This window comes from Pseudochaenichthys georgianus, chromosome 14, assembly GCF_902827115.2.
Source record: "Pseudochaenichthys georgianus chromosome 14, fPseGeo1.2, whole genome shotgun sequence".
Taxonomy (NCBI): domain Eukaryota; kingdom Metazoa; phylum Chordata; class Actinopteri; order Perciformes; family Channichthyidae; genus Pseudochaenichthys; species Pseudochaenichthys georgianus.
In genome coordinates, this window is record NC_047516.1 from 36264844 (window position 1) to 36317568 (window position 52725).

The following is a 52725-nucleotide window of genomic DNA, read 5'->3' on the forward strand; positions in this document are numbered from 1 at the left end:
GGAAACTATTAATATCTAATGATGCAGCACTCTAATAATAATTAATAATAATTCCTTACATTTATTTATAGCGCTTTTTCAATGACTCAAAAGCGCTTTACATATACACACATTACACATATATCATACATTGCAATGGTCAGAAAACTGTGGACAATACCCACAGGAGCAAGTTCAGGTGAAGTGTCTTGCCCAAGGGACACACCTGTCAGATTTTCTCCGACAGAACTGGGTACCTCTGAATTTGTCTGCCTTCCAGCTTATGATTCTGTTACCGTTATAAAAAAACTCCTCCTGCTCAACTCTTATACCACAAAGAAAAGGAAATGACTCGGTTATGTCAGTGAACTAAAAAAAATGCACTTCAAAGTCGTATGATGCAAGCTGCACTTATAGTTATATTGCTTGTTTGAGTCAGGACTGTTTTTGTTGTCCTTTGTTTGAATCGTAAAGGTTTATTACATTTGAGATATCACCAAGCATCAAGGATAAATGAATACCTTGACAATAAACCTTAGTCTGGTTCTGATTCTAAAGATACTCTCCCGAATTGCAGGAAAATAATCCCTTTTGCTTCAGTTACATTGTATTACTGTAGTTTTTTGTTGGCATTAATTGTTTATGTCATTTAAAAAATATCTAAATAGATTTCAATTTCTGTCTCTTTTAAAACTACATATTTGCAAAACATGGAATCAACAAAAATACTTATCTTATTTTTAATTTGTGCTGTCATTCAGTTTATTTTCTTTGTAATATCAGAGTTTCCAATGATCGGTTAGTGTTACATTTGACATGTTATGGTAGTTGTAAACTGGTGGTTTACATGACCTTTCCCCCTAGTGTATTGCAGTCAGTCATTCCGTAGCCCAGAAGGAAAAAACACCACTGTAAGTTACTGTATGACACTAAACCTACCCGTCCATTAAAGACAACAGCCGTCTTGACAGGAGCTGGAAGCTGAGATTAGTCAACAGCATGACTATTGTCTTCCCCCATAGCTGGATCTGAGGCAGGTCGCCAGGCAACAGGCAGGACAAACTGCTGTGTACAGAACACAGGCACCCTCAGATTATACACATCTCACCAGCTCTTTTCTGACACTCCGCAAACACGAGTTATAAAAACAGACAATTAAAGCACCCGTACTCAATTTCTCAGATTACAAAAAACGAGCCCTTGAGGCGGCATGGCATGTTGGTTTAAGTGAGTGATGAAAAGCTGAAGTGGTCTAAAGAATTAGCCAACAGGCTGGAGTTGCAGGGAGAACTGCAGCGCCCCTCATCACTCATCCATCATCCTGCAGCCTGTGATCCCCCTCGGGGGCAGTTCCCATGCTCTGTGCCAACCTGAGCGTGCTCTGTGGGGTCTGGAGACATAATAATAATAATATACAGGTTTAAGGCTGCAGATGCAGACCTGCCAACTCCGCCTGACATCAAGGCGGATCATTACAGCTCTCATGCAGGTGGAGCAGTGGCAGAACAGACTCTGAAACCAGATCTGTCTCCACCAAGCCTGCACGGACAGGACGTGTTGAGAGAAAGTTCTCAATATATACTTTTACTTATTTGGAGAACCAGCATGACTTTAAATAGTGACAAGAAATAGAGTATTTTGTGGAGTGGGAGAGTCTTTTCATCCTCAGTGTGACATTAAAGGGGCCCTATTGTGCTTTTATGGTTTCCCTTTCCTGCAGTGTATATTATAGGTTTTAGTGCATGTCAATGGTCTGCAGAGGCTAACATCCCTGTTCCCTCCAGAGGGAGTTTCTCTCCAACACACTACCAGCCAGCCAGCCAGCGAACCAATCAGAGCAGACTGGGTTTTCAGACAGAGGGTGAAAAGAGGAGATGCAGCAGAGGCAGTATGAGAACATTTTTGAACATTAAAGCATGGAGACGTGTCCCAGGAGAGACACTACGTACTGATGTGAAGCTGAACATCAGCAGAATGGGCCCCTTTAACATCGGTAAATCTTGCTTGTATCAAAATGTTTTGTCCCCATTTCGGACACCAATTGGATTGGAATTAAAATGGTTATAATTCCAGTTATGACTAAATAAAACAATTTCTCAACTGCAAATCAACATTTGAAAAAGGAAAATACAAAAATACTCAAGAAAACAGAAGTGCAAGGAATAAGCTTTTGCAATTGTTTCATGTCATCCTTTGTAAATACAGTTAGTTTAGTTTTGCCCTCTTAGGTGTTCAACATCTGTTTTTACGTATTATTGCACATACAGTTTGCATATTTGCGCCTTGAATAGCATTTCATTATTGTGGTTTTAAAACTGACACACCTGCGCCTTGAAAACAGATTTTTCTTTTTAAAGTTACCAATAGGAAAAAAGGTCAAACAAAATGAAGGTTTCCAATGTTTTAATGGATGATCCAGCACTGATATGTAACAGGTTAAGAACACTGAAATAATGTTTTTCATTAATGCAATGGCTCTGATGATCTACAGCATACCCCTAGTAAAGCTTGTGAGCGATGTTGGTGATCTCTTAAAGAACACTTGCAGGCATACCAGCTGCAGTGCGGTTCAGTGAAACCCTCCATCCAGCTCATGGGCTTCCTAATCATAACTCTGATGCTGGTGCTGGTAAAGTAAAAAAAATGAGCTTGTTAAGTAAAAAAGTTAAAATCCAAACACACAATGTTTTTTATGCTTTCTATTCACAGTGTACATATTTACATTCAAGCTTTTCTGCATAAGGATAACCTACAGTGCTGACAAGGCTTTAAAGTCCCAACAACTTTCTTAAAAAGTATAAAGATGACATGGAAGAGAGTTCTGTACAGGCAGGGCCTCTGCTCTTGTTAGCAGGGAGCGGAGGCCCACTGTGAGCTGCTGGGCTGCGGGCAGTCTGTGTGCTCCGTCAGTTTGAGGATGACGACCTTCCTCTGAGGCAGCTTCACCCCCAGAGGAGCGGGCGGGTCAGCTGCTGCCTGCACTGGGCTCGTAGCAACCAGGTCCTGGCTGTCCTGGGGCAGCAGCATTGTGATGATGTTTGAGTACCCCCCCTGTACTGCCAGGTGTAACGGACTGAGGCCCTGCTCGTCCAGCACAGCGCCACCATCTGGACAGTGGAGGAGCAGCTCTTTCAGGACTTCACAGTGTCCGTTCTCGGCTGCCAGGTGGCAGGGGGTGCGTAGGGCCTGGTTGGAACTCTCGGGGGCCGCCCCCTCTTCTATCAACATCTTGACTGTGGCCAGATGTCCTCGCTGTGAGGCGAGGTGGAGAGGAGTGAGTCCGTGGGCGTTGTGTGCGAGAATATCTGCCTTGTGTTTGATCAGGAGGCGGGAGGTGCTGGTGTGACCTGTCTCTGCCGCCACGTGCAGGGGAGCGTTTAACCCAGCGGACGTCATATGGATGTCCGCTCCTAGTTCAATAAGGATCCGTGCTACCCGGTAATGCCCCCTGTAGGAAGCCAGATGCAGCGGAGTGCGGCCGTCTGTGGTCTGCCCGTTCACGTCGCTGCCGGCCTGCTTGACCAGCAGCTTGACAATGCCAAGATGTCCTTGCCAGGAAGCAAAGTGGAGTGCCGTCCAGTTGTCCTTACCCCTGATCCGTACATCAACCCCCCTGCTCAGCAGCACCCGGATGACGTTCTCCTGGCCGTGCTGGCATGCCACATGAGCCGGTGTGCGTCCCTGGCCATCGGTCTCGTTGATGGCCGCCCCCCGGTCCAGCAGCAGCCGTGTGATGGCCTCGTCCCCGATCTGGGCAGCCCAGTGCAGCGCTGTGTACTGGTCCTCATCCTTGGCATTAATATTGGTACTGCGCCGACCAAGCAGAAGTTCTGCCAGGGACTTCAGGTGCTTCTCTGTGGCCAGGTGCAGGGGGGTGGAGCCACGAGCATTTGCAAAGTTGGGATTGGCATTGTTCAGGAGGAGGAACTTGATGGCCTCCTCATTGCCCAGAGTGACGGCGTGGTGGAGCAGACTGCCTCCTCCCTCGAGGGTAAGATCCACGTCCTGAGGCTGGAGGATCTTCATCAGCTTGGCAGTGTCTTTGGTCCTGATGGCCTCACACAGCTTACGCCTCTGGACCTCAGCAGAATCTAAGTGGTAAGAAGTAAAAGGATTGAGACAAAAAAAATCTAGTAATAAGGTTTCTGTAGTACTTTAAGTTTACACGAATAATGGCACGGTCACACGAGCAAAATGAACTTAAGCGGTTATTTATCACATCCCTTCAATTCTATGCAAGTGTAAGGATGTTTGATTGGCGACAAACAAATAGCAAAGATGTGCGTCTGACCAAATTTGGCCATGCCCACAATAATATGGCATCAGCAGGCGATGGTCTCTTGCATTTCTGCATGAATGACTAACCCTAAAAGTTCCACTTCATAGCTTATGATTAGCTCTTACCACATGTGCTTTCTTTCTCAAAAGACAGCGTGATGGAGTCTTGGGAGGAGAAGGCTGAGTCAGCTGACGAGATGCCAGACAGCCTCTTGCATGTGTTCTCCTTGCTGTGGCAACCTTCCTCCTTTAGTCGATCAAAGCTCCTCGAGATCCCAGAATCCACCTGGCTCAACAGCTCCGACAGGCTGTAATCTTTTTCCGGCAACATGGCTGACTTTGGACGCACCATCTTGTTGTCTTTAACCTGTAAAACAAAAAGCCAGATGAGCATATTGGGTTGTACCATTAAGTGTATTCCCAGTTATGAAGCTGCCGCTCTGGTACACAGCTGCTCTCAGTACACAGCTGCTCTCAGTACACAGCTGCTCTCAGTACACAGCTGCTCTCAGTACACAGCTGCTCTCAGTACACAGCTGCTCTCAGTACACAGCTGCTCTCAGTACAGTAGCTGTTGAATGTTGACATTGTGATTTTTTGTTGAACTTGGGTTTCATAAAGTCCTTTAAGGTCAACACATACGGAAGTTCACAACAGCCTGTCTTCTATCCGGATATTATTGATTAACAGCTGTCGCCTGTCCCTAACAGGAAGTTCACCTCTAGTCTAGTTCAAAGGAAATGAAGAAGCAGCAAGGAGGCCAAACAATCCCATCTGTCAACATTCCTGATTTGTGAGGCAACTACTGTTTAGGATCAAACATTTACACAACATGTGACGCAAAAGGTCACAGTCATGTCTGGAGCAATAAAGAGATAAGCCACTCAGTGTCTGAGGGTTTAGTAACACATTACATGAGAAAGCAATCGGGCTGTTTAAAAGCTTTAAGAAGAACATGGGAGAAGTAAAACAACAACATATGAAGTGGATAATCACTTCAGTTGTTTGTCCCCATTGGAAAGGGAGCTGTACATGATCTACTGTACTACGCTTGAACAAAGCGGACAATAACCCCCCATGTGTCGGATCTGTCATTAGCCCGCATGGTTTTTCATACCACTGCTACGCTGACGACACCCAATTCATTCTGTCCTCTCCCCGCTCAGAGACCCAGGTCGTCGCACGCATCTCTGCTTGTCTAGCTGACATCTCTCAGTGGATGTCTGCTCACCACCTCAAGCTCAACCTTGACAAGACTGAACTGCTTTTCCTTCCGGGAAAAGATTGTCCCACTCTTGACCTGACTATCAACATTGGCACCTCTGTTGTTTCCTCAGACTGCAAGGAATCTGGGTGTGACCCTAGATAACAACCTGTTCTTCACTGCAAACATCGCTGCTACAACCCGCTGCTGCAGATACACGCTTTACAACATCAGGAGGACCTCTGCAGCTCATCCAGAATGCAGCGGCTCGTCTGGTCTTCAACCTTCCTAAATCTTCCCACACCACTCCGTCCTCCGCTCCCTCCACTGGCTTCCGGTAACTGCTAGAATCCACTTCAAGACACTGGTACTTGCGTACCATGCTGCGAATGGATCTGGCCCCTCCTACATCCAGGACATGGTTAAACCGTACACCCCAGCGCGTGCTCTACGCTCTGCATCAGCCAAACGACTCGCTGCACCCTCGCTGCGAGGGGGACCCAAGTTCCCATCAGCAGAAACACGTGGGTTTGCTATCCTGGCTCCAAAATGGTGGAATGAGCTCCCATTGACATCAGGACAGCAGAAAGCTTACACACCTTCCGGCGCAGACTGAAAACTCATCTCTTTCGACTCCACTTCGAGCGATAGAATGACTAACAAAGAACTGCTAACAGAGCACTTATATACTAATAAAGGACTGGCTTATCTATAGCCAGTTGAGTAGCACTTGAAATACTTGGCTCTATGAAACCTGATGTACTTTATGATTCTGTTTTCTTCAAGGTTGTGTCTTCCTGGTCGAATGCACTTATTGTAAGTCGCTTTGGATAAAAGCGTCAGCTAAATGTAATGTAATGTAATGTAATAACACACACTACGTCTTCCATCCTTGGGGCTTTGGTCATGTGTTACCTGGTCACTAGTGAGAGCGTTGGGGGTCTTGGGCTCTGGCTCTGACGTTGACGGGGTTGCTGTCCTGGTCTCCTCTTGAGGTTTAGAGCAGAGATCCTCAGCTTCAGATGTGATTTCTGGAAGGACAACAGCTCTGTGTCATGTTTCAGTGATAGCAGGGATAGATTAGGGTATACAAGAGGAATGGAAAGCTTAAGTTAGGAGAAAGAATATATATATTAAACTGGCCTGTGTAATTATATATGCTAATGTTGTGTTTAGCTAAAGGAACAGGAGCACTGGGTTTGAGATTGATGTTCTTCATTTGCTAGAGGCTGGTACAATATGTGATTTCTAATACCTAACTAGTGTTGCCAAAATAATTCACACACCTATATTATTGCTGTATCTATTGAGCAACACAGAAAAAAAAAAGAATGCCATCAGTCACTTCCTCTCTTACTTTGTTTATTGTGCGTATTTGTCTCTATTTTGGAAAATGTGTGTCTTGTGACGTCCTGTGAAGAGAGCCTTATAGAAACTATAACCTCATTATTTCAGATGTACACCATTTAATCACCTGTGCATCATTAACGTCATATCAATATTTCATTTTCTTTTTAATATAACGGTTAAAACCAATACTAATATATTGCAACTGGAACCATTTTAAAATTTGCTCTGGTGTATTTGCAAAAACAAATGTAAAGATTATTGTAACAAATAACAAATAAAGGCAATAACACCCAGTTTATTGTGAGTGACGAGGCACAACTCACCCTGGAAGCTGGGTCTGGCGTCCGGGTTGGTGGTCCAGCAGCGCTGCATGAGGCTCAGGAACCCAGTGCAGGCCGAGGGCCGGCAGCGCGGCACAGCAGCCAGGTCCGGACGCACCCCCTTCACAACCTTCACCATGATCTGAAGGATATTGTTCTCACCTAGCAAAAGAAAATAAGATACTTCAGTTTCGTCACTTATATTTCAGGTTATGCTCAGATAAGGCAGTGTGTGACCACTGTTGTTTCCCACGTTAAAAGCTCTCAAGAGTTCCTGCCCCGGCCTTTTTCTATCTGACTGTGGGATCAGCCATGTCAATGATTCAGAACAAACAGGTAGAGGCCTTAATCACTGGTACTTCACCTTCTTTTGTAACCATAATACCCTTTGCAGGTGGAGGAGGAAGAAGGAATGGGATGGTAACCAGGCCACTTTTTTACTTTTTAATTACGTCTGGATCAACATAGGCGGTGCCAGTGCCAACCTGTGATCCTCTGCTGGGCTTTAAAGGAGCCAAATACCTTGTAGAGAACTGCTACCTGATACGCCTGGGAGAAAATATACCCTGCCCAACTGCCTGCTTTGGAATTCAAAGAGTAAACAAATAAGCACCAACAATTGTTTACCTTAAAAAAGGTAATTGTAATGATTTACAGCCACCTGTAGTCCCTACAATGTGACTAATAATAGCAATTTTAGCTGTGGCAGCAGTATAACTCGATGTAGACTGAAATGTCTCTGGGTTGTGCGATATTGTGTACAGACATTCATTTTCCCCAGAAGACGATTCTGCTGACTTTGGTGATCCTCTGACTTGGTGCGGTCAAGCTCTAGCGTAACCATCAGAGGCGCGGGAAGGTATTTTGAGTGGGGGTGCTGAGGTGCTGCACTCCAGTGAACACTATTACGGGCACTATAGAGCACGCACAAAAGCACTCCCCACACGCACACACACGGTACACCCGCGACTGTTACAATGAAGGCTCGATAATCAGCTCACGGCATATAGGCAGGGGTAAAGTGCTATTTTCTATGAGTGGGGATATATTTTAAATATTGAAGTTAAAAGCATCAATCTGGTGCACTTTGAGAGCAACATGAAGAGATCTATGGATACATCTCTCAACACCCAGATGAAACACAACTGGAAGCAGATGTTCTTTTTCTTTATGGATATTTTACAAATCACTCCCCTTTCAAACTGTATTCTTGTTTTACTGCCATATAGTATTTAATAACTGTTTTTCATTTATTCTCTTATTTGTTTTATAACTATAATGATCATATGAAGGTGTGCCGCGGAAATAATCTTTTGAATAATTTGTGACCAAACCGTTAGAGACCCATTGAGATAACTTAGACTAAAGTGAACTATCTAAACACTCAGAGAGTCCTTTAGCTCACCTGAGTCTCTCAGTCTGAGAGGAGAGCTCTCCTCCAGCTGGTTGTGGAACAAACAGCTCCTTATGTCCGTTAGTGCAGCTAGCTAACCAGATGCTAACAACACTGTCCCTGCTGCTGGCACCGGTCGGTCGGTCGGTCGGTCTCTCTCTCATTATTACAAATTACAGTCCTGCCGTCCTCTCTAGTGTCATGATGAGGTTCACGTAAAGCACGGTTAATGTGTTATATTATTGAGGTAGAATTGTCAACAATGTGGAATGTATTGGCTACATATTAAACAGATTATGCACCAGCGGGGAGCAGCAATAACCCGTCAAATAATAATTCAGACAGGGGGAGCTCCGCACCCCCTGCCCGGCGCTAGGGGTGCTGCAGCGCCCTCAGCACCCTCCTTCCCACGCCCATGCATGAGATGGATATTTATGGTGTGAAATATGTATCCAACAAAACTAATAACATTCCCATCATCTTACCTGCACTTGGTGTAATTGTTAAAGGCCACATGTCAATGGTCCTTTCTACTGATCATAATACCATTGTTGAGGGATATTACAAACTCACATTGTTTGGCATACAGCATCTCTGTAAACTACGTGTATTCACTCTCTCCACCAAAGGGCTCGTTGGAGCTCTTGCCCCCTCCCTGTGAGCCCAGTGTGCTCCGATTGACCAATCCACAGACTTCCTCACACACACGCAGCTCTGCTGATTTCTCCTCCCTGGCTGCAGGCTAATAACAGACAGTTGCGATCGCGGCGAAATTCTCTCTGCAGACCCATTCTCACAGCGTTTATCAACCTTTTTCTTCTCAATATCAAGCCACACTTATTGTTTTTACTTCGGCCTAGACTTTGTGTGTGCTCGGGGTGATTCACAACGTCCGATTGTTTCACGTTGTGAATCGCGCTGAGCTCCGTGGAGGTGTGATTTCCTTGTTTAGCGATACACAGCGAAACACAGCCAAACTCACCATGAGCACACACACAGTCTCAGCCGAAGTAAAAACAATAAGTGTGGCTTGATATTGAGAAGAAAAAGGTTGATACACGCTGTGAGAATGGGTCTGCAGAGAGAATTTCGCGCAATCCCAACGGTCTGTTATCAGCAGCAGCCCGGAGGAGACATCAGCTGAGCTGCGTGTGTGTGAGGAAGTCCGTGGATTGGTCAATTTGGACCAATCAGCGGGGGCTTAACGTAACGGCTCCGCGGACTTAACGTAACGGCTCCACGGATTGGTCCATTTCGTTCCGGTTACAACATGACGTCCTGATGTACCCGGAAGAATCAAATGGATGATGACGTTTCACCAACGAGGCGTTTTGGGGAGTTCTTCTCTGTGTTAGAGTTTTACTCGCTACAGGGTGTACTTTGAGGGTTTTGACTCTGCACACCGTTTACATGCATAAAAACCTTCATAACACACAAGGGGACGGGTGATAACCGGAAAAGCATGACATGTCACCTTTAAGTTCCAAATGTTAGCATGCTAACATATTAATGTAAGATTACGACCATGGTTAATATCATACCTCTTTTCCGCATGTCAACATTGTCATTGTGAGCATGTTAGCATGCTAGTGTTAGCATTCATCTTTGAAGCACCACTGTGCCTGAGTTCAGCTCCATAGCGACTAGCATCACTGTAGACTTGTGTCTTGTTAATTACGTGTTGCCATAAATCATTCATTAAAAAATAAAAAATAAACCAGACCTTATCAAGAAGTCTATCAATATGTTCAGTTACTATCATTATTTATACTTTTGTTTTTGTTGGCCTCTAAGGAAATCCGTATTGTTTTCATGCAAGTCTCACCTTGGTAGGGTTTCTTCTGTGTGAGAATCCCCCAGATGACTATGGAGAAACTGGAATAGAGGCAAACAAAAAATTAAGAGATGTCAGTACAAAGAAAAGCTCAGACATAATGCTGCCAAACACATTTCCAATATGAAGCTGAAATACTGTAGCTTATGCTCCCTGTTTAAACCAGTGCAGTCAGTTTATCAAAAATAATTTTATGTAAATGTGGTTATAAAATATGTTCCCCTTTAACTGAAACTTTGTAAGAAAATAAAATGCATCTGTCTTCAGTAATGTTAAACATGGTGTAACTAATGGGCTACTCCATCTCCTCGATGTGATTAATAACAGTGATTCATGAAAGGGAAAAGGCCGACAGTCAGGAAAAACCTGCATTGAGTGCTGAAAAACAAACCTGTATACATCGTGCTTGGTGTCCGACGCTTTGTCCTTCTCAATGATGCTCTCGGGCGGCAGATAGGCAATGGTGCCGCAGAAGCCGTCTCTGCTGATGTCATCAGCCCGAGACAGGCCGTTCCAGCGGGCCAGGCCAAAATCAGATATCTGAGACAGAGAGAGATCAGATAAGACCCTCAAACAGAGCACCCAGCAGCTTTCTCTCAGGAAGCAGCGTGACACTGATGACTAAGTCTGCCCACTGAGCCCCATTATGAGCACTCAGTGTATGATGCGGGCAGCCGTGTCCCAGCCTGCAGAGAGGAGAGGCCCTTCACGTTTCAGAGTGCACGCCCACACTCTTTCAGGCACACACTGACAGAGGGAGCTTTAATAGGAGCTGAATTAATCCTGTCGGGACAAGCCCGGTGAGGTGTTTACATCCACATATTAAACTCCAGAAATGACAGTTCCCACCCATCGCTCTCAGCACAGTTGAGCTGCTCTGAGGTTGGACAGAGGCTGAGAGACGCCCGTCTGCCCAGAGCATGTGCCGGGCTGCCACATGAAAATGGATCAAAAGGAATAGCAAACCTCCTCATGGCTGACATTCCTTTACACTGACATCCAACCATGTTTATAACAAAGAAGACTGTGATATAACTTCATGGCCATCCTCAACCACCAAACATGACATCCTTAAACTATGATTCAAAACAATTATAATAATTCATGATTTTGATTAAATTAGTAATGTTAACAGATTGGTGAGTTTTCTGCTCTTTTTGTCTGTATTTATTTCTGTTAGCTTTCTTTTCTTTCCTGTTTTGATTATTCTTTTAGTTTTTAACTAGTAGTAGTTAACATTTATAATATTTTCATTAACTGAATTGTATGCAATCTTCTGTGTGCAAACATATAAATAACTTAACATTGTCATAATATTACACATATTTCAGATATGTTCCCAGTACCAGCAGAATATGATAATAACCTTTGCTGTCACTCATTTCATAATGAACTCAATGCAGGCAACAGACAAACACCACTCAGTGACAATCTCCGTACCTTGACGTGATAGTGAGCGTCCAGCAGGATGTTGGCCGGCTTCAGGTCCAAGTGGAGCAGGGGGGGGTTCATGCAGTGCAGGAAGTTCATCCCCACCGCCGTCTCGTGGATGATGCGGAAGCGCAGCTCCCAGGGCAGCGGCTCGGTGGCCAGCAGGGTCTCCAGGGAGCCCGTCTCCATGTACTCCATGACCAGGCCCTGGGGGTCCGTACAGATGCCGTACACAGGCAGGATGTAGCGGAACTTGGCTGCCTCCATCTTCTTAGCCTCCTCCAGTAGCTCTGAACGGTCCCTGGGTTTTCAAAGAGGATACACAAAGTGAAATGTGAGTGGCACCATTGAACCATGCTCCTCTGCTGGAGGGACTGTCATTTTAAAAACAAAACTGAAACACAGTTTTATGGTATGTAGGTTAGCTTGTTTTTAACCACATACATTTTCACACAGGTACTTATCAACCTTCTCGTAAAACAGTGATCTGGTAAGTGTGAGGTCATCCTACTCTTTGAGCGGTCATATTTGGCAATACCTTTGTCCGAACACAGATTCCGGCACACCATGTAATGCTGCTGAACTCACAGCAGCATGTTTACTGGCATTGCCCTCAGAGCTGTGTCAGACGTCTGTTATTGATTTAGCACTGCTCAAATCCAGATTGTGGATTGTACTCTTGGCTCTTCCGAGGCCTCCAGGGCATGGTGGCCGGCCTGGAATGCATCAGGCAGCCGGCCGGTCTAACAGAGCTCTTTTTCTGTTGCTCAACCTTTGCACAGCTCTCTTTATCAGTGCACTGGACCTGCCGGCATACCTCACACACAACCGGCAGGTCATTCATGACCTCAGCGAACAAGCCTCTCGCAAGGGTTGCTTTCAAAATGCAAACCCTTAATGAAGTAGATGAGAGGAAGATATATCAGCAAGGGGAGAACTCTATGTTTCCACCATGGATCAAATGAAATGAGATGCCTAGGGGTCTATTAGTGGTGACATGCATCAGGTTACTAGCATGGTCTATAGAAGGGAGCCTGCCTATAATTGTCCTTTATACGCAGTACAAGTGAAGGAGGCAAATCCCCAGGTCTGCCAGGCAGGAATAATCTAAGGGAGAATGGGAAAGCACTTGTTTGCTAAATTCTTCATCTAATCCAAAGTGCTCCTCAGCAGCACCCTCAGAACCAAACAATGTCCCTGTTTTAACAGACAGGCCCGGTAAGACCTGTTCTACGGCTTCTTGAATTGTGTGTGCCACACAGCAGCAGGAGACAAAGGTGGCTTTGAGTCCCTGCTGCTGGTGATATGCGTGGGTCAATGAAGGCTGCAGTCAAACCACTGTTTATATACTTTGCAGTTTGGGGATGATAACATCTGTGGTTCAGGTTCAGCGAGGCTTTAAGTTGCACAACAGGTTCTGAGAGGATTCAAAACGGAAGGTTTTAGTGATATGATATTGATAATAGATGTGAAGCGCACAGATGAACAATGTGTGCACACATAGCCAAGAAGAATGGAAAGTTCCATAGATTGTTATCTCACATAAACACTTAAAATCACAAAATATAAAATCACCTTTTTGTAGGGATCTGTGCAGAGCAAAAGCATGAGTCGTGGTTTTATGCAAAATCCAAGAGGGTTGAGCAACCCGAACATTGCCTGGGGGAAAATACCACCTTTTTGACATTTACATGAATTGAAATCACCTCCCAGTATTCCATAGAGAAACATGTCTGTTGATTGGGGAAACCAGCAGTGCACCTTTCATGTTTGGGTCTTGTTAGAATAAGTAAACAGCTATGGCCCGGAGCAATGTGGCTTACTTTTGCCTGGGGGAGAAATCAACATGTCAGTGGTCCCTCAAACACAAGCTCACAGGCTAGAAAGCTGAACATGGCCCCTTTGACCCCTGTACAGCCGCACTGTGTGCCCGGACGAGCAGCAGGTGAGTCACACATTCCCTGGTATTCACCTCTCAAGGACTCACAGGCACTCACTGAAAGACTTCTCACCAACACAGTCACAATATAAGCCTCTGTCTGCCTCCTGTGGCCCCTCATGAAGGAAACTAACAGAACAGAGCCGGGAGAAGACAGTTTGAACATGTGGTTCATCAGTTTATCAGTTTAAAGAGAATCCATGTGGCACAGCAGCCATAACTCACTTGTCATCCATATGAAGGCAGGGAGGGCACTTGATAGCCAGCCATGTTTTCCACTGTACGTGCCTGACTTTGTATACTTGTCCAAATCCACCTGAGCCTATTTTCTCCCAGCTGTCAAACATGGAGGAGTCAAAGGTCCTTAACAGCCCCATATTCCCATGTGGAGAATCCTGGGCGTCCATGTCCGTGTCGAGCGACCCACCAGCAGGGCAAACTCCTCTTTTATCCGTTTCCAAGGCACAATCTGGGCACTGAACAGTGAACACTGAACTGCTGCCTGCTGGTGAGCTCTTCCTTGTTTTCCCCTCAGTGGGGCCCCTCCCTCTCCTCAGGTGAAAAAAGGGGTTGGGCCTGCATGGAGCTGTTTCCTGACACCACTTCATGGTTCTCAAACAGAAGAGTTTGAACACTTGAACAAGACAAGGCACCATGCTGGCTGCCAAAAGGGTTGTTTTCAGATGCCTATACAGCCCCCAGATATCTCAGATCTCTGCCATGAAAGACGATAACAGTCTCTGCATTAAGCCGGAGTCCATGAACCAGGAATGTGTCCTTCCATTTGTCTCGCTGCACACCATTACCCTCCTAAAGCCCCCTGAGGTAGGAGCAGGGAGTACATCTGAACAATAGGTGGGTTATTATGGGATATTGACCACATGCTTTTGGGATTGTGTGGACTCATCTTGTCAGCAGAGCCTCTCTCACAGATGAGGATTGTCATGACAGGGAATTTCACATCATGTCAGATGAGTGTCAAAGGAAGGAGAGCAGCCATGGAGCTGCGTCCTCTGTGTAATGGAAGTTTTTGTGTAGCAATGCAGTGGGAGTCCCGACTCAGGAAGGAGACAGGGTAGAGCAGGAGCTTCGATGTCAAACACTGGAGGTTTATTTGGAGTTACGGCCGGAGGATTCACATCACAAGTCACACAGTCACGGTCTGACTGCACGGGTGGTTGCCACGTCAATTCTGCAGCGCCTCTCTCGTTAGCCCATTTAACTGGTTTCAAAAGAGAGTAATCAACATATTTAGATAAGATAGCTTTAGACAGTTTGGGCACACTGAGTTACCTGCGTCCGCCACTTATGGCCTCGAAGATGTCATACCCTGGAGTCCACAAACAACAAAGAAGGAAGTGCAGCCTGTGTCCTTAAAGGACAGGAACAATAACATTATTGGCTGAAGCAGCCTGTGTCCTTAAAGGACAGGAACAATAACATTATTGGCTGAAGCAGCCTGTGTCCTTAAAGGACAGGAACAATAACATTATTGGCTGAAGCAGCCTGTGTCCTTAAAGGACAGGAACAATAACATTATTGGCTGAAGCAGCCTGTATCCTTAAAGGACAGGAACAATAACATTATTGGCTGAAGCAGCCTGTGTCCTTAAAGGACAGGAACAATAACATTATTGGCTGAAGCAGCCTGTGTCCTTAAAGGACATAAATAGACGTCAAGGTTGGTCCTGTATGTCACATCTAGGAGTCTGAGATAATTATTTCCCTAACAGTTCCTCTTTTTTATCATTTATGATAACCTAAAACATTAGTCTAATAATAATTTGGTCATAATTAACTCAATAGGCGTCTCCAGATTCGAGTGTGGTCTCACCTTACATTAATTACATCACAAAGTAGAATAAGATTGAAACATTCAATCACAATGATTGATACAGCCAATCATAATAGGAAAATCATCTCTCATCAGTGTTTGATCATCTTTTGTCAAAAGCATAATAATGAACACACATAAAATACAGGTGCACAATAGCTAAATATTTGTTTTAAACTATATATTTTATCATTTACCATAGTTAATTTCATTCATCAAACTATAAAATCAAAACCAGCTTGCCGCTTTAAAGATTTACTCCAAGGCAATCACTAGTCAAAAGCATTTTAAAACTTAGGATCGTAAGAGATCCAGCTACAAAATTCACAGTTAGGGTATACAATTCACAATGGTGATTTGATCAATCTGTAATCTGCAAAAGTGCAGTGTCCTCAATTTTAGAATTACTTTACTTTTACTTAAATACGCTTTAGTCAAGTAAGGCACTTAGTCAAATCAATACATTCATTTCAGTCAAGTACATTGTTCAAAATCTGAAAAGGAAAAGTTAGGCAAATATTCAAAGACTTTTGTAAAAACCTGGAAAGGAAGGATTAAACGTTAATGCTACCACTGATCTGTACCAAATTAAGTCTATCAATTTTTCTATTAGCCATACTTACCTGAGCATCTACTTATGGTACTTGGAAAGGATTCTTCTGTGTTTATCTAATGTTGAATATAGAATATCAATTTCTTTAAATTATACTTCTCTAATTTGAGGATCAAATATGCTACATAATTGTTATATGAAATATTATAAATATTTGTTTTGGGCCAAAACTGAAATTAATCCAGTACTTGAAACATCATTGTAGGTCTTTCTGTGCATGGATAATACTTTAAAGAGTAGTGTTGTTAAGCCTGATTGCTGGACGATTAAGGATATTAACATTATCTGTGATAATAGTATAAATATCTTATTATTCAATCTGAAAATATTAATTAATTAATTTGTTTAGTGCGAAAGTGTAATCTGATCCGGCAAAAATATTAATCACCACTATTCAACACATGTCTGGTCATTGGAAATATAAAGACAGTCATTAATTGTACATCTGTAAACATCCAAGATATAAAATCAATTCAAAGTTCATCTTTGTACGGGAGCTGGAAGAACGTGTCCTTCAGTCTTTCTGACTCGTTCTCCTCCTCTCTTTTAACAAAGAGTGTGTGGTGTGTAAAAGCATCCTGATACTGTAGATTAGCACTGAGGTGCTGATTGGCTCAAACTCTTCGTCATCAGAGCGCCATATTTAAACCCCCCCAATTGCTCTGCTTTTGTGTGGCTCATCAGTGAGCACTGTAGTTGATCCCCCCAGTGAAACGGAGGCTCATCCACCTGCATTCCTTCTGCTGCTTGAGAGTAGTGCCAGACAAAACTGCGTATTCCATGTGGCGCATCCAGGTCTCCCCCCGTGATGGGAGAGGTTAGGAAGACATCTTGTATGAAGCCTCTGAAGTCCTCGCTCGTCCCGCAGGGTTGTCTGCCTGAGCCCGCCGAGCAGAAGGTGAAGAAGCATCCCATCTCCTCAGATAGTTGAAGATTAGAATCCTCTCATCTCGAACGACCTCGTGCCTCCTTGCCCGTGGCTGGGGGTGCCCTCTGCAGCCGGAGAGTGTGACCCTCTCTCTCTGACCCTTGGCCTTCAGAGCTGTCCTAGTTATTGGGTTAACACTTGATAGGGATGTTTTCCTGAGTGAAGACAACTCAAGTAATGGATTAGCACATTATCATTAATTACAAAAATAGGATAGGCCCCTCAGAATTATTTGGGAGCCTTCCGACACTGCACATGCATAAATGTAAGGTTTGTGTTAGTCATTTAACATGCAAGAATCATACTCATCAGTCCAAAGCAGAGAATGTTATTTAAAGGTGAGCTAGTCCCTGTGGATATAACCCCTTCTCAATGATTCTAAATGTTATATTAATTCACCATTTGATAAAATATTAGTTTATCAGAAATATATATTTTCTCCTCTTCCATAAAACAGGTTTGAAATAAATGTTCCAATATAAAATCAATTACTCAATATAATTGACTCTTCCCTCCCTTTTCTTACATATGTCACATATGAAATAATAACTTAGGAGTCTATTTAAGCATGATGTAGTTATAATCTATTACTCGAGAAGACTCAGTATCACCTGTGTGCAGTTTGCAAAAAAAAACAATTGTGAGAAACATATATTATGCAGGAAATGTATACCTTTGTTGAAAAACAAAGCATCTCTGATTTGGGAGGAAAAGCTTCATCCCCCTAACATCTGAGTTATTACTGAGGCATAGCATGAATGATAGTGGTGTCTGAGGGTGTATTACTGAGAAATGTCAAACAAATTCAAAACCTTACATTTGAAAACAGGTTTGCATTCCTCCACTTAAGGTGACGTTATCATTGGAAACAATAAAAGCTAATTGTTTTGATGTAGAATCTATCAATTGAATCGTTAGAGCAGAACAGAATGGTCGTATTGTAGCCTGCGTACCGTGCAGCCTTTTTTTACCAGGTAACTAAGAGGCCCCTGACATTAGGCCTATTTTAAAAATAGTAGGGGCTTTTAACAGCTTGCCAACTTACAGGCATCCTCTGCATAGCAGTATGAATAGCCTTAAAAACAACCCACTCTGCGGTAACGAGAGTCATATTTCTGAACCAAATGCCCTAAGTTAAGCCGTTAGTCCCATCTGACTGACCCAAGGGTTTGGTGCTGGTGTGACCGGGAGGCTTCCAGGTGTTCAAAGCAGATGTCAAGCTTTCAGTTCATGGCGTGAGACACAGTATCAGTTTGAGGAGCATTGTCTCTGGGAGCAGGGAATGGTGTCCTTCTCGGACCAGACCATTAATGTCATTTCATGTAGAGCAGCCATAGCATCTCTGTGACTGCACTCAGCCGGACGGTAGCAGGGTAGAAGCCGTCCAAGGCCATAGACCAAAATGGAACCACGTACCAACAAAAGGGACACAAGGTCATCAATGTCTCTCTTTACCATTGGCCTAATTGCACAATAAATGAGTGGGAAAAAATGTGGAGCACTAATCCATCATGTGAAATGTTGAGTTAATCTAAATAATTACTTATGGGTTGAAATCAAATTAACATTAACATTAGAACTAAAGTCAGTCAAAATTGGACTTGCACGGATCAGAATCTAAGCAATACACCATTTTCCCAGCTCTGTAATGAAAAGGATAACGAGATTAGGTACTTTACAGGAGTGTTTAAAAACACCCAGACATGCACACTTATCTTATTCTAGTAGAGATTAGAGGACAAGGTCTAATGTTGTGAACAAAATTATCAAGTCAAAGTTATTTTATTTATTCTATGTTATGTACCTCATTTAATTTAATAATTAATCTTGAATTACTAATAACTTTAAAGAAGGCAACAATTTACAATTTGGATAAAGTGAAAACTCATTGTGTGTGTGTGTGTGTGTGTGTGTGTGTGTGTGTGTGTGTGTGTGTGTGTGTGTGTGTGTGTGTGTGTGTGTGTGTGTGTGTGTGTGTGTGTGTGTGTGTGTGTGTGTGTGTGTGTGTGTGTGTGTGTGTGTGTGTGTGTGTGTGTGTGTGTGTGTGTGTGTGTGTGTGTGTGCTTGTCTGCCCAAGGTTTAAAACATTTGGGACAGCACAGCAGTGAGAATGTTATGAGAACCAATATGTTGTTTACACTAAACTCGAAGGAAGCTAGACTGGAACACTTTAAATAAATCAAACACTTGCACATTAATTAAATACATTTGACATTTAGCTCGAGCTGGGTTCAATACTTTTCTTTATGGTATTTAAAATTGGGCTCGAGTAGAACCCTGGATTGGCTTGCAACACAAAGTGATACTGATCTCTGTTGGACTTGGAAATGTTATGATTCAAAGTGTGGGCCTTGGAAAACAACATCTATTTTTTAACTGTAATTACTTATTTTAAAGAGATTGCAACATTATACTTTTTAAAGAATTGCTCAATTAATTTAACACATTTATTATGCACACAATAAAAACTTCAACAAATATATTGATCCTGGCTTAACCAGCGACCTTCACTCTGTTGTTCATAAGCTCGGTTTCAGAAAACTTGTCAGTAGTTTAACAACTATTTTAATCTTAGTAATGTCTATGGAGACCAATTGGTTGATACGAGAAATAATTTGAAGCAGTTTAATAAAGAATGTTAGACTATTTTTAAAACTGTAATTGAACTTCAACTTATATTAATGATCTGATTCCAGTGGCCAGTTGGAACAGACAATCAACAAAGTTTCCATTTTGCAGCAACAGCACAAAAGGTTTCAACAACAATTAATGAAACAAATAATACAACATTGACCTACAAAACAGATTTTGCAACCCTGATCTCCTCAGGCAGGTCTCTGAGGGTCTCGGGGCGCAGGACGGGGCATAGGGTTTATACAAGGTCACACTTTAACATATCAGCAATACCATTTAAGAATGGATTCTTAAAGCAATATAATCTTCTTTTCTTCTTACACCCTGAACAGTGTGCTTCTTGTTTACATGTTCCTCTGCACACTGAGAGGCAGGACATAAAAACACTCTTTTGCTATTTATTTTAATTTTGCAGCACATTTATACGACCAGAATTTTGCTTTACATCTTTATATTATTTATTTTTCTCAAGTCATTTACTTTTGGTGAGATAACTAAAGTTTAGTTCATTTTACCCTGGCTATGGACTGATTCATTATTAGTTGTTACAAAACATTACAAGACGGCGGGACAAACCAATATAGACCCCCCATACAAACAAAACATGAACTCCAAATAAACACCAGCGAGACAGCAAAACTCAATCCAGCTCAATTTAGTCCGGATTAAGGGGTTTTAGGGGGGGTGGGGAATTATCTCCAGTGGGGCGTCTTGTCTCACGCCTCACCCTTTTATACAAGTCATAGATCGGTGCCTTAAAGCCGTCCAAGAGCGATAACTAGCTTATCCTCTTGCGACAACCACTACTCTTTTCTAGTGGCGCTGTGCCCCCCCGATCGGAGCCCACAGACTTTCCCCCTGCCCTTTCTCTCCGACAGCCCAGTTGACTGTAGTCCGTACGACCAGCCTATGTACTTGCTATCGAGTTCACTTCAAAATGAAACACAGTTTGCTCTATGCTTGCTTGCCACTACCCACCTGTGATCAATTAGCCTATAATTGTATGTATGCACCCCTGACCGCCACTGCTCCTCAATGTCTAGGGAGCCGTGGCGCATCGGGTGATGCACGCACCTCGTGCTGGCCCGTCTAACCGTGAGAAAGCGGTCCTGAACAACGAGTGCTTTTAGACCGTCCCGTTGCAATAGAGACGGCGGTGTTGTGAGTTAAAGCCTATAGGCAAAAGCTGTGACTTTCTCCCTCTCTTTCCTGCACTTCTCCAGCTTCACAAACACGGGGGGGTCTTACACACTCCCAAGGCTGCAGCTGGAGCCGTGTTTTGCAGAGAGGCGATAGCAGTAAATATCTCTGGCTGCTTATTTTCAACTGCTGTGTTTGGCCGCTAAGACCCTCAGAATCCGGCGATTTGTCCAAGACAAATATTTTACATTGCTTTCAATTCACACAGAAGCTCCACTTCACTGATGCCTTTCTTTAAGGTTTTCTGAACATGAGCTGTGCATGCTTGTATGGCACATACGTCCCGAGCAGCACACACAGAGGAAATCAGCCAGGACTGAGTCCCCAGACACTGATTCCCTGGGTTTACTATCCCCAAATTATCATCAACCAAAAACGAAACGCAGCTGCTCAGTTTCACAGGTAATTTTAGGATACCGTCAATCACAGATTCTGGTAAGGCAATGTTCAAATGTAGATTTGAAAATCACACCTACCAGCTCTGAAGATTGTTGGCATCCTGCCGACAACGCCAAATTGTAATGGAAGTTTTTGTGTAGCAATGCAGTGGGAGTCCCCGACTCAGGAAGGAGACAGGGTAGAGCAGGAGCTTCGATGTCAAACACTGGAGGTTTATTTGGAGTTACGGCCGGAGGATTCACATCACAAGTCACACAGTCACGGTCTGACTGCACGGGTGGTTGCCACGTCAATTCTGGAGCGCCTCTCTCTCGTTAGCCCATTTAACTGGTTCCAAAAGAGAGTAATCAACACGTTTTGATAAGATAGCTTTAGACAGTTGGGCACACTGAGTTACCTGCGTCCGCCACTTATGGCCTCGAAGATGTCATACCCTGGAGTTCACAAACAACAAAGAAGGAAGTGTCCCAGTGCACCCAAACAAAGACCATCTGTGACCTAGTGTTGACCGGTCACAGAATGGGAACAATAACATTATGGCTGAAGCAGCCTGTGTCCTTAAAGGACAGGAACAATAACATTATTGGCTGAAGCAGCCTGTGTCCTTAAAGGACAGGAACAATAACATTATTGGCTGAAGCAGCCTGTGTCCTTAAAGGACATACATAGACGTCAAGGTTGGTCCTGTATGTCACATCTAGGAGTCTGAGATCATTATTTCCCTAACACTCTGGTGAGACTGTAAATGATTAATTTATCAATCAATCAATCAATCAATGTTTATTTATATAGCCCAATATCACAAATGTTACATTTGTCTCAGTGGTCTTCACAGTGTGTACAATATCAGTATGACAATATGACACCCTCTGTCCTTAGACCCTCACATCGTACAAGGAAAACTTCCAAAGAAAACCCAGTTTAAAGGGAAAAATGGGAGAAACCTCAGGGAGAGCAACAGAGGAGGGATCCCTCTCCCAGGACGGACAGACGTGCAATAGATGCGTGTGTAAATTGAAAAGATAATACATTTGCAACATAGGTAGTCCAAATGTTTGGAAATGCATGTGTGTATAATAGGAAGATGAATCCACGAGGATATCCATCCAGGACCTATGATCCAGGACCACAGCCACGACTCAAGATCCAGCGCTCGCGATCCAGGACACAGGACCGCAGGATCATCCATGACTCCGGATCCCAGCGTATATAGACACCAAAAAGAAAGACATTTGGGGAAGCTGGGTTAATCGGAACATGAGAGTACACGGGTATAGACAGAGAGAAGAAGAGAGTAAGATGTCCCCGACAAACTAAGCCTATATCAGCAAAACTAGGGGCTGAATCTAATCAGCCCTAATTAAGCTTTATCAAAAAGGAAGGTCTTAAGCGCACTCTTAAAACGGATAGGGTGTCTGCCGCCCGAACACAAACTGGAAGCTGATTCCACAATGTGGAGCTTGATAAGAAAAGGCTCTGGCTCCCATTGTACTTTTAAAGATTCTAGGAACAACCTGCCCTGCGCTTTTACGCATGTGGAACATTCTATGAGGTCATAGCTGACAGCATGGGAGTCCACAGGACAACAGTGGGGAAGTGGTGACAGCTGTGTCTGATGCACTGGCTCGCCTGCTGGATCACTTTGTGACTTTTCCCACTGATGGCCAGATTGCCAAAGTGAAGCAGAAGTTTTTTCTTCTCGAAGACATGCCCAACACCATTGGGGTGATCGACTGCACCCATGTACATATTCAAGCACCTCGTCAGAGGGAGTGGGAATATGTCAACAGGAAAGGGAGGCACAGCATCAATGTGCACTTGTGGGAGTGCTGACCTTGCCATCACCAACTGTGTTGTGAGATGGCCTGGGTCAGTCCACGATGCACGTATCTTCAGAGAGAGCCGGTTGTTCACTGAATTCCAAACCAACAGGCCGGATGGAGTTATATTAGCCGACAGTGCCTACCCACTCCTACCATGGGTACACCTTTTCCCACGGCCAACACTCCCTCACAGATGCGCTACAACAACGCCCATGGAAGAACAAGGTGTGCCATTGAGCGCTTGCATGGAGTACTGAAGAGGCGTTTTGCATGCCAAATAACACTGGCTACTGTGCTACACAATATCGCTGTCCATCGCAGAGTCCCCCTCTCTGACATCGATGATCCCCCAGAGCCCCTCACACCTGCTGATGATCTAGGCCCACCTATGGACCCTCCAAAGGAGAGACTGATGGCGGTGCAAGGCGAGATGCTATTGTCTGCAATTACTTCTGAAGGTGAGGACAGATGATGGACTTTTTTTTGTTGAAGATATTTTTTCTTTAATCTAAATTACATTTGTGACTTTCATGAGCATAAACATTTATGTCATCAACATTCAGTTGAAAACTAAACACGCCGCAAACGTGAGAAAAAATGGAAAAAATACAATGTATTTCCCATGAAGGCTAAAAATGGAGTATTATTTCAGTTAACAAACTTTGCCATCTAATTTAAATTGAAACATATTTTAAAATAAATTGTACAGTACATGTTGCTCTGGTAATCCACTGGAAACCCACCCCTCTGGTGGGATCAGGATAATCCAGTTGTTTGGGATCAAACTGATCCCAATCCCGTGTTGTCGGTTTGAACTCCCCGTTTTGAAGATTTGATCCAGATTAAAGCTTGGATTGGATTTCCTGATCTGATCGGATATCAAAGTGATGCTAATCTTGTTTTTTGGTTTTGAACTCCCCAAAATCCAAATCTGATCTGATCAGATGGAGATTAAAAGTTTTGAACTCTTGGGCCCTGGAGTGTTCTGGAATGTGACTCAGTGATTACTAGCATCACTCTTTCAAAGAGCGTGTGCCATCTCCTGGCCAAACAGCAGCAGTACAACTGCCACTGCCAAAGCTTCCCTCTTCCCTTTGTCAAAGATGCATGACAGGTAACACCTTACAATGATCCTAGACCTACAAAACTAGGTTGTTAAAAAAAAGCTTGCCCAAAATGTTATGCTCCCTGTCTCTCATGATCTTGGTACATGATACCATCTAATACAACAAAAGTAATGTGTAGTTTAAATGTCGGCCATGGGATTTGTGCAATAGGGCGTCACTGTCAATATGTTGTCTGCGTAAACTTGTATGTGCAAACCGTGTACATGTAAGTCATGTGTAAATATGCTGTTTTATTTTATCTTGTACTATGGAGTATTTAGGATTGTTTATCTTCTTTGGAACTGCAGGACTGAGTCCAAAACGAATTTCCTTACCAGGACAATAAAGTGTTTCGTATTGTAATACTATGAAGATAAATGGTTGCACAATATAGCTGTATCACACAAGTTACACACTCGTAATGTCAATGTTCTACACCACATCTGCCCCCTATGTCCTGGAGTACAGCGCAGAAACAGGCTGCATGTTCACTATGTGCTGTGTCAGCTAGGTCAGGCTTAAGTTTGTGTGGCCCGTTATGGCAGCCTCTGCTGTGCAGACACCTTCACTGTGTATCCAAATCACACAACCACACACAGGCTTTGTGTATGCAGGCTGCCAAATTAAACTGATATCAAATCATGTGCAATCAGTCCGTATACAGTTAACGCATGTATATGTGCAACTGCCATCCAAATAGGCAGATAAGATCATATGACATGTCACATAATACTACTTCCACATTACAGATGTATTTCCATTTATGATCACGCAATCTGTTGCAAAGCCAGGATCAAGTGTGCCAAGACTGATGTCATGTGGACAGATCGGGACATGTCCCAGAGCTGCACATTAGCTCACAGGAGGGACACATGTTGACACAGTAGCAGTACAACCTATACCCCCCCCCCCACCCCCCCCCCTCAGTGTGGACTTGGACCTCACCATATTATGTTCTCAGACTTTACAGGAAGCACTCTCCCCTTCTGATGCACTGTCATTAGACAATGGGTTAAACAACGTCCAAAGCCAAATTACACATTTGAGTGATTGTTCAGCAACAGTTATTGATCATGGTTTGGTTCAACTAAATTATTTTTTATTACATGTCAATATGTTTCCTCTTCCTAATCAACTTAAATGAGTGATGTGTTTTGATGATTGACTGTCCTTGACATTTTAATGGTGTATTCACTTTTTCTTAGCTCGCCATGAATCCTATAATTCATCATGCTGAGTGTGCCCACATCCATGTCTTCACCCTGACGCTGCATCCACATGTTGCAGCTTGCCTCGCAGTCAGACTCAGCCTCAGATCTGGTTCAGCCAGTTCTGTGAGGGTAAAGTAAGGGGAGAGGCCAACAAGAAAGAGTGTGGAGAAAAACAGCCCAAAGCACTCTGAGCGCTAGTCTGCCCGTGTGCAGAAGATGAGTTCATTTCATTGGCTCCGGCTTTTATTTTCAGATTAACTTTAACCGAAATGTAAGGAAAGAGGTGTGAGTGGTGGGGAAAAGATAATAAATCAATACTTTTCTAAAGGTTTTACTTTGATTTCCTTTACAGAAACAGCCATTACACCACCTTGTTATTTCCTATATCTTGATAAGGGCCTTGCATCACCTCTGCATGTTCATGGGGTTTGTTATTGGTCTGCCTGAGCCAAAAGGCATGACTCAGTCTCCATCATAGTCAGACAAAAGAGGGAGCAACCAGACACCATGTCTTACAAGAAGGAAGTCTTGCAGTCTTCAGAGAGGCAGACTGATCACAAAAACCTTGCTTGTCAAGATAACTGCACCCATAACAATACATGTAAACTGTGCAACATGAATTCAATGCTGACTCGTTTCAGATAAAGACATTCAATCCTTATGTAGACAGAGACGGAAGAGTGCTGACCTCCTTGTTGCACTTCACTTTAAGACATTTAAATGTAGGAGTTTTACCATATCATTTACACAAATCATAATAGGGCCTCTTTTGTGTTCTCTTTTACAAGTTGTAGTCGAAATTCTGCTAAAAAGTACAAAAGTTATATTTTCTAAAATGACGATACATCTTCTTACAGTCTACGGTAAAATCCTAATCTACAGAGTTAATAGTAACCATAACTGTCGAACAAAAAAATCACATTTATGAATTGTTGACAACAATAATTTGTTAGGTGAATAAAATAAAAATAAAAACGTTTTATCCCAGAGACAAATTAACTTAAAAACAAACAAAAAACGAACAAACAGAATTTCTGTAGTGCATTTCATTTCCCAGGGAAACTATTAATATCTAATGATGCAGCACTCTAATAATAATTAATAATAATTCCTTACATTTATTATAGCGCTTTTTCAATGACTCAAAGCGCTTTACATATACACACATTACACATATATCATACATGCAATGGTCAGAAACTGTGGACAATACCCACAGGAGCAAGTTCAGGTGAAGTGTCTTGCCCAAGGACACACCTGTCATATTTTCTCCGACAGAACTGGGTACCTCTGAATTTGTCTGCCTTCCAGCTTATGATTTCTGTTACCGTTATAAAAAAACTCCTCCTGCTCAACTCTTATACCACAAAGAAAAGGAAATGACTCGGTTATGTCAGTGAACTAAAAAAAATGCACTTCAAAGTCGTATTGATGCAGCTGCACTTATAGTTATATTGCTTGTTTGAGTCAGGACTGTTTTTGTTGTCCTTTGTTTGAATCGTAAAGGTTTATTACATTTGAGATATCACCAAGCATCAAGGATAAATGAATACCTTGACAATAAACCTTAGTCTGGTTCTGATTCTAAAGATACTCTCCCGAATTGCAGGAAAATAATCCCTTTTGCTTCAGTTACATTGTATTACTGTAGTTTTTTGTTTGGCGTAATTGTTATGTCATTTAAAAAATATCTAAATAGATTTCAATTTCTGTCTCTTTTAAAACTACATATTTGCAAAACATGGAATCAACAAAAAATACTTATCTTATTTTTAATTTGTGCTGTCATTCAGTTTATTTCTTTGTAATATCAGAGTTTCCAATGATCGGTTAGTGTTACATTTGACATGTTATGGTAGTTGTAAACTGGTGGTTTACATGACCTTTCCCCTAGTGTATTGCAGTCAGTCATTCCGTAGCCCAGAAGGAAAAACACCACTGTAAGTTACTGTATGACACTAACCTACCCGTCCATTAAAGACAACAGCCGTCTTGACAGGAGCTGGAAGCTGAGATTAGTCAACAGCATGACTATTGTCTTCCCCATAGCTGGATCTGAGGCAGGTCGCCAGGCAACAGGCAGGACAAACTGCTGTGTACAGAACACAGGCACCCTCAGATTATACACATCTCACCAGCTCTTTTCTGACACTCCGCAAACACGAGTTATAAAAACAAGACAATTAAAGCACCCGTACTCAATTTCTCAGATTACAAAAAAACGAGCCCTTGAGGCGGCATGGCATGTTGGTTTAAGTGAGTGATGAAAAGCTGAAGTGGTCTAAAGAATTAGCCAACAGGCTGGAGTTGCAGGGAGAACTGCAGCGCCCCTCATCACTCATCCATCATCCTGCAGCCTGTGATCCCCCTCGGGGGCAGTTCCCATGCTCTGTGCCAACCTGAGCGTGCTCTGTGGGGTCTGGAGACATAATAATAATAATACTACAGGTAAGGCTGCAGATGCAGACCTGCCAACTCCGCCTGACATCAAGGCGGATCATTACAGCTCTCATGCAGGTGGAGCAGTGGCAGAACAGACTCTGAAACCAGATCTGTCTCCACCAAGCCTGCACGGACAGGACGTGTTGAGAGAAAGTTCTCAATATATACTTTTACTTATTTGGAGAACCAGCATGACTTTAAATAGTGACAAGAAAATAGAGTATTTTGTGGAGTGGGAGAGTCTTTTCATCCTCAGTGTGACATTAAAGGGGCCCTATTGTGCTTTTTATGGTTTCCCTTTCCTGCAGTGTATATTATAGGTTTTAGTGCATGTCAATGGTCTGCAGAGGCTAACATCCCTGTTCCCTCCAGAGGGAGTTTCTCTCCAACACACTACCAGCCAGCCAGCCAGCTAACCAATCAGAGCAGACTGGGCTCTGGTTTCAGACAGAGGGTGAAAAGAGGTGCTGCAGCACAGGCAGTATGAGAACAACAGGAGCTTTTTGAACATTAAAGCATGGAGACGTGTCCCAGGAGAGACACTACGTACTGATGTGAAGCTGAACATCAGCAGAATGGGCCCCTTTAACATCGGTAAATCTTGCTTGTATCAAAATGTTTGTCCCCATTTTCGGACACCAAATTGGATTGGAATTAAAATGGTTATAATTCCAGTTATGACTAAATAAAACAATTTCTCAACTGCAAATCAAACATTTGAAAAAGGAAAATACAAAAATACTCAAGAAAACAGAAGTGCAAGGAATAAGCTTTTGCAATTGTTTCATGTCATCCTTTGTAAATACAGTTAGTTTTAGTTTTGCCCTCTTAGGTGTTCAACATCTGTTTTTACGTATTATTGCACATACAGTTTGCATATTTGCGCCTTGAATAGCATTTCATTATTGTGGTTTTAAAACTGACACACCTGCGCCTTGAAAACAGATTTTTCTTTTTAAAGTTACCAATAGGAAAAAAGGTCAAACAAAATGAAGGTTTCCAATGTTTTAATGGATGATCCAGCACTGATATGTAACAGGTTAAGAACACTGAAATAATGTTTTTCATTAATGCAATGGCTCTGATGATCTACAGCATACCCCTAGTAAAGCTTGTGAGCGATGTTGGTGATCTCTTAAAGAACACTTGCAGGCATACCAGCTGCAGTGCGGTTCAGTGAAACCCTCCATCCAGCTCATGGGCTTCCTAATCATAACTCTGATGCTGGTGCTGGTAAAGTAAAAAAAATGAGCTTGTTAAGTAAAAAAGTTAAAATCCAAACACACAATGTTTTTTATGCTTTCTATTCACAGTGTACATATTTACATTCAAGCTTTTCTGCATAAGGATAACCTACAGTGCTGACAAGGCTTTAAAGTCCCAACAACTTTCTTAAAAAGTATAAAGATGACATGGAAGAGAGTTCTGTACAGGCAGGGCCTCTGCTCTTGTTAGCAGGGAGCGGAGGCCCACTGTGAGCTGCTGGGCTGCGGGCAGTCTGTGTGCTCCGTCAGTTTGAGGATGACGACCTTCCTCTGAGGCAGCTTCACCCCCAGAGGAGCGGGCGGGTCAGCTGCTGCCTGCACTGGGCTCGTAGCAACCAGGTCCTGGCTGTCCTGGGGCAGCAGCATTGTGATGATGTTTGAGTACCCCCCCTGTACTGCCAGGTGTAACGGACTGAGGCCCTGCTCGTCCAGCACAGCGCCACCATCTGGACAGTGGAGGAGCAGCTCTTTCAGGACTTCACAGTGTCCGTTCTCGGCTGCCAGGTGGCAGGGGGTGCGTAGGGCCTGGTTGGAACTCTCGGGGGCCGCCCCCTCTTCTATCAACATCTTGACTGTGGCCAGATGTCCTCGCTGTGAGGCGAGGTGGAGAGGAGTGAGTCCGTGGGCGTTGTGTGCGAGAATATCTGCCTTGTGTTTGATCAGGAGGCGGGAGGTGCTGGTGTGACCTGTCTCTGCCGCCACGTGCAGGGGAGCGTTTAACCCAGCGGACGTCATATGGATGTCCGCTCCTAGTTCAATAAGGATCCGTGCTACCCGGTAATGCCCCCTGTAGGAAGCCAGATGCAGCGGAGTGCGGCCGTCTGTGGTCTGCCCGTTCACGTCACTGCCGGCCTGCTTGACCAGCAGCTTGACAATGCCAAGATGTCCTTGCCAGGAAGCAAAGTGGAGTGCCGTCCAGTTGTCCTTACCCCTGATCCGTACATCAACCCCCCTGCTCAGCAGCACCCGGATGACGTTCTCCTGGCCGTGCTGGCATGCCACATGAGCCGGCGTGCGTCCCTGGCCATCGGTCTCGTTGATGGCCGCCCCCCGGTCCAGCAGCAGCCGTGTGATGGCCTCGTCCCCGATCTGGGCAGCCCAGTGCAGCGCTGTGTACTGGTCCTCATCCTTGGCATTAATATTGGTACTGCGCCGACCAAGCAGAAGTTCTGCCAGGGACTTCAGGTGCTTCTCTGTGGCCAGGTGCAGGGGGGTGGAGCCACGAGCATTTGCAAAGTTGGGATTGGCATTGTTCAGGAGGAGGAACTTGATGGCCTCCTCATTGCCCAGAGTGACGGCGTGGTGGAGCAGACTGCCTCCTCCCTCGAGGGTAAGATCCACGTCCTGAGGCTGGAGGATCTTCATCAGCTTGGCAGTGTCTTTGGTCCTGATGGCCTCACACAGCTTACGCCTCTGGACCTCAGCAGAATCTAAGTGGTAAGAAGTAAAAGGATTGAGACAAAAAAAATCTAGTAATAAGGTTTCTGTAGTACTTTAAGTTTACACGAATAATGGCACGGTCACACGAGCAAAATGAACTTAAGCGGTTATTTATCACATCCCTTCAATTCTATGCAAGTGTAAGGATGTTTGATTGGCGACAAACAAATAGCAAAGATGTGCGTCTGACCAAATTTGGCCATGCCCACAATAATATGGCATCAGCAGGCGATGGTCTCTTGCATTTCTGCATGAATGACTAACCCTAAAAGTTCCACTTCATAGCTTATGATTAGCTCTTACCACATGTGCTTTCTTTCTCAAAAGACAGCGTGATGGAGTCTTGGGAGGAGAAGGCTGAGTCAGCTGACGAGATGCCAGACAGCCTCTTGCATGTGTTCTCCTTGCTGTGGCAACCTTCCTCCTTTAGTCGATCAAAGCTCCTCGAGATCCCAGAATCCACCTGGCTCAACAGCTCCGACAGGCTGTAATCTTTTTCCGGCAACATGGCTGACTTTGGACGCACCATCTTGTTGTCTTTAACCTGTAAAACAAAAAGCCAGATGAGCATATTGGGTTGTACCATTAAGTGTATTCCCAGTTATGAAGCTGCCGCTCTGGTACACAGCTGCTCTCAGTACACAGCTGCTCTCAGTACACAGCTGCTCTCAGTACACAGCTGCTCTCAGTACACAGCTGCTCTCAGTACACAGCTGCTCTCAGTACACAGCTGCTCTCAGTACAGTAGCTGTTGAATGTTGACATTGTGATTTTTTGTTGAACTTGGGTTTCATAAAGTCCTTTAAGGTCAACACATACGGAAGTTCACAACAGCCTGTCTTCTATCCGGATATTATTGATTAACAGCTGTCGCCTGTCCCTAACAGGAAGTTCACCTCTAGTCTAGTTCAAAGGAAATGAAGAAGCAGCAAGGAGGCCAAACAATCCCATCTGTCAACATTCCTGATTTGTGAGGCAACTACTGTTTAGGATCAAACATTTACACAACATGTGACGCAAAAGGTCACAGTCATGTCTGGAGCAATAAAGAGATAAGCCACTCAGTGTCTGAGGGTTTAGTAACACATTACATGAGAAAGCAATCGGGCTGTTTAAAAGCTTTAAGAAGAACAAGGGAGAAGTAAAACAACAACATATGAAGTGGATAATCACTTCAGTTGTTTGTCCCCATTGGAAAGGGAGCTGTACATGATCTACTGTACTACGCTTGAACAAAGCGGACAATAACCCCCCATGTGTCGGATCTGTCATTAGCCCGCATGGTTTTTCATACCACTGCTACGCTGACGACACCCAATTCATTCTGTCCTCTCCCCGCTCAGAGACCCAGGTCGTCGCACGCATCTCTGCTTGTCTAGCTGACATCTCTCAGTGGATGTCTGCTCACCACCTCAAGCTCAACCTTGACAAGACTGAACTGCTTTTCCTTCCGGGAAAAGATTGTCCCACTCTTGACCTGACTATCAACATCGGCACCTCTGTTGTTTCCTCAGACTGCAAGGAATCTGGGTGTGACCCTAGATAACAACCTGTCCTTCACTGCAAACATCGCTGCTACAACCCGCTGCTGCAGATACACGCTTTACAACATCAGGAGGATACGTCCCCAGCTGACCCAGAAAGCAACGCAGGTTCTGGTCCAGGCTCTCATCATCTCACGCCTAGACTACTGCAACTCCCTCCTGGCTGGTCTACCTGCATGTGCCATCCGACCTCTGCAGCTCATCCAGAATGCAGCGGCTCGTCTGGTCTTCAACCTTCCTAAATCTTCCCACACCACGCCGCTCCTCCGCTCCCTCCACTGGCTTCCGGTAACTGCTAGAATCCACTTCAAGACACTGGTACTTGCGTACCATGCTGCGAATGGATCTGGCCCCTCCTACATCCAGGACATGGTTAAACCGTACACCCCAGCGCGTGCTCTACGCTCTGCATCAGCCAAACGACTCGCTGCACCCTCGCTGCGAGGGGGACCCAAGTTCCCATCAGCAGAAACACGTGGGTTTGCTATCCTGGCTCCAAAATGGTGGAATGAGCTCCCATTGACATCAGGACAGCAGAAAGCTTACACACCTTCCGGCGCAGACTGAAAACTCATCTCTTTCGACTCCACTTCGAGCGATAGAATGACTAACAAAGAACTGCTAACAGAGCACTTATATACTAATAAAGGGCTGGCTTATCTATAGCCAGTTGAGTAGCACTTGAAATACTTGGCTCTATGAAACCTGATGTACTTTATGATTCTGTTTTCTTCAAGGTTGTGTCTTCCTGGTCGAATGCACTTATTGTAAGTCGCTTTGGATAAAAGCGTCAGCTAAATGTAATGTAATGTAATGTAATAACACACACTACGTCTTCCATCCTTGGGGCTTTGGTCATGTGTTACCTGGTCACTAGTGAGAGCGTTGGGGGTCTTGGGCTCTGGCTCTGGCTCTGACGTTGACGGGGTTGCTGTCCTGGTCTCCTCTTGAGGTTTACAGCAGAGATCCTCAGCTTCAGATGTGATTTCTGGAAGGACAACAGCTCTGTGTCATGTTTCAGTGATAGCAGGGATAGATTAGGGTATACAAGAGGAATGGAAAGCTTAAGTTAGGAGAAAGAATATATATATTAAACTGGCCTGTGTAATTATATATGCTAATGTTGTGTTTAGCTAAAGGAACAGGAGCACTGGGTTTGAGATTGATGTTCTTCATTTGCTAGAGGCTGGTACAATATGTGATTTCTAATACCTAACTAGTGTTGCCAAAATAATTCACACACCTATATTATTGCTGTATCTATTGAGCAACACAGAAAGAAAAAAAGAATGCCATCAGTCACTTCCTCTCTTACTTTGTTTATTGTGCGTATTTGTCTCTATTTTGGAAAATGTGTGTCTTGTGACGTCCTGTGAAGAGAGCCTTATAGAAACTATAACCTCATTATTTCAGATGTACACCATTTAATCACCTGTGCATCATTAACGTCATATCAATATTTCATTTTCTTTTTAATATAACGGTTAAAACCAATACTAATATATTGCAACTGGAACCATTTTAAAATTTGCTCTGGTGTATTTGCAAAAACAAATGTAAAGATTATTGTAACAAATAACAAATAAAGGCAATAACACCCAGTTTATTGTGAGTGACGAGGCACAACTCACCCTGGAAGCTGGGTCTGGCGTCCGGGTTGGTGGTCCAGCAGCGCTGCATGAGGCTCAGGAACCCAGTGCAGGCCGAGGGCCGGCAGCGCGGCACAGCAGCCAGGTCCGGACGCACCCCCTTCACAACCTTCACCATGATCTGAAGGATATTGTTCTCACCTAGCAAAAGAAAATAAGATACTTCAGTTTCGTCACTTATATTTCAGGTTATATTTAAAAAAAAAAATGTAATATATGATGACATAACTGGTAGGAGCCGGTGCAGATATAGACGGTAACCTTTATCCCCACCTTCCCACATGCTCAGATAAGGCAGTGTGTGACCACTGTTGTTTCCCACGTTAAAAGCTCTCAAGAGTTCCTGCCCCGGCCTTTTTCTATCTGACTGTGGGATCAGCCATGTCAATGATTCAGAACAAACAGGTAGAGGCCTTAATCACTGGTACTTCACCTTCTTTTGTAACCATAATACCCTTTGCAGGTGGAGGAGGAAGAAGGAATGGGATGGTAACCAGGCCACTTTTTTACTTTTTAATTACGTCTGGATCAACATAGGCGGTGCCAGTGCCAACCTGTGATCCTCTGCTGGGCTTTAAAGGAGCCAAATACCTTGTAGAGAACTGCTACCTGATACGCCTGGGAGAAAATATACCCTGCCCAACTGCCTGCTTTGGAATTCAAAGAGTAAACAAATAAGCACCAACAATTGTTTACCTTAAAAAAGGTAATTGTAATGATTTACAGCCACCTGTAGTCCCTACAATGTGACTAATAATAGCAATTTTAGCTGTGGCAGCAGTATAACTCGATGTAGACTGAAATGTCTCTGGGTTGTGCGATATTGTGTACAGACATTCATTTTCCCCAGAAGACGATTCTGCTGACTTTGGTGATCCTCTGACTTGGTGCGGTCAAGCTCTAGCGTAACCATCAGAGGCGCGGGAAGGTATTTTGAGTGGGGGTGCTGAGGTGCTGCACTCCAGTGAACACTATTACGGGCACTATAGAGCACGCACAAAAGCACTCCCCACACAGTACACCCGCGACTGTTACAATGAAGGCTCGATAATCAGCTCACGGCATATAGGCAGGGGTAAAGTGCTATTTTCTATGAGTGGGGATATATTTTAAATATTGAAGTTAAAAGCATCAATCTGGTGCACTTTGAGAGCAACATGAAGAGATCTATGGATACATCTCTCAACACCCAGATGAAACACAACTGGAAGCAGATGTTCTTTTTCTTTATGGATATTTTACAAATCACTCCCCTTTCAAACTGTATTCTTGTTTTACTGCCATATAGTATTTAATAACTGTTTTTCATTTATTCTCTTATTTGTTTTATAACTATAATGATCATATGAAGGTGTGCCGCGGAAATAATCTTTTGAATAATTTGTGACCAAACCGTTAGAGACCCATTGAGATAACTTAGACTAAAGTGAACTATCTAAACACTCAGAGAGTCCTTTAGCTCACCTGAGTCTCTCAGTCTGAGAGGAGAGCTCTCCTCCAGCTGGTTGTGGAACAAACAGCTCCTTATGTCCGTTAGTGCAGCTAGCTAACCAGATGCTAACAACACTGTCCCTGCTGCTGGCACCGGTCGGTCGGTCGGTCGGTCGGTCTCTCTCTCATTATTACAAATTACAGTCCTGCCGTCCTCTCTAGTGTCATGATGAGGTTCACGTAAAGCACGGTTAATGTGTTATATTATTGAGGTAGAATTGTCAACAATGTGGAATGTATTGGCTACATATTACACAGATTATGCACAGCGGGAGCAGCAATAACCGTCAAATAATAATTCAGACAGGGGAGCTCCGCACCCCCTGCCCGGCGCTAGGGGGTGCTGCAGCGCCCTCAGCACCCTCCTTCCCACGCCCATGCATGAGATGGATATTTATGGTGTGAAATATGTATCAAACAAAACTAATAACATTCCCATCATCCTTACCTGCACTTTGTGTAATTGTTAAAGGCCACATGTCATGGTCCTTTCTACTGATCATAATACCATTGTTGAGGGATATTACAAACTCACATTGTTTGGCATACAGCATCTCTGTAAACTACGTGTATTCACTCTCTCCACCAAAGGGCTCGTTGGAGCTCTTGCCCCCTCCCTGTGAGCCCAGTGTGCTCCGATTGACCAATCCACAGACTTCCTCACACACACGCAGCTCTGCTGATTTCTCCTCCCTGGCTGCAGGCTGATAACAGACAGTTGCGATCGCGGCAAAATTCTCTCTGCAGACCCATTCTCACAGCGTTTATCAACCTTTTTCTTCTCAATATCAAGCCACACTTGTTTTTACTTCGGCCTAGACTTTGTGTGTGCTCGGGGTGATTCACAACGTCCGATTGTTTCACGTTGTGAATCGCGCTGAGCTCCGTGGAGGTGTGATTTCCTTGTTTAGCGATACACAGCGAAACACAGCCAAACTCACCCTGAGCACACACACAGTCTCAGCCGAAGTAAAAACAATAAGTGTGGCTTGATATTGAGAAGAAAAAGGTTGATACACGCTGTGAGAATGGGTCTGCAGAGAGAATTTCGCGCAATCCCAACTGTCTGTTATCAGCAGCAGCCCGGAGGAGACATCAGCTGAGCTGCGTGTGTGTGTGAGGAAGTCCGTGGATTGGTCAATTTGGACCAATCAGCGGGGGCTTAACGTAACGGCTCCGCGGACTTAACGTAACGGCTCCACGGATTGGTCCATTTCGTTCCGGTTACAACATGACGTCCTGATGTACCCGGAAGAATCAAATGGATGATGACGTTTCACCAACGAGGCGTTTTGGGGAGTTCTTCTCTGTGTTAGAGTTTTACTCGCTACAGGGTGTACTTTGAGGGTTTTGACTCTGCACACCGTTTACATGCATAAAAACCTTCATAACACACAAGGGGACGGGTGATAACCGGAAAAGCATGACATGTCACCTTTAAGTTCCAAATGTTAGCATGCTAACATATTAATGTAAGATTACGACCATGGTTAATATCATACCTCTTTTCCGCATGTCAACATTGTCATTGTGAGCATGTTAGCATGCTAGTGTTAGCATTCATCTTTGAAGCACCACTGTGCCTGAGTTCAGCTCCATAGCGACTAGCATCACTGTAGACTTGTGTCTTGTTAATTACGTGTTGCCATAAATCATTCATTAAAAAATAAAAAATAAACCAGACCTTATCAAGAAGTCTATCAATATGTTCAGTTACTATCATTATTTATACTTTTGTTTTGTTGGCCTCTAAGGAAATCCGTATTGTTTTCATGCAAGTCTCACCTTGGTAGGGTTTCTTCTGTGTGAGAATCCCCCAGATGACTATGGAGAAACTGGAATAGAGGCAAACAAAAAATTAAGAGATGTCAGTACAAAGAAAAGCTCAGACATAATGCTGCCAAACACATTTCCAATATGAAGCTGAAATACTGTAGCTTATGCTCCCTGTTTAAACCAGTGCAGTCAGTTTATCAAAAATAATTTAATGTAAATGTGGTTATAAATATATGTTCCCCTTTAACTGAAACTTTGTAAGAAAATAAAATGCATCTGTCTTCAGTAATGTTAAACATGGTGTAACTAATGGGCTACTCCATCTCCTCGATGTGATTAATAACAGTGATTCATGAAAGGGAAAAGGCCGACAGTCAGGAAAAACCTGCATTGAGTGCTGAAAAACAAACCTGTATACATCGTGCTTGGTGTCCGACGCTTTGTCCTTCTCAATGATGCTCTCGGGCGGCAGATAGGCAATGGTGCCGCAGAAGCCGTCTCTGCTGATGTCATCAGCCCGAGACAGGCCGTTCCAGCGGGCCAGGCCAAAATCAGATATCTGAGACAGAGAGAGATCAGATAAGACCCTCAAACAGAGCACCCAGCAGCTTTCTCTCAGGAAGCAGCGTGACACTGATGACTAAGTCTGCCCACTGAGCCCCATTATGAGCACTCAGTGTATGATGCGGGCAGCCGTGTCCCAGCCTGCAGAGAGGAGAGGCCCTTCACGTTTCAGAGTGCACGCCCACACTCTTTCAGGCACACACTGACAGAGGGAGCTTTAATAGGAGCTGAATTAATCCTGTCGGGACAAGCCCGGTGAGGTGTTTACATCCACATATTAAACTCCAGAAATGACAGTTCCCACCCATCGCTCTCAGCACAGTTGAGCTGCTCTGAGGTTGGACAGAGGCTGAGAGACGCCCGTCTGCCCAGAGCATGTGCCGGGCTGCCACATGAAAATGGATCAAAAGGAATAGCAAACCTCCTCATGGCTGACATTCCTTTACACTGACATCCAACCATGTTTATAACAAAGAAGACTGTGATATAACTACATGGCCATCCTCAACCACCAAACATGACATCCTTAAACTATGATTCAAAACAATTATAATAATTCATGATTTTGATTAAATTAGTAATGTTAACAGATTGGTGAGTTTTCTGCTCTTTTTGTCTGTATTTATTTCTGTTAGCTTTCTTTTCTTTCCTGTTTTGGTTATTCTTTTAGTTTTTAACTAGTAGTAGTTAACATTTATAATATTTTCATTAACTGAATTTTATGCAATCTTCTGTGTGCAAACATATAAATAACTTAACATTGTCATAATATTACACATATTTCAGATATGTTCCCAGTACCAGCAGAATATGATAATAACCTTTGCTGTCACTCATTTCATAATGAACTCAATGCAGGCAACAGACAAACACCACTCAGTGACAATCTCCGTACCTTGACGTGATAGTGAGCGTCCAGCAGGATGTTGGCCGGCTTCAGGTCCAAGTGGAGCAGGGGGGGGTTCATGCAGTGCAGGAAGTTCATCCCCACCGCCGTCTCGTGGATGATGCGGAAGCGCAGCTCCCAGGGCAGCGGCTCGGTGGCCAGCAGGGTCTCCAGGGAGCCCGTCTCCATGTACTCCATGACCAGGCCCTGGGGGTCCGTACAGATGCCGTACACAGGCAGGATGTAGCGGAACTTGGCTGCCTCCATCTTCTTAGCCTCCTCCAGTAGCTCTGAACGGTCCCTGGGTTTTCAAAGAGGATACACAAAGTGAAATGTGAGTGGCACCATTGAACCATGCTCCTCTGCTGGAGGGACTGTCATTTTAAAAACAAAACTGAAACACAGTTTTATGGTATGTAGGTTAGCTTGTTTTTAACCACATACATTTTCACACAGGTACTTATCAACCTTCTCGTAAAACAGTGATCTGGTAAGTGTGAGGTCATCCTACTCTTTGAGCGGTCATATTTGGCAATACCTTTGTCCGAACACAGATTCCGGCACACCATGTAATGCTGCTGAACTCACAGCAGCATGTTTACTGGCATTGCCCTCAGAGCTGTGTCAGACGTCTGTTATTGATTTAGCACTGCTCAAATCCAGATTGTGGATTGTACTCTTGGCTCTTCCGAGGCCTCCAGGGCATGGTGGCCGGCCTGGAATGCATCAGGCAGCCGGCCGGTCTAACAGAGCTCTTTTTCTGTTGCTCAACCTTTGCACAGCTCTCTTTATCAGTGCACTGGACCTGCCGGCATACCTCACACACAACCGGCAGGTCATTCATGACCTCAGCGAACAAGCCTCTCGCAAGGGTTGCTTTCAAAATGCAAACCCTTAATGAAGTAGATGAGAGGAAGATATATCAGCAAGGGGAGAACTCTATGTTTCCACCATGGATCAAATGAAATGAGATGCCTAGGGGTCTATTAGTGGTGACATGCATCAGGTTACTAGCATGGTCTATAGAAGGGAGCCTGCCTATAATTGTCCTTTATACGCAGTACAAGTGAAGGAGGCAAATCCCCAGGTCTGCCAGGCAGGAATAATCTAAGGGAGAATGGGAAAGCACTTGTTTGCTAAATTCTTCATCTAATCCAAAGTGCTCCTCAGCAGCACCCTCAGAACCAAACAATGTCCCTGTTTTAACAGACAGGCCCGGTAAGACCTGTTCTACGGCTTCTTGAATTGTGTGTGCCACACAGCAGCAGGAGACAAAGGTGGCTTTGAGTCCCTGCTGCTGGTGATATGCGTGGGTCAATGAAGGCTGCAGTCAAACCACTGTTTATATACTTTGCAGATGTTTGGGGATGATAACATCTGTGGTTCAGGTTCAGCGAGGCTTTAAGTTGCACAACAGGTTCTGAGAGGATTCAAAACGGAAGGTTTTAGTGATATGATATTGATAATAGATGTGAAGCGCACAGATGAACAATGTGTGCACACATAGCCAAGAAGAATGGAAAGTTCCATAGATTGTTATCTCACATAAACACTTAAAATCACAAAATATAAAATCACCTTTTTTGTAGGGATCTGTGCAGAGCAAAAGCATGAGTCGTGGTTTTATGCAAAATCCAAGAGGGTTGAGCAACCCGAACATTGCCTGGGGGAAAATACCACCTTTTTGACATTTACATGAATTGAAATCACCTCCCAGTATTCCATAGAGAAACATGTCTGTTGATTGGGGAAACCAGCAGTGCACCTTTCATGTTTGGGTCTTGTTAGAATAAGTAAACAGCTATGGCCCGGAGCAATGTGGCTTACTTTTGCCTGGGGGAGAAATCAACATGTCAGTGGTCCCTCAAACACAAGCTCACAGGCTAGAAAGCTGAACATGGCCCCTTTGACCCCTGTACAGCCGCACTGTGTGCCCGGACGAGCAGCAGGTGAGTCACACATTCCCTGGTATTCACCTCTCAAGGACTCACAGGCACTCACTGAAAGACTTCTCACCAACACAGTCACAATATAAGCCTCTGTCTGCCTCCTGTGTGGCCCCTCATGAAGGAAACTAACAGAACAGAGCCGGGAGAAGACAGTTTGAACATGTGGTTCATCAGTTTATCAGTTTAAAGAGAATCCATGTGGCACAGCAGCCATAACTCACTTGTCATCCATATGAAGGCAGGGAGGGCACTTGATAGCCAGCCATGTTTTCCACTGTACGTGCCTGACTTTGTATACTTGTCCAAATCCACCTGAGCCTATTTTCTCCCAGCTGTCAAACATGGAGGAGTCAAAGGTCCTTAACAGCCCCATATTCCCATGTGGAGAATCCTGGGCGTCCATGTCCGTGTCGAGCGACCCACCAGCAGGGCAAACTCCTCTTTTATCCGTTTCCAAGGCACAATCTGGGCACTGAACAGTGAACACTGAACTGCTGCCTGCTGGTGAGCTCTTCCTTGTTTTCCCCTCAGTGGGGCCCCTCCCTCTCCTCAGGTGAAAAAAGGGGTTGGGCCTGCATGGAGCTGTTTCCTGACACCACTTCATGGTTCTCAAACAGAAGAGTTTGAACACTTGAACAAGACAAGGCACCATGCTGGCTGCCAAAAGGGTTGTTTTCAGATGCCTATACAGCCCCCAGATATCTCAGATCTCTGCCATGAAAGACGATAACAGTCTCTGCATTAAGCCGGAGTCCATGAACCAGGAATGTGTCCTTCCATTTGTCTCGCTGCACACCATTACCCTCCTAAAGCCCCCTGAGGTAGGAGCAGGGAGTACATCTGAACAATAGGTGGGTTATTATGGGATATTGACCACATGCTTTTGGGATTGTGTGGACTCATCTTGTCAGCAGAGCCTCTCTCACAGATGAGGATTGTCATGACAGGGAATTTCACATCATGTCAGATGAGTGTCAAAGGAAGGAGAGCAGCCATGGAGCTGCGTCCTCTGTGTAATGGAAGTTTTTGTGTAGCAATGCAGTGGGAGTCCCCGACTCAGGAAGGAGACAGGGTAGAGCAGGAGCTTCGATGTCAAACACTGGAGGTTTATTTGGAGTTACGGCCGGAGGATTCACATCACAAGTCACACAGTCACGGTCTGACTGCACGGGTGGTTGCCACGTCAATTCTGCAGCGCCTCTCTCTCGTTAGCCCATTTAACTGGTTCCAAAAGAGAGTAATCAACATATTTAGATAAGATAGCTTTAGACAGTTTGGGCACACTGAGTTACCTGCGTCCGCCACTTATGGCCTCGAAGATGTCATACCCTGGAGTCCACAAACAACAAAGAAGGAAGTGCAGCCTGTGTCCTTAAAGGACAGGAACAATAACATTATTGGCTGAAGCAGCCTGTGTCCTTAAAGGACAGGAACAATAACATTATTGGCTGAAGCAGCCTGTGTCCTTAAAGGACAGGAACAATAACATTATTGGCTGAAGCAGCCTGTGTCCTTAAAGGACAGGAACAATAACATTATTGGCTGAAGCAGCCTGTGTCCTTAAAGGACAGGAACAATAACATTATTGGCTGAAGCAGCCTGTGTCCTTAAAGGACAGGAACAATAACATTATTGGCTGAAGCAGCCTGTATCCTTAAAGGACAGGAACAATAACATTATTGGCTGAAGCAGCCTGTGTCCTTAAAGGACAGGAACAATAACATTATTGGCTGAAGCAGCCTGTGTCCTTAAAGGACATAAATAGACGTCAAGGTTGGTCCTGTATGTCACATCTAGGAGTCTGAGATAATTATTTCCCTAACAGTTCCTCTCTTTTTTATCATTTATGATAACCTAAAACATTAGTCTAATAATAATTTGGTCAGTAATTAACTCAATAGGCGTCTCCAGATTCGAGTGTGGTCTCACCTTACATTAATTACATCACAAAGTAGAATAAGATTGAAACATTCAATCACAATGATTGATACAGCCAATCATAATAGGGAAAATCATCTCTCATCAGTGTTTGATCATCTTTTGTCAAAAGCATAATAATGAACACACATAAAATACAGGTGCACAATAGCTAAATATTTGTTTTAAACTAATATATTTTATCATTTACCATAAGTTAATTTCATTCATCAAACTATAAAATCAAAACCAGCTTGCCGCTTTAAAGATTTACTCCAAGGCAATCACTAGTCAAAAGCATTTTAAAACTTAGGATCGTAAGAGATCCAGCTACAAAATTCACAGTTAGGGTATACAATTCACAAGGGTGATTTGATCAATCTGTAATCTGCAAAAGTGCAGTGTCCTCAATTTTAGAATTACTTTTACTTTTACTTAAATACGCTTTAGTCAAGAGTAAGGCACTTAGTCAAATCAATACATTCATTTCAGTCAAGTACATTGTTCAAAATCTGAAAAAGAAAAGTTAGGCAAATATTCAAAGACTTTTGTAAAAACCTGGAAAGGAAGGATTAAACGTTAATGCTACCACTGATCTGTACCAAATTAAGTCTATCAATTATTTCTATTAGCCATACTTACCTGAGCATCTACTTATGGTACTTGGAAAGGATTCTTCTGTGTTTATCTAATGTTGAATATAGAATATCAATTTCTTTAAATTATACTTCTCTAATTTGAGGATCAAATATGCTACATAATTGTTATATGAAATATTATAAATATTTGTTTTGGGCCAAAACTGAAATTAATCCAGTACTTGAAACATCATTGTAGGTCTTTCTGTGCATGGATAATACTTTAAAGAGTAGTGTTGTTAAGCCTGATTGCTGGACGATTAAGGATATTCACATTATCTGTGATAATAGTATAAATATCTTATTATTCAATCTGAAAATATTAATTAATTAATTCTGTTTAGTGCGAAAGTGTAATCTGATCCGGCAAAAATATATTAATCACCACTATTCAACACATGTCTGGTCATTGGAAATATAAAGACAGTCATTAATTGTACATCTGTAAACATCCAAGATATAAAATCAATTCAAAGTTCATCTTTGTACGGGAGCTGGAAGAACGTGTCCTTCAGTCTTTCTGACTCGTTCTCCTCCTCTCTTTATAACAAAGAGTGTGTGGTGTGTGTAAAAGCATCCTGATACTGTAGATTAGCACTGAGGTGCTGATTGGCTCAAACTCTTCGTCGTCAGAGCGCCATATTTAAACCCCCCCAATTGCTCTGCTTTTGTGTGGCTCATCAGTGAGCACTGTAGCTGATCCCCCCAGTGGAACGGAGGCTCATCCGCCTGCATTCCTTCTGCTGCTTGAGAGTAGTGCCAGACAAAACTGCATATTCCAAGTGGCGCATCCAGGTCTCCCCCCGTGATGGGAGAGGTTAGGAAGACATCTTGTATGAAGCCTCTGAAGTCCTCGCTCGTCCCGCAGGGTTGTCTGCCTGAGCCCGCCGAGCAGAAAGGTGAAGAAGCATCCCATCTCCTCCGATAGTTGAAGATTAGAATCCTCTCATCTTGAACGACCTCGTGCCTCCTTGCCCGTGGCTGGGGGTGCCCTCTGCAGCCGGAGAGTGTGAGCCTCTCTCTCTGACCCTTGGCCTTCAGAGCTGTCCTAGTTATTGGGTTAACACCTGATAGGGATGTTTTCCTGAGTGAAGACAACTCAAGGTAATGGATTAGCACATTATCATTCAATTACAAAAATAGGATAGGCCCCTCAGAATTATTTGGGAGCCTTCCTGACACGTGCACATGCATACATGTAAGGTTTGTGTTAGTCATTTAACATGCAAGAATCATACTCATCAGTCCAAAGCAGAGACATGTTATTTAAAGGTGAGCTAGTCCCTGTGGATATAACCCCTTCTCAATGATTCTAAATGTTATATTAATTCACCATTTACCTTTTGATAAAATATTAGTTTATCAGAAATATATATTTTCTCCTCTTCCATAAAACAGGTTTGAGAAATAAATGTTCCAATATAAAATCAATTACTCAATATAATTGACTCTTCCCTCCCTTTTCTTACATATGTCACATATGAAATAATAACTTAGGAGTCTATTTAAGCATGATGTAGTTTATAATCTATTACTCGAGAAGACTCAGTATCACCTGTGTGCAGTTTGCAACAAAAAAAACAATTGTGAGAAACATATATTATGCAGGAAATGTATACCTTTGTTGAAAAACAAAGCATCTCTGATTTGGGAGGAAAAGCTTCATCCCCCTAACATCTGAGTTATTACTGAAGGCATAGCATGAATGATAGTGGATGTCTGAGGGTGTCATTACTGAGAAATGTCAAACAAATTCAAAACCTTCCATTTGAAAACAGGTTTGCATTCCTCCACTTAAGGCGACGTTATCATTGGAAACAATAAAAGCTAATTGTTTTGATGTAGAATCTATCAATTGAATCGTTAGAGCAGAACAGAATGGCCGTATTGTAGCCTGCGTACCGTGCAGCCTTTAGTTTTACCAGGTAACTAAGAGGCCCCTGACTTTAGGCCTATTTTAAAAATAGTAGGGGCTTTTAACAGCTTGCCAACTTACAGGCATCCTCTGCATAGCAGTATGAATATCCTTAAAAACAACCCACTCTGCGGTAACGAGAGTCATATTTCTGAACCAAATGCCCTAAGTGAAGCCGTTAGTCCCATCTGACTGACCCAAGGGTTGGTGCTGGTGTGACCGGGAGGCTTCCGGGTGTTCAAAGCAGAGGTCAAGCTTTCAGTTCATGGCGTGAGACAGTATCAGTTTGAGGAGCATTGTCTCTGGGAGCAGGGAATGGTGTCCTTTCTCGGACCAGACCATTAATGTCATTTCATGTAGAGCAGCCATAGCATCTCTGTGACTGCACTCAGCCAGACGGTAGCAGGGTAGAAGTCGTCCAAGGCCATAGACCAAAATGGAACCACGTACCAACAAAAGGGACACATGGTCATCAATGTCTCTCTTTACCATTGGCCTAATTGCACAATAAATGAGTGGGAACAAATGTGGAGCACTAATCCATCATGTGAAATGTTGAGTTAATCTAAATAATTACTTATGGGTTGAAATCAAATTAACATTAATATTAGAACTAAAGTCAGTCGAAATTGGACTTGCACGGATCAGAATCTAAGCAATACACCATTTTCCCAGCTCTGTAATGAAAGGATAACAAGGTTAGGTACATTACAGGAGTGTTTAAACACCCAGACATGCACACTTATCTTATTCTAGTAGAGATTAGAGGGCAAGGTCTAATGTTGTGAACAAAATGATCAAGTCAAAGTTATTTTATTTATTCTAATGTTATGTACCACATTTAATTTAATAATTAATCTTCAATTACTAATAACTTTAAAGAAGGCAACAATTGACAATTTGGATAAAGTGAAAACTCATCCTGTGTGTGTGTGTGTGTGTGTGTGTGTGTGTGTGTGTGTGTGTGTGTGTGTGTGTGTGTGTGTGTGTGTGTGTGTGTGTGTGTGTGTGTGTGTGTGTGTGTGTGTGTGTGTGTGTGTGTGTGTGTGTGTGTGTGTGTGTGTGTGTGTGTGTGTGTGTGTGTGTGTGTGTGTGTGTGTGTGTGTGTGTGTGTGCTTGTCTGCCCAAGGTTTAAAACATTTGGGGCAGCACAGCAGTGAGAATGTTATGAGAACCCATATGTTGTTTACACTAAACTCGAAGGAAGCTAGACTGGAACATTTTAAATAAATCAAGACACTTGCACATTAATTAAATACATTTGACATTTAGCTCCAGCTGGGTTCAATACTTTTCTTTATGGTATTTAAAATTGGGCTCGAGTAGAACTCCTGGAATTGGCTTGCAACACAAAGTGATACTGATCTCTGTTGGACTTTGAAATGTTATGATTCAAAGTGTGGGCCTGTTGGAAAACAACATCTATTTTTTAACTGTAATTACTTATTTTAAAGAGATTGCAACATTATACTTTTTTAAAGAATTGCTCAATTCATTTAACACATTTATTATGCACACAATAAAAAACTTCAACAAATATATTGATCCTGGCTTAACCAGCGACCTTCACTCTGTTGTTCATAAGCTCGGTTTCAGAAAACTTGTCAGTAGTTTAACAACTATTTTAATCTTAGTAATGTCTATGGAGACCAATTGGTTGATACGAGAAATAATTTGAAGCAGTTTAATAAAGAATAGAAGAACTATTTTTAAAACTGTAATTGAACTTCAACTTATATTAATGATCTGATTCCAGTGGCCAGTTGGAACAGACAATCAACAAAGTTTCCATTTTGCAGCAACAGCACAAAAGGTTTCAACAACAATTAATGAAACAAATAATAAAACCCTGACCTACAAAAACAGATTTTGCAACCCTGGTCTCCTCAGGCAGATCTCTGAGGGTCTCGGGCGCAGGACGGGGCATAGGGTTTATACAAGGTCACTTTAACATATCAGCAATACCATTTAAGAATGGATTCTTAAAGCAATATAATCTTCTTTTCTTCTTACACCCTGAACAGTGTGCTTCTTGTTTACATGTTCCTCTGCACACTGAGAGGCAGGACATAAAAACACTCTTTTGCTATTTATTTTAATTTTGCAGCACATTTATACGACCAGAATTTTGCTTTACATCTTTATATTATTTATTTTTCTCAAGTCATTTACTTTTTTGGTGAGATAACTAAAGTGTAGTTCATTTTACCCTGGCTATGGACTGATTCATTATTAGTTGTTACAAAACATTTACAAGACGGCGGGACAAACCAATATAGACCCCCCATACAAACAAAACATGAACTCCAAATAAACACCAGCGAGACAGCAAAACTCAATCCAGCTCAATTTAGTCCGGATTAAGGGGTTTTAGGGGGGGTGGGGAATTATCTCCAGTGGGGCGTCTTGTCTCACGCCTCACCCTTTTATACAAGTCATAGATCGGTGCCTTAAAGCCGTCCAAGAGCGATAACTAGCTTATCCTCTTGCGACAACCACTACTCTTTTCTAGTGGCGCTGTGCCCCCCCGATCGGAGCCCACAGACTTTCCCCCTGCCCTTTCTCTCCGACAGCCCAGTTGACTGTAGTCCGTACGACCAGCCTATGTACTTGCTATCGAGTTCACTTCAAAATGAAACACAGTTTGCTCTATGCTTGCTTGCCACTACCCACCTGTGATCAATTAGCCTATAATTGTATGTATGCACCCCTGACCGCCACCTGCTCCTCAATGTCTAGGGAGCCGTGGCGCATCGGGTGATGCACGCACCTCGTGCTGGCCCGTCTAACCGTGAGAAAGCGGTCCTGAACAACGAGTGCTTTTAGACCGTCCCGTTGCAATAGAGACGGCGGTGTTGTGAGTTAAAGCCTATAGGCAAAAGCTGTGACTTTCTCCCTCTCTTTCCTGCACTTCTCCAGCTTCACAAACACGGGGGGGTCTTACACACACTCCCAAGGCTGCAGCTGGAGCCGTGTTTTGCAGAGAGGCGATAGCAGTAAATATCTCTGGCTGCTTATTTTCAACTGCTGTGTTTGGCCGCTAAGACCCTCAGAATCCGGCGATTTGTCCAAGACAAATATTTTACATTGCTTTCAATTCACACAGAAGCTCCACTTCACTGATGCCTTTCTTTAAGGTTTTCTGAACATGAGCTGTGCATGCTTGTATGGCACATACGTCCCGAGCAGCACACACAGAGGAAATCAGCCAGGACTGAGTCCCCAGACACTGATTCCCTGGGTTTACTATCCCCAAATTATCATCAACCAAAAACGAAACGCAGCTGCTCAGTTTCACAGGTAATTTTAGGATACCGTCAATCACAGATTCTGGTAAGGCAATGTTCAAATGTAGATTTGAAAATCACACCTACCAGCTCTGAAGATCTGTTGGCATCCTGCCGACAACGCCAAATTGTAATGGAAGTTTTTGTGTAGCAATGCAGTGGGAGTCCCCGACTCAGGAAGGAGACAGGGTAGAGCAGGAGCTTCGATGTCAAACACTGGAGGTTTATTTGGAGTTACGGCCGGAGAATTCACATCACAAGTCACACAGTCACGGTCTGACTGCACGGGTGGTTGCCACGTCAATTCTGGAGCGCCTCTCTCTCGTTAGCCCATTTAACTGGTTCCAAAAGAGAGTAATCAACACGTTTTGATAAGATAGCTTTAGACAGTTGGGCACACTGAGTTACCTGCGTCCGCCACTTATGGCCTCGAAGATGTCATACCCTGGAGTTCACAAACAACAAAGAAGGAAGTGTCCCAGTGCACCCACAACAAAGACCATCTGTGACCTAGTGTTGACCGGTCACAGAATGGGAACAATAACATTATGGCTGAAGCAGCCTGTGTCCTTAAAGGACAGGAACAATAACATTATTGGCTGAAGCAGCCTGTGTCCTTAAAGGACAGGAACAATAACATTATTGGCTGAAGCAGCCTGTGTCCTTAAAGGACATACATAGACGTCAAGGTTGGTCCTGTATGTCACATCTAGGAGTCTGAGATCATTATTTCCCTAACACTCTGGTGAGACTGTAAATGATTAATTTATCAATCAATCAATCAATCAATGTTTATTTATATAGCCCAATATCACAAATGTTACATTTGTCTCAGTGGTCTTCACAGTGTGTACAGAATATCAGTATGACAATATGACACCCTCTGTCCTTAGACCCTCACATCGTACAAGGAAAAACTTCCAAAGAAAACCCAGTTTAAAGGGAAAAATGGGAGAAACCTCAGGGAGAGCAACAGAGGAGGGATCCCTCTCCCAGGACGGACAGACGTGCAATAGATGCCGTGTGTAAATTGAAAAGATAATACATTTGCAACATAGGTAGTCCAAATGTTTGGAAATGCATGTGTGTATAATAGGAAGATGAATCCACGAGGATATCCATCCAGGACCTATGATCCAGGACCACAGCCACGACTCAAGATCCAGCGCTCGCGATCCAGGACACAGGACCGCAGGATCATCCATGACTCCGGATCCCAGCGTATATAGACACCAAAAAGAAAGACATTTGGGGAAGCTGGGTTAATCGGAACATGAGAGTACACGGGTATAGACAGAGAGAAGGAAGAAGTAAGATGTCCCCCGACAAACTAAGCCTATATCAGCAAAACTAGGGGCTGAATCTAATCAGCCCTAACTATAAGCTTTATCAAAAAGGAAGGTCTTAAGCGCACTCTTAAAAACGGATAGGGTGTCTGCCGCCCGAACACAAACTGGAAGCTGATTCCACAAATGTGGAGCTTGATAAGAAAAGGCTCTGGCTCCCATTGTACTTTTAAAGATTCTAGGAACAACCAACAACCCTGCATTCTTGGAACGCAATGCCCTAGTAGGACAGTAGGGTATAATGATTTCTTTAAGGTAAGATGGCGCCTGCCCATTAAGGGCTTTGTAGGCGAGAAGAAGAATTTTAAATGCTATCCTGTGTTCTATAGGGAGCCAGTGTAAGGCAGCCAGAACAGGAGTAATGTGGTCCCTTTTCCTAACTCTGGTTAGTACACGAGCCGCAGCATTTTGAATCAGCTGAAGCGACTTGATTGACTTCTTAGTACTCCCTGATAATAAAGAGTTACAATAATCCAGCCTAGAAGTAACAAATGCATGGACTAGTTTCTCTGCATCGTTTTGAGGCAAGATATGCCTGATTTTTGCAATGTTACGTAGATGGAAGTAGGCGGTCCTTGAAATTGATTTTATGTGGGCGTTAAAGGATAAATCCTGATCAAATATAACACCAAGATTCCTTACAGTCTCACTGGAGGCCAAATTAATGCCATCCATAGTTAGTATGTCTTTAGATAATTTGTTTCGTAGATTCCTCGGGCCAAGTACAATAACTTCAGTTTTGGTCGTGTTTAACATCAAAAAGTTTAAGGTCATCCACGTTTTTAAGTCCTTAAGGCAGTCTTGAATTTTATTTAGATGATTAATTTCATCAGGCTTGATTGATAAATATAGTTGAGTATCATCCGCATAACAATGAAAGTTTACAGAATGATTCCTTATAATATTGCCTAATGGAAGCATATATAATGTGAACAAAATAGGTCCGAGCACTGAGCCCTGTGGCACTCCATGGCTAACTTTGGTTTGCGTGGAAGATTCATCGTTAACACGTACAAACTGAGAGCGTTCAGATAGATAGGACCTAAACCAGCCTAAAGCAGTTCCCTGTATGCCAACTAAGTGCTCTAGTCTTTGCAATAGGATATCATGGTCGATAGTATCAAATGCAGCACTGAGATCGAGCAAAACAAGAATAGAGACAAGTCCCTTGTCTGAGGCTATTAGAATATCATTTGTGACTTTAACCAGAGCTGTCTCTGTGCTATGATGTGTTCTAAAGCCAGACTGAAAATCTTCAAATAAATCATTGTTTTTTAAGTAATCACACAACTGTTTTGCGACCGCTTTCTCAAGAATTTTTGAGAGGAACGGAAGATTAGAAATAGGTCTATAGTTGGCTAAAACCTCTGGATCGAGGTTGTGCTTTTTAAGAAGCGGTTTTATCACTGCTACTTTGAATGATTGTGGAACATAGCCTGATAATAAAGACATATTCATAATATTTAATAAAGAAGTGCTAATTAATGGAAAAACTTCCTTTAACAGCTTAGTTGGAATTGGGTCTAACATGCACGATGATGGTTTAGAAGAGAGAATCATTGAATGTAATTGTTCAAGGTTAATGGCTGAAAAGCATTCTAGTTTACTATCTAGTGTAATATTAGAACTTACGATTCCGGGAGCTGTTGATAACACTATACTGGTCGAAGGCAAGAGGTCATTAATTTTGTTTCTAAGAGTAACAATTTTATCGTTAAAAAAGCACATAAAATCATTACTACTGAGTGCTATGGGAATAGAAGGCTCAATGGAGCTGTGGCTCTCTGTCAGCCTGGCTACAGTGCTGAAAAGAAATCTTGCATTATTCTTATTCTCATCTATTAATGAAGAGTAGTAGGCTGCTCTCGCTTTACGCAGTGCTTTCTTATATTCATTGAGAGTAATATGCCAAATTAAACGAGATTCTTCAAGTTTAGTGGAACGCCATATCCTTTCAAGTTGTCTAGACTTTTGCTTTATTTTGCGGGTTTCGGCATTATGCCATGGAGCTAATCTATGTTGTTTTATTTTCTTCTTTTTCAAAGGAGCAACAGAGTCTAATTTTATTCGCAGCGCATCTATAGCACTATCAACAACATGATCAATTTGGGGTGGTGTACATTTTGTATAAGTTTCCTCCCCTACATGCAGACATGCTATCGAGTTAAGTATTGGTTGAATCTCTTCCTTAAATATGGCTATAGCACTAACAGATAGGTTTCTGCTGCAAGAGCTTTTGACTAATGCTTTGTAGTCTAGTAACAGTACTTCAAAAGTTACTAAGAAATGGTCGGATAAAGCAGGATTATGCGGTTCGACTAATAGTTGCTCAATTTCAATACCATAAGTCAGAACAAGGTCGAGAGTGTGATTATAACAGTGGTTTGGTTTATTTACACTCTGACAGAAACCAACAGAATCTAATATAGAGTTAAATGCAACAGTAAGGCTATTTTTATCATCGTCAACATGAATATTAAAGTCACCTACGATAATTACTTTGTCTGTTTTAAGAACCAAAGTTGATAAAAACTCAGAGAATTCTGATAAGAATTCTGAATAAGGATTACTTCTCTTTAAACAAGAATGTAATGTAGGTTAAAGCAGCCGTATCTCAGATTGTTCTGTAAGATTACATAGATATAAGGAATCACAGCGTACACAAACAAATCTTCCCTGATAGTGAGACATCAGATGTCTTTAGGGCCCCTAACATCTTACAAAGTGTATGGAACATCTGCCTCAGTATCATTTTTCCAAATGTTAGAAAATATAATGTTTAAAGAAAAATGGTACACAATGGTAAATATTCTAGGCAGTTATTAAAGATATAATGAGTGACGAGGACCCTCTGAGGGACCAGAGCGCCCTGGCCCCCTCATCATAGGACTTTAATGATGGTATACCTGATGTAGGATCAGAGGTTTGACTGTCCATCCAATCACCTGGCTCGGTGTGGAGACTCGTGGTCAGAACAAGTGAATAGATACACTTTGCTCTTCTCAAATATTCAGACCCTCTCTGACCCCACCGTCCCTATTTTCTCAGTTATGTGATGACCTTCCCAGATGTTTCCACTGGGAGTCTGTTTGCATTTTCTTCAATGTGCATGTCAAATGTTTTTGATTGACGAGATGGCCA

General features: G+C 43.2%; 2 protein-coding genes across 2 annotated transcripts; both read right to left on the reverse strand.

The window, feature by feature from the left end:
• Positions 1–2303: 2303 nt before the first annotated feature.
• ripk4 (receptor-interacting serine-threonine kinase 4) lies at positions 2304–14226 on the reverse strand. The gene is made up of 8 exons (XM_034099242.2): positions 13954–14226; positions 11799–12090; positions 10750–10898; positions 10350–10399; positions 7135–7293; positions 6377–6492; positions 4384–4624; positions 2304–4070 (listed from the first exon to the last, which is right to left on the reverse strand). The coding sequence occupies exons 1-8, from the start codon at positions 14133–14135 to the stop codon at positions 2827–2829; spliced, it is 2433 nt and encodes an 810-aa protein (XP_033955133.1). The 5' UTR covers positions 14136–14226; the 3' UTR covers positions 2304–2826.
• A 14162-nt stretch (positions 14227–28388) lies between these two features.
• Positions 28389–41018, reverse strand: LOC117458649 (receptor-interacting serine/threonine-protein kinase 4-like). The gene is made up of 8 exons (XM_034099241.2): positions 40703–41018; positions 38542–38833; positions 37493–37641; positions 37092–37141; positions 33798–33956; positions 33033–33154; positions 30926–31166; positions 28389–30612 (listed from the first exon to the last, which is right to left on the reverse strand). Exons 1-8 carry the CDS (start codon positions 40882–40884, stop codon positions 29369–29371), a joined length of 2439 nt encoding a protein of 812 aa, XP_033955132.1. The 5' UTR covers positions 40885–41018; the 3' UTR covers positions 28389–29368.
• Between the last annotated feature and the right edge of the window lie 11707 nt (positions 41019–52725).

Bases quoted from the DNA above. Each gene is read 5' to 3' on its own strand.
- ripk4 (XM_034099242.2), bottom strand. From the start codon at position 14,135: ATGGACGCCCAGGATTCTCCACATGGGAATATGGGGCTGTTAAGGACC. The intron at 10,400-10,749 runs GTTTGTTTTTCA...CCTCTATTCCAG, and splicing joins ACCAAGCACGATGTATACAG to TTTCTCCATAGTCATCTGGG. The intron at 6,493-7,134 runs GTGAGTTGTGCC...TTGTCCTTCCAG, and splicing joins CGCCAGACCCAGCTTCCAGG to AAATCACATCTGAAGCTGAG.
- LOC117458649 (XM_034099241.2), bottom strand. From the start codon at position 40,884: ATGGACGCCCAGGATTCTCCACATGGGAATATGGGGCTGTTAAGGACC. The intron at 37,642-38,541 runs GTACGGAGATTG...TCTCTGTCTCAG, and splicing joins ACGCTCACTATCACGTCAAG to ATATCTGATTTTGGCCTGGC. The intron at 31,167-33,032 runs GTAACACATGAC...TTTGTTTTACAG, and splicing joins ACGCTCTCACTAGTGACCAG to GTTAAAGACAACAAGATGGT.